We start from the raw sequence: 72089 nt of genomic DNA, 5'->3' as shown, positions 1-72089 counted from the left end.
GCTGACCCTTTGTACAACAGAACAAATCACTGCTGAGCCACCCTCACAACTGTTGCTATGTTTGAGTCCATTATTTCAGCAACTGTATCAATCCATCTCTTGAGGGTCTTTTTCTTTTTTTTGCCTACATTAAGTATGATGTCTTTCTCCAGGGACTGATTCCTCCTTATAACATGTCCGAAGTATGTGAGATGTAATCTTGTCATCTTTGCTTCTAAGGAGCATTCTGGTTGTACTTCTTTCAAGACAGATTTGTTCGTAGCCCATGGTATATTCAATATTCATCACCAACACGACAATTCAAAAGTGTTAATTCTTCTTAGGTTTTCCTTCTTCATTGTCCAGCTTTCCCATGCATATGGGCAACTGCAAACTCCATAGCTTGGGTCAAACTCACCTTGGTCTTCAAGATGCCTGTGTTAGCCATCTAGCGCTGCAATAAGAGAAATATGACAAGTGGATGACTTTAACAAAGAGAAATTTACTTTCTCAGTCTAGCAGGCTGGAAGTCCAAATTCAGAGCATGAGGTCCAGGGGAAAGCTTTCTCTGTCAGTTCTGGAGGAAGGTCCTTTTCCTCAATCTTCCTCTGGTCAAGGAGTTTCTCAGGCATAGGCAAGGGCCCCATGTCCAAAAGACACACTCTGCTCCTGGTGCTGCTTTCTTGGTGGTATGAGGTCCCCCTGTCTCTCTGCTTGCTTTTATCTTTTATATCTCAAGAGATTGCCTCAGGACACAATCTAATCTTGTAGGTTGAATCCTGCCTCACTAACACAACTGATGCCCATCCTCCCTCATTAATATCATAGAGGTAGAATTTACAACATATAGGAAGATCACACGATACTGGGAACCATAACTCAGTCCAACTGATGCACACATTTTGGGGGGGACATAATTTCATCTTTGACAATGACATCTTTGCTTTTCCACACTTCGAAGAGGTCTTTTGCAGCAGATTTGCCTAATACAATGCATCTTTTGATTCCTCGACTTCTGCTTCCATGGGCATTGATTGTGAATCTAGGTGCGATGAAATCCTTGACAACTTCGATCTTTTCTCTGTTTATCATCATGTTGCTTATTGGTCCGGTTGTAAGGATTTTTGTTTTCTGTATGTTGAGGTGTAATCCATATTGAAGGATGTGGTCTTTGATCTTCATCAGTAAGTACTTCAAGCCCTCTTCACTTTCAGCAAGCAAGGTTGTGTCATCTGCATAATGCAGTTTGTTAATGAGTCTTCTTCCAATCCTGATGCCCCATTTCTCTTCTTATAGTCCAGCTTCTTGGGTTACTTGCTCAGCATACAGATTGAATTGGTGTGGTGAAAGAATACAATCCTGGCACACACCTTTCCTGCCTTTAAGTCACACAGTATCCCCTTGTTCAGTAACAATAGTTGTATGCATCTAGTTGTGAAACCGTCAGCACTATCCATTTCATAATGGTTTTCATCACCACAAATAGAAACCACATATTGTTTATTCATTCATTTGTGGATTGACACTTGGGTTGTTTACACATTTTGGCTATTGTGAGAAATACTGCAATCAAAGTTGTAAAGCAACAAGAGTCCCTGCCTATAAGTCTTTTGGATATATATGTGGGAGTAGAATTGGTGGGTCGTATGGTAATTCTAGGTTTAACTTTTTGAAGAAACACTAAAGTGTTTTCCAAAATGCTGCACCATTTTACATTCCCACCAGCAACGAATGAGCATTCCAATTTCTCCACATCTTCATCAGTACTTGTTAATTTCCAAATTTCTGATAATAGCCATCCGGGTGGATGTGAGTGGGTATCTGATTGTGGTTTTGATTTGTATTTCCCTTAGAACTATTGATGTTCAGCATCTTTCTATGTGCTTGCTGGCCATATGTGTATCTTCTTTGGAGAAATATCTATTCAAGTCCTTAGCTCATTTTCAAATTTGGTTGTGTTTTTTCATTGAGTTGTAGGAATTCTTTCAGTATTCTGGACATGATTCTCTTATCAGATACATGGTACCCAAACACTTCCTTCCATTTTGTAGGTTGTCCCTTCCTTTCCTTGATAAGGTGCTTTGAATCACAAAAGCTTTAAATTTATTTTTAATTTTAATAACATTTTTATTAAAATATAATTCATGTACCACAAAGTTCGTCCTTTTAAAATGTACAATTTAGTGATTTTTAGTATGCTCACAAAGTTGTTCATTGATCATCATTATCTAATTCCAAAACATTCTCATCACCCAAAGAAATGAAACTCCATACCCACTGGCAGTCACTGCACATTCCTCTGATCACCCATCACCTGGAAACCACTAATCCTATTTCTCTCTATGGCTTTGACCATTCTGGATATTTCTTATACATGAAATCATAGGATATATGCCTTTTTTTTAGTCTGGTTTCCTTCATTTAGTATAATGTTTTCAAGGTTCATCCATGTTGGAGAATATGTCATAACTCATTCCTTTTTTGGCTGAATAATATTCCATTATATAACTATACCACATTTTGGTTATTAATTTATGGGTTGATAGACATTTCAGTTTTCTCTGTATATTGCTTTTGTGACTAATGCTGCTATAAACATTTGAGTACAAGTTTTTGTGTAGACATAGATGGTCAATTATTTTGAGTATATACCTAGGAGGGGAATTGCTGAGCTATAAAGTAACACTGTATTTAATATTTTGAGGAATTGCCAACTGTTTTACAAAGTGGCTGAATGACTTTACGTTCCCACCCGCAGTGTATGAGGGTTTCAATTTCTCTGTACCTTTCCAACACTTATTATTATCTGTATATATAGCAGGATTCAATGAGCAAAATACTAAATGATGCAGGAAACATCAAAAGAAGATAGAAGGAATACAGAGTCACTGTACCAAGAAAGAATTGGTCAATGTTCAACCATTTCAGGAGGTAGCGTATGATCAAGTACCGATGGTTTGAAGGAAGAGGTCCAAGCTGCTCTGAGAGTATTGGCTGGCAAAAAGCAAGGCTCCAGGAATTGACGGGATACCAACTGAGATGTTTCAACAAACGGATGCAGCACTGAAGTGCTCACTCATCTATGCCCATAAATTTGAAAGGCAGCTATCTGGCCAACCTACTGGAAGAGATCCGTATTTTGTATTGTGCAAATTATCAAACAATATCATTAATATACTCATGTAAAATTTTGCTGAAGATCATTCCAAAGTGGTTGCAGCAGTGCACCAACAGGGAACCACCAGAAATTCAAGCCAGATTCAGAAAAGGGCATTGAACAAGGGATATCATTGCTCATGTCAGACGGATCATGGTTGAAAGCAGAGCATACCAAAAAGATGTTTACTTGTGTTTTCTTGGCTATGCAAAGGCATTCGACTGTGTGGATCGTAATAAATTATGGATAACATTGTGAGAAATGGGAATTCCAGAACACTTAATTGTGCTTATCAGGAACCTGTACTTATATCAATAGGCAGTCTTTTGAACAGAGCAAGGGGACACTGTGTGATTTAAAATCAGAAAAGGTGTGTGTCAGGGTTGTATCTTTCACCATACTTATTCAATCTGTATGCTGAGGAAATAATCCAAGAAGCTAGACTATATGAAGAAGAACATGACATCAGAATTCGAGAAAGACTCAATAACAACCTGTGCTATGCAGATAACACAACCTTCCTTGCTGAACGTGAAGAGGACTTGAAGTACCTACATACTGACAAAGATCAATGACCATAGCCTTCAGTATGAATTACACCTCAACATTAAGAAAATAAAAATCCTCGGAATTGGACCAATAAGCAACATCATGATAAATGGAGAAAAGGTTGAAGTCAAGAATTTCATTGTACTTGGATTTAGATAAACACCCATAGAAGCTGCAGTCAAGAAAACAAAGGACGCATTGCGTTGGTCAAATCTACTGCAAAAGACTTCTTTAAAGTGTTAAAGAGCAAAGACATCACCTTGAAGACTAAGGTACATCTGATCCAAGCCACGGTATTTTCAATCATCACATATGCATTTGAAAGCTGGACTATGAGTAAAGAAGACAGAAGAAGAATTGAAGCCTTTGAATTGTGGTTTTGGTGAGGAATATTGAATATATCGTGGACTGCCAAAAGAAAAAACAAATCTTTCGTGGAAGAAGTACAACCAGGATGCTCCTTAGAAGCAAGGGTGGCTAGTCTCTGTCTTATATACTTTGGCCGTGTTATCAAGAGGGATCAGTCTCTGGAGAAGGAAATAATGCTTGGTAAAGTAGAAGGTCAGTAAAAAGAGAAAGGCCCTCAATGAGATGGACTGACACAGTGGCTGCAAGCATGGGCTCAAGCATAACAAGGATTGAGAGGATGGCACAGGACCAGGCAGTGTTTCATTCTGTTGTACATAGGGTCGCTATGAGTTGGAACTGACTTGATGACACTTAACCACAAAAACAACATTGAATTTGAGAAAAGTTAGTAGCAAAATTCTAAAAACTGAGTAAAATGTCTGTTTCACGCTAAGTCCAAATTAATTGCAGAGAATATATTAGAAACCTGAGTATAATATGCAGAAACAGGATCAACCTTCAGTGAGCCATATGTAGAACTGGCTCTTACAGCTGGAATTTTTTAGAGTTGAAGTTGATAAAGTTGAACTGATAAATACTATCACTTGTCTTTTTAAAAGTTATATATATATATATATATATATATATATATATATACACAACCATATAAATAAACTACATTTTTGAGCCTAAACATGATGTCAGTCTCCCTGATATTTTTGTTGGAAGGAGAATGCCTTTGAATATATCTTAAAAAAAGAAGACTAGAATCTAATTGCATGAGTGTTCTGTGTCCATGTGTACATGGTACTTGCAATGGATGTGAGCAGAAAGACTTCTTTTTCTGAGCCTTGCCCCTTAGGGATTTTCATTGCCCTGAGATTGGAATGACAACAGAAGAGTTTGACTAATAAGGAGCTTTGGGTATTGAAGCCTCAAGGGTCACAGAGACTACAAATAGTCTGTTATGATCACACACTCAACAGCCTTGCTCAGGTCAGTAGGCAGCACAACTAAGAAGAAAAGATCATCATTTGTACACAGAAACCTGGTCTTTCTGTCTTTCTGTGCTCCCTGAGTACAGCACTTCCTTTTTTATAATTCAGTCTCCAAGGGGAACTTAATGCCACCCCTTAGTGCTAGCACCAAAGTAATCAGAAGTTCCCTAGTTTCTGTTTTGCAAATAGGGAGAGATCTTTGTCTAACTGTCCATCTGGGGGCAAATGTGAGGAAAGTACTTGCAGAAGATGAGAAAAGCAGAGTCAGCTTTGAGATTCCTGCCAAATTATTGATCCTTTTGCCATGTTTCCCTGAACCTTTGCACCAATACTTCAATAGCTCTCATTCTGCTAGTATCCTACTCTGACCCTAAAATTCCAGGGGCTTTTCCCATCTAAACACAAACTTACCCTTGCTTGATTTTGATGAATGTTCTAGATTTTTCCAAAATTTCCCTTAATATTGTTTTGAGAAGCAGGGGTGTATGGTGACCTTCTCCTTACATTTTTATACATGATTCTTAATACTACTTTGTAGGGAAGATCATTGGCCTTTACTCTGCTACTTGTTCATAAGAACTCTGTGGGAGGAGGTGGAAAACCAGGCAGAACCCACAGGCTAAATCAGCCATTTACCTCTTTCCATTTATTAATCAATGAAGTATTTTAACAGGCATAAATTTTTTTAAAAGCACAGAAGAACAGGGGAAATACCCATGCATTTATGTTTCCAGAATTAATAAATTTTGATATTTTGCCATAACAACTACCTTCTTAAATTAACCCAATAGTATGCATAAAGGTTATTAATGGATGTTTGCAGCTGTTTCTTCTCATTTTAAGTCATGCCACATCAGCAAATGAAGGTCCTGAAACCTTTACTCCATCCACATCATTAAGGTTGACTCTACTTTGAAGAGGCAGCTCTTCCCCAGTCATCTTTTGAGTGCCTTCCAATCTGGGGGGCTCAACTTTCAGCACTATATCAGACAATGTTCTGCTGCTATTCATAAGGTTTTCACTAGCTAATGTTTTCAGAAGTAGACTGCCAGGTCCTTCTTCCTAGTCTGTCTTAGTCTGGAAGCTGAGCTGAAACCTGTCCTCCATGGGTGACCCTGCTCGTATCTGAATACCGGTGGGATAGCTTCAAGCATCACAGCAACATGCAAGTCCCCACAGTATGACAAACTGGCAGACACAAGCAGGGTCAAACGTTAAAAACAATCTTCACTCCTAACAATGGTTTCAGAGACAGGGTAGGTCCAGGCACAGAACTACGGTGTTGCATTTTCAGTCTTCATGTGTTGATTTCTTTCTAAGGTTGTTGTTCTTATGGTCACCAAAGGTTGCAACAATACATAGGTCAGTTCAGAAACAATAATAGGAACAGAAAAACTGACTGCCTCTATTTGGACTCTTTGTAATAGAAAGATAACCTTCCCAAGAAATCATTTAGAAGACAGCCCATATTATTAGCCTGGTATGGGACATATGCCCCTTCCAAAACTAATTACTAGCAAGAGAAATTTCATTACCATGGGAGGCTTAGGCTAATTCTCTTATTAGGAAAGTCTGATGTGGAGTCAATCACCAAAATGACTACGAGTGTTTGATGTCAGTTTGTATTACTGTGGTGGCTTGCACATTGCTATAATGCTGGAAGCTATGCCACTAGTATTTCAAATATCAGCAGGGTCACCCATTGTAGACAAGTTTCAGTGGAACTTCCAGACTAAGACAAACTAGGAAGAAAGGCCTAGCAATCTACTTCTAGAAATCAGCCAGTGAAAACTCAATGGAGAACAGAATATTGAGCTGAGTCTTTAACTCACTTACTTTGGATGCATCATCAGAAGGGATCAATCACTAGAAAGATATAATGCTTGATAAAGTTAAAGGACAGCAAAGGCCTGGGAAACCTTCAAGGAGATGGATTTACAATGGCCACTACAATGAATTCAAACATACCAAAAATTATGAAGATGGCAAAAGACTGGGAAGGGTTTTATTTGGTTATACATGGCATCCAATTAGTTGGTGCTTTTTTTTTTTTTAACTCAATAGCAAGAAACAGCAACAAATATAACACCTTCTACCTAACGGGTACTCAGTGTACTCAATGAGTGTGAACCAGCACAAATTTATTCCAGGTCTGGCATTCTCATTCTGTTCCTTTCTTTCCTGCTACTTTCACATATTTTAAGCACTTGCTTCAGCACTTAGCTTAGCACAGTGCCTTTAACTGTTAGCCCTATTTGGAAGTGCCTCAGTACGAAAGAGCTTCTGCACCCAAGGTCAAACTGCCTCCCGGGTTGCACCTAATGAATGATCAACACACCTTTTAAAGGCCTGGCCCTCTTCCTCCAACTAGAATAACTCAGAAAGGCCATTTTATGTAAAACGGTACAACCACTTTGGAAATCGATTTGGCGCTTCCTTAAAAAGCTAGAAATAGAACTACCATACAACTCAGCAATCCCACTCCTTGGAATATATCCTAGAGAAATAAGAGCCTTTACACGAACAGATATATGCACACCCATGCTTATTGCAGCACTGTTTACAAGAGCAAAAAGATGGAAGCAACCAAGGTGCCCATCAACAGATGAATGGGTAAATAAATTATGGTATATTCACACAAGGGAATACTATGCATCAATAAAAAACAGTGATGAATCTGTGAAACATTTCATAACATGGAGGAACCTGGAAGGCATTATGCTGAGTGAAATTAGTCAGTTGCAAAAGGACAAATATGGCTGCTCTGACAGGGAACACAACAGAGAACCCCTGAGGGAGCAGGAGAACAGTGGGATGCAGACCCCAAATTCTCATAAAGAGGCCAGACTTAATGGTCTGTCTGAGACTAGAAGATCCCTGGTTGTTATGGGCCCCAGACCTTCTGTTAGCCCAGGACAGGAACCATTCACGAAGCCAACTCTTCAGACATGGATTGGACTGGACAATGGGTTGGAGAGGGATGCTGGTGAGGAGTGAGGTTCTTGGCTCAGGTGGACGCTTGAGACTATGTTGGCATCTCCTGCCTGGAGGGGAGGTGGGAGGGTAGAGGGGCTTAGAAGCTAGAAAAATGGACAAGAAAAGAGAGAGTGGAAGGAGGGAGCAGGCTGTCTCATTGGGGAGAGAGTAATTGGGAGTATGTAGCAAGGTGTATATAAGTTTTTATGTGAGAGACTGACTTGATTTGTAAACTTTCACTTAAAGCACAATAAAAATTATTTAAATAATTAAAAAAAATAAAGGTCATTCTCTCTCCAGAGCTTCCTGCAAGGTCACAGAGGCTGATCTTGAAACTGCATTGCAACTCAACTTCTTCCTCTGCCCAATCCTTCTTCTTTCCCTTCTCTTTCACAGGTGATGATCCAAGGAGTACTCCCTAACAAACCTTTGGCATCCTAATCTCTGCCTCCCAGGAAACTTAACTTGATCCAATAAGAATGGCTGGAGGAGGCAGAGCCAAGATGAAGGAATAGTCAGATGCTTCTGGTAGACCCTCTTACAAAAAACGAAAACAAAAACAAAAAACCAAGTCAACCAATTATATGTGAAAATCTAGGAGCTCTGAACATCAAAGACAAAGTTGAGGGATCAGACTGGGTGGCAGGGCAAGGGAGAGATGGCTGAGAAGCAGAGATGAGTTGCCAGACCTGACCTGGTGGGAACCGGAACCTTGCAGGATGGGTTGGCAGGTACGAATGGTGAGGCAAGCGGTGGCACTCAGGACAAGTTTTCCACATCAGTAGACTCTCCACTGAGTAGTGGAGAGTCTGCTCAAATCTCCAGAACCAGAGACAAACAGCACTCAATTGACAAAAGATAAGTATAAGCATCTAACAAACCACATGGATTGAAAAAAGAAGAAGAAAAAACCTTTTAGGAAATACCTCTCTCCCATTTACCTGCCCACTCCACACTCTGTTGCAGGTTCCTTGTCAGCTTCAGCTATTGCTGCACTCCCTAGGCCTGAAGTTGGACTTGTTTTGCACCCCCAGCCATTCTCCTGGCTTTGGAGAGGGAACAAATTAACAAACAGGAAAAATTAATCTACCAGCTCCCCTAAACTGGGAACTCAGGTCATCCATAGCCCCCTTGCCTAGGCACAGGCTTAAGGGGAATACGGATTTTGAATACCTTTCACCACTGCATAGACCTGTGTGGGCCCATTTCAACAGTGTAGGCCGTCATAAGCATAGTATTACAGTGTATATAACTGAAGCCTATATTCATCTATATCTGCAATTAGGTGGAGTGACAGATTTGTGAAATTTGCTACCACTCACCCTGTTAAGCAGAGTCCTCACCTACCCACAACAGGGGCCTGAGAACTGGTGGCTCCACCCACTCCACTGAGTCACCTGTGACAGGGATCCAAGAATAAGCAGTGACTCCCAGTCCTTACAGCTAACAGCACTGGATGCCCATAGTCCAGATGCAAAACCTACCTATGTACACACTCTAGGGAACACAAACACACCTTCCACCCAGACACTCAGAGGCAGCAATAAGCCTCCTTCCTTGACAAGTGCATGACCTCCTACTGCAGCCATATACCTGTGCTTATGCCAATCACCTCTGCCCATCTAGGGCTGTAGGTGAGACCCTGCACCACTCAGTGACCAATGACCTGCACACCTGAGCTAAATTCACACAAGTAAAGTAAATAGACTCCTAGGCTTCCATACCTAATAACAGCTTTAGCCACCTGGAGACAGGACGTGAGTGCTTCAAAGATGCCAATAATTAAACTAGCTCACATGAGCAGTATATTTGGGCATATCAAAACAAAACAAAAGAAGAAACTAAGACAGTCTAAACAAACATAAAATAAATAAATATAATAACTTATTGATGGCTCAGGGACAACAGTCAATATCAAATGACATAAAGAGGCAAACCATGATGACTTCAGCAAGCCACCAAAACAATGAATCAAGAAATCTTTAGAAGGAAGAGAACTTCTTGGAATTATCAGAGGTAGAATTCAAAAGCCTCATACCCAGAACTCTTCAAGAGATCAGGAAGACCAGGCAAAAGGCAGGAGAAGCCAAGGAACACACAGACAAAGCAATAGAGGAACCTAAGAAGGTTATACAGCAGCCTAATGACAAATTTTACAGGCTGCAAGAATCTATACAGAGACATCAAACAGAAATCCAAATGATTAACGGTAAAATTTCAGAATTAGACAACTTAATAGATAGTCATAGGAGGAGAATTGAGGCAATGGAAGTCAAAATTAGTGATATTGAAGTAAAGCACTTAACACCAACTTATTTGTGCAAAAATCAGGTAAAGAATTTTAGAAAATGAAGAAATGCTGTGAATTAAAGAGGAATAAACTACAAGTGATTGGAGTACAAGAGCAGGGGAAGATAACACAGAACACAGAGAGAATTTTTGAAGATTTATTGGCTGAAAACTCTGATATCCTGAAAGATGAGAAAATATCTATACAAAAAGATCACTGAACCCACGTGAAGTAGATTCCAAAAGAAAAGCATAAAGACATAATATAAACAAACTTGCCAAAACAAAAGGTAAAGAAAAAATTTTAAAAGTGTCTAGGGAAAAGTGAAAAGTAAATGACAAAGGAGAGTCCATAAGAGTACCCTCTGACTTCTCAGCAGAAACTATGCAGGCAAGAAGGCAACTGGATGACATATATAAAGCCTTGAAGGGAAAAAGAAAAAAAAAAAAAATGCCAGCCAAGTATTATGTATCCACCAAAACCATCTCTCAAATATGGTAGTGAAGTTAGGGCATTCCCAGATGAGCAGAAGTTTAGGGAATTTGCAAAAACCAAATGAAGATTACAAGAAACAGTAAAGGGAGCCCTCTGATTAGGAAATCAATAACATCAGATAAGAACTCAAGACTAGAACACAGGACAAAACAGTTAATTATCAATTAAGATACGGTAGTCATAAAAATAAATCCAAGCTAAAACACTAAAAATAGGGAAAGAGAGAAGTCAATACCTAAAAGATGACAATATTAAAACAAAAAAGAGGGACTAAACAATGTAGTCATAGGTCTTTCATATGGAGAAAAAGTCTAGGTGATATAAAGAAATAGAAGATTAATTTAAACTTAGAAAAATAGAGGTAAATATTAAGGTAACCACAAAGGAAACTAACAATCCTACACATCAAAATTAAAAAAGGAAAATATAAAGACCAAGCAAATACAAAATGAACAAAAATGAAAAAGATGGAAAAAAAATGCATACAAAAAAAGAATGAGCACAGAAAATTAAGTGGAACAAATAAACCCACACACACACATAGACACGCACAAAACTTCAAAATGACAGCACTAAAACTCATACCTATCAATAATTATGCTGAATGTAAGTGGACTGAATGCACCAATAAAGAGACAGAGAGTAGCAGAATGGATTTAAAAACACGATCTTTCTATATGCTGCCTACAGAAGACACACCTTAGACTTAAAGATACAAACTAAAACTCAAAGGATGGGGAAAAGAATATATATCAAGCAAACAACAATAAAAAAAGAGTAGGAGTGGCAATATTAATGTCTGACAAAACAGACTTTAAAGCAAGATCCACCACAAAGGTTAAGGAAGGACACTATACAATGATTAAAGGGTCAATATACCAGAAGGACATAACCATAATAAGTATTTATACACCCAATGAAAGGGCTCCAAAATACATAAACTCTAACAGCATTGAAAAGAGAAACAGACAGCTCCACAATAATAGTAGAAGACTTCAAGATTCCACTTCCAGTGAAGAACAGAACATCCAGAAAGAACCTCAGTAAAGAAAAAAGGAAGATCTAAATGCCACAATCAACCAACTGGATCTCATACACTTATACAGGACACTCCACCCAACAGCAGCCAAGTATACTTTCTTTTCAAACACGCATGGAACATTCTCCAGAATAGACTACATATTAGGCCACAAAGCAAGCCTTAACAGAATCCAAAACATCAAAATATTACACAGCATCTTTTCTAGCCATAAAGCCAAAAAAGTGGAAATCAATAAAAGGGAAGAAAAAAAAAAAAAAAACACATGAAAAGGGAACAACGGCTTTCTCAAAAACTACTGGGTTATAGAAGAAATTAAGGTTGGAATAAAAAAAATTCACAGAATCAAATGAGAATGAAAACACATTGTACCAGAATCTTTGGGATACAGCAAAAGCAGTGCTCTGAGGTCAGTTTACAACAATAAAGGCACACATCCAAAAAGAAGAGAGGGCCAAAATCAAAACGGTAACCCAGAATTTGAACAAGTAGAAAGGGAACAGCAAAAGAAGTCCTTGGGCACCAGAAGAAAGCAAATAACAAAAAACTAGAGCAGAATTAAATGAAATAGAGAATAGAAAAACAATTGAAAGATTTAACAAAGCTGATTCTTGGGAAAGATAAAAAAAAAAAAAATTACAATAAACCATTAGCCAAACTGACAAAAGAAAAACAGGAGAGAAAGCAAATAACCCAAATAAGCAATGAGATGGGTAATATCACGACAGACCCAACTGAAAATAAAATAATTATAGCAGAATACTATGAAAAATTATGTTCCAACAAACTCAAAAATCTAGAGGAAATGCACAAATTTCTAGTAACACACTACCTACTCAAACTTACACAAAGTAATGTTGAAAATCTGTACAGAACCATAACAAGAGAAGAGATTGGAAAAGTTATTAAAAAACTCTCAAAAAAAAAAAAAAAAAAAACCTGACCTTGACAACTTCACTGGAGAATTTTACCAAACTTTCAGAGAAGAGTTAACACCACTACTACTAAAGATATTTCAGACAATAGAAAAGGACGGAATACTCTCAAACTCATTCTAAGTAGCTAGCATAACCCTGATACCAAAATCAGGTAAAAAATCACAAAATTACAGACCAATATCCCTCATGAACATAGGACATCACATAGAGGAAATCACCAAGTCAATACCATTTACAATAGCACCCAAAAGTGTAAAATACTTAGGAATAAGTCTAACCAGAGATGTAAAATAACTATGCAAAGAAAACTACAAGACAGTACCACAAGAAACCAAATGAGACTTACATAAGGGAAAAAACGTACACTGCTTATGGATAGGAAGACTCAACACTGAGAAAATGTCAATTCTACCCATTGTGATCTACAGATACAATGTGATCCTAATCCAAATTCCAACATTTTTAAATGAGATGGAGAAACAAATCACCAACTTCGTATGGAAAGGGTAGAGGCCCTAGATAAGTAAAGCATTAGTGAAGAAGAAGAACAAAGTGGGAGGCCTCACACTACCTAATTTTAGAACCTATTATACTGCCACAATAGTCAAAACAGCATGGTACTGGTACAACAACAGATATATAGGTCAATGGAACAGAATTGGGAGTCCAGACGTAAATTCACCCACTTATGAGCAGCTGGTATTTGACAAAGGCCCAAAGTCCATTAAGTGGGAAAAAGAGAGTCTCTTTTTAACAAATGGTGCTGGCATAACTGGATATCCATCTGCAAAAAAAAAAAAAAAAAAAATGAAACAAGACCCATACCTCAAACCAAGCACAAAAACTAATTCAAAGTGGAGCAAAGACCTAAATATAAACTCTAAAATGAAAAGGATCATGGAAAAAAAACAGGGACAATGCTAGGAACCCTAATACATGGCATAGAGAATATAAACATTTCTAACAATGCACAAACACCAGAAGAGAAACTAGTTTGCTGGGAGCTCTTAAAAATCAAACACTTATGCTCATCCAAAAAAGTCACCCAAAGAGTAAAAAGACAACCTATGCACTGGGAAAAGATTTTTGGCAATCCAATCAGAGTCTAGTCTCTAAAATTTACAAGATACTGCAAAACCTCAGCAACAAAAAGACAACCCAATTAAAAAATGGGCAAAGGATATGAACAGCACTTCACCAAGGAAGACATCCAGGTGGCTAACAGGTACAAGAGGAAATGCTCAGGATCATTAGCCATTAGAGAAATGCAAATCAAGACTACAATGATATACCATCTCACTCCAGCAAGGCTAGCATTAATCCAAAAAACACAAAATAATGAATGTTGGAGAGGTCGTGGAGAGACTGGAACACTTATACACTGCTGGTGGGAACGTCAAATGGTACAACTACTTTGGAAATCGTTTTGGCGCTTCCTTAAAAAGCTACGAATAGAAGTACCATACAATCCAGCAATCCCACTCCTTGGAATGTATCCTAGAGAAATAAGAGCCCGCACACAAATGGATATATGGACACCCATGTTCATTGCAGCACTGTTTACAATAGCAAAAAGATGGCAACAACCAAGGTGCCCATCAACAGATGAATGGATAAACAAATTATGCTATATTCACACAAAGGAATAGATAAAGAACAAGGATAAATCTGTGAAACATCTCATAACATGGATGAAGCTGGAAGAATTATGCTAAGTGAAATTAGTCAGTCACAAAAGGACAAATATTATAGGAGACCACTATTATAAGAACTCAAGAAAATGTTTAAACACAGGAGAAAACATTCTTTGATGGTTATGAGGGTGAGAGGGAAGGAGAGGGGTATTCACTAACTAGGTAGTAGACGAGAATTCTTTTTGGTGAAGGGAAGGACGACACACAATACAAGGGAAGTCAGCACAACTGGACTGCATCCAAAGCTAAGAAGTTTCCTGAATACAACCAAACACTTCGAGGGTCAGAGTAGCAGGGTCTGGGGACTATGGTTTCAGGGGACATCTAGGTCAATTGGCATAACAAAGTGTATTAAGAAAATGTTCTTCATCCCACTGCGGCGAGTGGTGTCTAGGGTTTAAATTCTAGCAAGCAGGCATCTAAGATTCATTAATTGGTCTCAAACCACCTGGAGCAAAGGATAATGAAGACCACCAAAGACAACAGGAAAATATGACCCCAAGAGACAGGAAGGGCCACAAAAACCAGAGACTCCATCAGCCTGAGACTGGAAGAACTAGATGGTATCCAGCTACCACCAGGAAGGGCCCTGACAGGGAACACAACAGAGAATCCCTGATGGAGCAGGAGAAAAGTGTGATTGGAGGTCTCAAATTCTAGTATGAAGACCAGAATTAATGGTCTCACTGAGACTGGAGGGACCCCAGAGGACATGGCCCCCAGACTCTTTGTTAGCCCAAAACTAAAACCATTCCTGAAGCCAACTCTTCAGACAAAGATTACACTGGACTATAAGCCATAAAATGATACTGGTGAGTAGTGTGCTTCTTAGCTCAAGTAGACACATGAGACTATGTGGGCAGCTTCTGTCAGGAGGCAAGATGAAAAGGCAGAGGGGGACAGGAGCTGGTTGAATGGGCATGGGAAATACAGGGTGGAGAGGAGGAGTGTGCTGTCACATTATAGGGAGAGAAATTAGGGTCACATAACAATATGTACATTCGTTTTTGTATGAGAAAATGAGTTGAATTGTAAATGTCCTCTTAAAACACAATTAAAAAAAAAGAGAAGTACTATACAATCCAGCAACCCTACTCCTTGGATTATATCGTAGAGAAAGAAGAGCTGTCACATGAATAGATACATGCACACCTATGTTCATTGCAGCACTGTTCACAATAGCAAAAAATTAAAAAAATGTAGGTACCATGAACAGACAAATGGACGAACAAATTATGGTATATTCTCACAATGGAATACTATGCAATGATAAAGAACAATGATGAATCTGCGAGACATCTCATAACATGGATGAATCTGGAAGGCATTATGCTGAGTGAAATTAGTCAGTCGCAAAAGGACAAATATTGTAGGAGACCACTATTATAAGAACTGAAGAAAATGTTTAAACATTAACTAGACAGTAGACAAGAATTATTTTAGGTGAAGGGAAAAACAACATACAATACCAGGGAAAGTCAGCACAACTGGACTAAACCAAAAGGTAAGAAGTTTCCTGAATACAACCAAACACTTCAAAGGACAGAGTAGCAGAGACGGGGGTCTAGGGACCATGGTTTAAGGGGACATCTAGGTCAATTGGCATAACAACATTTATTGAGAAAATGTTCTGCATCCCAATTTGATGAGTCATGTCTAGGGTTTTAAAAGCTAGCAAGCAGCCATCTACAATGCATCAATTGTTCCCAACCCACCTGGAGCAAAGGAGAATGAAGAACACCAAAGACACAAGGGAAATATGAGCCCAAGAGACAGAAAGGGCCACAGAAACCAGAGACTCCATCAGCCTAAGACCAGAAGAACTAGTTAGTGTCCAGCTACCACCAATGACTGCCCTGACCCCTAGGGAACTAAACAGACAGTCCCTGATGAAGCAGGAGAAAAATGGGATGCAGAACTCAAATTCTAGTAAAAAGGCCAGACTTAATGGTCTGATTGAGACTGGAGGGACCCCAGAAGACATGGCCCCCCAACTCTCTGTTAACCAGAACTGAAACCATTCTCGAAACCAACTGTGTAGACAAAGATGAGACTTGACTATAAGACATAAAATAATACTCATGAAGACAGTGCTTCTTAGCTCAAGTAGGTAATAATAACAAGTAGGTACGTGATACTAAATGGGCAGCTCTTGTCCAGAGGAAGAGATGAGAAGGCAAAAAGGGACAAGAGCTGGTTGAATGGACACAGGAAATCCAGGGTGGAAAGGAGGAGTGTGCTGTCACATTACAGGGAGAACAGTAGCATCACATGACAATGTGTATAAATATTTGTATGAGAAACTAACTTGAACTGTAAAATTTCACTTAAAGCAGAAGAAAAAAAAACAGTGGAAAAAAACTATGATGGGCAGATTCTATTTGAATGGAAGAGTTCAGTAGTTTACATTCTTCTTTTTGAAGCCACTATGCCTTCTTATTTTTTATTATGTCATATGTTTGAAGTGAATGAGGTTAAGATGATGAAGAGAGACATAAAGCCATCTTATCTCAAATTGTTTTTCAAATAATATACCAAGAATACTACAGATTAGAAAGCAAAATTCATACAGAAACAGTTAACATGTAGTAAAATAAATTGATAAACACATGAAAATATTGAATTCATTAAAGATGAAGATTTTTAAGTGAATATTCACATGGAACACCATCTTCGTATATTAAATACTTTTTGTCATCAAACTAAATCCACTGAGAGTAAGGATAAACCTCCATACCAGTGCCTAGCCAGTGATATTGTGATTTCTCATAAAAAAAAATAAATAACACCATTAAAAATCAAGAGCCAAAATATCAAACCACATTCCACTAATGTGAAGAAAAATGTGTATCAAAATTATTGGGACACAGCAAAAAAAAGCTGATTATGAAACCCTAAAAAGGGAGTAACAGGTCTACGTGTAGTGATCACAGTCAGAAGTGATCACAGAGAATGGCTTGAAATATGCTCTACGCAAATGTATAAAGATTAAGGATCAGGGATATTCAATGACACTTAGAAAGAAACAATCCTCCATATTTGCATTTTACTACAACTTAGCTATATTTCTAAATATAATATTTGTACCCTCATACATACATTAAACCTCACAGCTAAAATTGCAATCAGGCTTTCTAACATCATTGGTAAGATAGAGATGCTTTCAGTTGTACTCAAAAACGACTGCAATCCAATTAGAGAAGTATGGTATATCCACCCGTACAAGGTATGTGACTTGGAGGTGAGAAAAACAGGTAGAGAGACGTAAATGGCTTGGAGCTGGTCTCCTAGGGGCTGGGAATCAGCCATCCTGAACTCTACCTTCTATTGTTTTGGTCTTTTAAGATTTGCAGTGGGATCAGAATGTCAGTAAAAGTGTTTGGTTAATGAGGAGCTTTGGATATTGAGCCCCCAGAGACACAGAGACTGCAAATAATCTACGTGTAACCACCTCACTCACTCACTTTAACACCCGAAGATGCATGCAGACGGTACCACTTTCGTATTCCTCTCCCATCAAGAAGCAGCACACCTAATACCCCACCCACAGATGACCCTCTTGCCGGGGAGCCTGGTGCCTCAACTTGGTCCCTCTGCCTTTCCTAAGGAAAGCTCTTCCATCTACACCATCCAACATCCAGGGCAGATGCCAAGCGTTATTCCTCACTGATGCCAGTCAGGTAACCTGAATCCCATAGTTAATGTTTGGAAAATGAGGACAGGTGTTTCAATACAGGTTCATCCAGCAGAATGATGCATGTGAAGGTAGTATGAGCATGAAATGATGGGAATCAAGTCACCCCTAACCTCCTGCCTGTCTCCCAACTTCCTGACATGTTTCCTTGAATCTTTGCACTGATGGCAAGGAGTTGTGATTCTGCTAGTGTCCTCCTCTCTCTCCACAACGGCAAGGACCGTTTTCCTCCTGACCAGAAGCCTGCCCCATCTCAAACCGGATGACTGTTTTAAGATTCTGACATTTACTAACACTCTTGTAGTGGTGAAGAGGGTTTATCAACATCACCGTATCTTCCCTTTCCTGGTTTTTAACACACATTTGTATTACAGGTTTCCCTCGCTATCTGAAAGTAGAGTATTCCTATGAATCCTTTCATAAGCCGAAATGGCGTAAAATGAAGAAGCAATTACCATAAATTTATTTGAAAAAAATTTTTGAGTTGCCAGACTCAAAACATAACCCATTATTTCATACCAAATAACATATATAACCTAAAATAATGCTAACATATAGTGTTGATACACACATTTCAAAGCTATGGCAGTTTAATGCTGAGCGTAGTTTTAAGAGAAGGAGCTCTGGGAGAGTCTCTTATCACTAGGAGGGGTTCAATGCCTATTTAAAGGCCCACCGCAAAACACTGAATGCTGGTTTCGAGTTTCTCCTTTTTTTGTAAAAGTGAAAATCCAACTCAAATTTCTTTTAGTTAGCAAAGCAAACAAGCACTGATGTGGGTCTTTTGAAAAAGCAAAGTGGCATAAAGTGAACTTTCAAAAACAGGGGTTACCTGTATTTCTGTTGCCCAATTCTGATTTCTGAGGAAAGCAGTGGAATCTGACACAGACTCATCAGGCTGCCTCCAGAGTGTGTCTAATTTTCTCTGTAAAATTACCGAATATTTTAAATGATAATAGCACAGAGTAATAAAAAAAGACCACCCTCTCACCCTTTCCAAAATAAATAAATGTTCACACTCTGCTATATCAGCTTCTGCATCTTTTTTAAATAACCAAATAATATGCATGCAGATGGTAGCGCTTCTGTATTCACCTCCACTCCTCTTGTTCCCATAAAAAAAAAAAATGACTACCCTTTCACCCCTTTCCAAACTCAATAAATATTGACACTCTGCTATATCAACTTCCGGTCTTTTTTGGTTTTTGTTTTGCCAAATAATGTGCACACTGACAGTATCACCATTGTATTCCTGTATTCCCCTCCATTCCTCCCATTCCCATCCCAAGATGGTGTTTGCTGACATTTGATTGTAAGTCACCTCATCATCTCTATCAGATCCATCAACAATATGGAACCTAGAAACCAAACAGAAGTTTCAGAATTCCTTCTCCTGGCACTGACAGAGGATCCCAAAGTGCAGCCTCTCCTTTTTAGCCTGTTTTTGTCCATGTATCTGGTCACTGTCCTGGGAAACCTGCTCATCATCCTGGCCGTCAGCTCTGACCCCCACCTTCACACCCCCATGTACTTCTTTCTTTCCAATCTCTCATTTACTGACATCTGTTTCAGCACCACGATTCCAAAGATGCTGGTGAACCTCCAAGCACAGAATCAGAGCATCACTTATGCAGGATGCCTCACCCAGACCTGCTTTGTCCTGAGTTTTGGTAGTTTGGAAAGTTTTCTCCTTTCAGTAATGGCCTATGACCACTATGTGGCCATTTGTCACCCACTGAGATACACAGCTATCACAAATCCCCGCCTCTGTGGCCTGCTGATTCTAGTCTCCTTGCTCTTTAGCATTTTGGATGCTCTGCTCCACAGTCTGATGTTGTTGCAACTGTCCTTCTGCACAGACCTGGAAATTCCTTACTTCTTCTGTGAAGTTGTTCAGGTGATCAGAGTTGCCTGTTCTGAAACCCTCATCAATAACATCATCTTATGTTTTACGGCTAGCATACTGGGTGCTCTTCCTTTCTCTGGAATCATTTTCTCTTATACTCAAATTGTCTCTTCCATTTTGAGAATACCTTCAGCAGGTGGAAAGTATAAAGCTTTTTCTGCCTGTGGTTCTCACCTTTCAGTTGTTTCCTTATTCTATGGGACAACTTTAGGTGCGTATATGAGTACAACATTTACACACTCTTCCAGGAAGACTGCAGTAGCTTCAATGCTGTACGCTGTAGTTACTCCCATGATGAATCCCTTCATCTACAGTCTGAGAAACAGGGACATGAAGGGAGCCTTTAGGAGCATTATCAGGTGCACACCTGCTTTTCAGTGATTATATTATCTCCTTTGGGTTTGGATTTCTAGATTGCATCAAAGTGACAGAGTCACAGATGGCTGCAACAGACTCAGCTGTCATAACCAGACATCAAGCTCAGAGACACAAAATAGACTGTCCTTGGACCCATTGTTAATAGAGGACTTAGTATTAATAGACCTTTCCATAGAATCATACAGAGGATATCTCCTCCCATATGATCACTGAGAATAGCATCATATATCCCTTTCTAATCAAAGTTCTGTCTGGGAGAAAATAATTGCTATGAGAGCTTTATACTGACAATGTAGAGTATGTCTTCTCTTGAGAAGTTAATTCGTATAACCACCACAAGCACTTAATACAATGCCTGGCACCTAATACTCAATAAAATTTAACTAGGACCACTGTGTTCTATATGTTGCCATAATATATAAGGCTTATTATTTCTTGTTCTCACATATTTTCCACTTTCCTCAGGATTTTTATTGGTTTACCATTATTGTACATTTTAAGGTCATCTCTACTTTGAGGAGATAGCTCTTCCCCAGTAATCTTTTGAGTGCCTTCCAACCTGGGGGGCTCATCCTCCAGCACTATATCAGACAATGTTCAGCTGCTATTCATAAGGTTTTCACTGGCTAACGATTTTCAGAAGTAGACTGCCGGGTCCCTCTTCCTAGTCTGTCTTAGTCTGGAAGCTCAGCTGAAACCTGTCCTCCATGGGTGACCCTGCTGGTATCTGAATACCAGTGGCATAACTTCCAGCATCACAGCGACACACAAGCCCCCACAGTATGACAAACTGACAGACAGGTGGTACGAGTCAAAATGAGAAGAAACAGCTGCAAATATCCATTAATAATCGGAACCTGGAATGTAAGAAGTATGAATCTAGAAAAATTGGAAATTGTCAAAAGTGAAATGGAACACATAAACATCAATATCCTAGGCATTAGTGAGCTGAAATGGACTGGTATTGGCCATTTTGAATTGGACAATCATATAGTCTACTATGCTGGGAATGACAACTCGAAGAGGAATGGTGTTGCATTCATTATCGAAAAGAACGTTTCAAGATCTATCCTGAAGTATAACGCTGTTCGTGATACGATAATATCCATACACCTACAAGGAAGACCAGTTAATATGACTATTATTCAAATTTACGCACCAACCACTAAGGTCAAAGATGAAGAAATAGAAGATTTTTATCAGCTGCTGCAGTCTGAAATTAATCAAACATGCAATCAAGATGCATTGATAATTACTGGCGATTGGAACACAAAAGCTGGAAACAAAGAAGGACCAGTAGTTTGGAAAATATGCCCTTGGTGATAGAAACAATGCTGTAGATAGAATGATGGAATTTTGCAAGATCAATGACTTCTTCATTGCAAATACCTTCTTTTACCAACATAAACGGCGACTATGCACATGGACCTCACCAGATGGAACACAGAAACCAAATCGACTACATCTGTGGAAAGAGACGATGGAAAAGCTCAATATCATCAGTCAGAACAAGGCCAGGGGCCAACTGTGGAACAGACCGTCAATTACTCATATGCAAGTTCAAGCTGAAGCTGAAGAAAATCAGAGCAAGTCCACAAAAGCCAAAATATGACCTTGAGTATATCCCGCCTGAATTTAGAGACCATCTCAAGAATAAATTTGACATATTGAACACTAGTGACCAAAGACCAGACGAGTTGTGGAATGACATCAAGGACATCATCCATGAAGAAAGCAAGAGGTCACTGAAAAGACAGGAAAGAAAGAAAAGACCAAGGTGGATGTCAGCGGAGACTCTGAAACTTGATCTTGAGTGTCGAGCAGCTAAAGCAAAAGGAAGAATTGATGAAGTAAAAGCACTGAACAGAAGATTTCAAAGGGCCTCTCGAGAAGACAAAGTAAAGTATTGTAATGACATGTGCAAAGAGCTGGAGATGGAAAACCAAAAGGGAAGAACACGCTCGGCATTTCTCAAGCTGAAAGAACTGAAGAAAAAATTCAAGTCTCGATTTGCAATAGTGAAGGATTCCATGGGAAAAATATTACATGATGCAGGAAGCATCAAAAGAATATGGAAAGAATACACAGAGTCATTATACCAAAAAGAATTAGTCGATATTTAGGCATTTCAAGAGGCAGCATATGATCAGGAACCGAAGGTACTGAAGGAAGAAGTCCAAGCTGCTCTGAAGGCATTGACGAAAAACAAGGCTCCAGGAATTGATGGAATATCAGTTGAGATGTTTCAACAAACAGATGCAGGTCTGGAGATGCTCATTTGTCTATGCCAAGAAATATGGAAGACAGCTTCCTGGCCAACTGACTGGAAGAGATCCGTATTTATGCCTATTCCCAAGAAAGGTGATCCAACCGATTGTGGAAACTACAAAAGAATATCATTAATATCACAAGTAAGCTTAAGATCCTTCAAAAATGGCTGGAGCAGCATATTGACAGGGAACTGCCAGAAATTCAGACCAATTTCAGAACAGGACATGGAACCAGGGATATCACTGCTGATGTCAGATAGATCCTGGCTGAAAGCAGAGAATACCAGAAAGATGTTTACCTGTGTTTTATTGACTATGCAAAGGCATTCTACTGTGTGGATCATAACAAACTATGGGAAACACTGTGAAGAATGGGAATTCGAGAACACTGAATTGTGCTCATGAGGAACCTTTACATAGATCAAGAGGCAGTTGTTCGGACAGAACAAGCGGATACTGATTGGTTTAAAGTCAGGAAAGGTGTGTGTCAGGATTGTATTCTTTCACCATATCTATTTAATCTGTATGCTGAACAAATAATCGGAGAAGCTGGACTATATGAAGAAGAACGGGGCATCAGGATTGGAGGAAGACTCATTAACAACCTGTGTTATGCAGATGACACAACCTTGCTTGCTGAAAGTGAAGAGAACTTGAAGCACTTACTGATGAAGATGAAAGACCACAGCCTTCAGTATGGATTGCACCTCAACATAAAGAAAACAAAAATCCTCACAACTGGACCAATGAGCAACATCATGATAAACGGAGAAAAGATTGAAGTTGTCAAGGATTTCATTTTACTTGGATCCACAATCAACAGCCATGGAAGCAGCAGTCAAGAAATCAAAAGACGCATTGCACTGGGCAAATCTGCTGCAAAGGACCTCTTCAAAGTGTTGAAGAGCAAAGATGTCACCCTGAAGACTAAGGTGTGCCTGACCCAAGCCATGGTATTTTCAGTCACATCATATGCATGTGAAAGCTGGACAATGAATAAGGGAGACCAAAGAGGAGTTGACGCCTTTGAATTACGGTGTTGGTGAAAAATATCGGCTATACCATGGACCGCCAGAAGAACGAACAAATCTGTGTTGGAAGAAGTGCGGCCAGAACACTCCTTAGAGGCAAGGATGGCGAGACTGCATCTCATACACTTTGGACATGTTGTCAGGAGGGCTCGGTCCCTGGAGAAGGACACCATGCTTGGCAGAGTACAGGGTCGGTGGAAAAGACGAAGACCCTCAATGAGGTGGGCTGACACAGCGGCTGCAACAATGAATCCAAGCAACGCAACAATTGTAAGGATGGCTCAGGACCGGGCGGTGTTCCGTTCTGTTGTTCCCAGGGTCGCTGTGAGTCAGAACTGACCCGACGGCACCGAACAACAACGACATTAGCACATTTTACTCATCTTAGTAATTAGATCAGATGAGTAATTGTTGAGCAGGCAGGGAAGGGTTGGGAGTCTGTTTTGGAACCACATTTGCTTGGATCTTTATTAAAAAAACAAAAATATTCATCAGAATGTATATGAGATGTCACTTTTCTCTTTAGTCACTTATTTTGCTGTTTTTCTTTCTCATCTCTGGTGAGTCCACACAGAGGCTGAGTAAAATTAACTGAATCATTGAAGTTTTAGGGGATTGGTTGTACTCTTAGGGATCTCATACAAAAGTTTGTAATGTATTTTTATGAGGAAAATAATTTTTCTGTGGACATGAACTTTATTTTGAGGAAGATGTATACAGTGTAAAATAGAATGGGACAAAGGGGAAGTTGGCAGACTTAGGGAGATCATTTTTCCGCAAGCACAAAGAAGCAGAGCCATCAGTCAGAACCGTCTCTGGGTGCTGGGGTGACAACAAAACAGATCTCATAGGAGAATTAATGACGTGGCTGGAGAGACTTCTGATCACCATTGATAGTGGTAGTGGGATTGTGTTCAGCACTAAATCAGGAGGTCAGCTCCTCCCCAGACACACAGGTGTGCTGTAGTACAAAGTTGTCTCCCTTTGCGTTCATAAAACACTTGCAGAGATAAGTCACCTGAGGCCTTGTTCATACTGCTGTTTTCCATACCTCACCCAAGACCTACTGACTTTGATATCTGGAGAGTCATCTGAAGGATGAACATTCTAAATAATTACTCCTTTGAGATTTTGATGCATGCCGAAGTTTCAGAAGTACGGCTTTAATATTAGACGATAAGAGAATGGATTTAGAATCTAGAATATGAAAGAATCTGGAAAGTGGAATCTTCTCAATTTTACTTATTAAAATATCATGTGCAAAGTACCATATGAAATGTATCAATAGTTCTTAAAGAATAGTAATATAATGAAAACTCACATACCCATGACCTGGGTTACAAAATAATGACATCACCATATAATTCAATGAATACTCTCTCAGTCTTTTGCTCTGCACCCTCCCGTTGGCAAACACTACCTTGAAATCTATATTTATCATTTTTTCTGAAGTTCTTCTGTTTTGTTGAATCTTATTGTTATGGATTTAATTATGCCTCCTAAAAAGGTAGGTTGAAGTCTTAACTCCTATAAATGTGACTTTGGAAATAAAATATTTGAAGATGTTACCTGTTAACATAACGTCATGCTGAATTAGGGAGTGTCCTAAACCAATGTGAGTGGTGTCATTATAAAAGAGAAGATATTGAGACAGACAGTCAAAGAAGGAGGATGCCATGGGGAGACAAAGGAAGAGATGGATTTACGCTGCAGCTACAAGCTAAAGAATTAAAAAAAAAAAAAAGGGATACCAGAAATTGAGAGAGACAAGAAAGGATCTTCCCTCAGAGGTTCAGAAAGTACATAGTCCTGTTGACAACCTGAATTTGGATTTTAACCTCCAGAATTTTGACAGAATTTTTTTTCTCATTTTAAGGCACTCACTTTGTGGTGGTTTGATATTGCAGCCCTGTATAATTAATATTGTTGTTCTGAGTGATTCCAAATCGTAGTGACCCTATGTGACAGAGTACAGCTGCCCCATAGGGTTTTATAAGCTGTAATCTTTATGGAAGCAAATCACCAGGTCTTTCTCTCACGGGGCTTTTGGGCAGTTTCGAACCATCACCCTTTTGGCTAGCAGCCAAGGGTTTAATCATTGAGCCACCAGGGCTCCTTTGCTACACCTGTGAAATTGCCAGCATTTGATTGTACTTGCTCTACAAAACTGGTAATATGATTCAAGATAGTCCTTTTATCACTCCTGGGTGTATTCCTACACAATTTATAAATTTGACTATTTTTAAACTTATTAATAGTGAAATTTTCATGAATGAATTCTGCGTGCTGATTCCGCTTTTGAAATTCAATCATGTTACTTTGTGTAATCATAATTCATTTATTCTCAATGCTGTATATTTTTACGTTATGTGTGGTGACATTACAAAATATGTATCCCTGCTGATGTTGATGGAAATTTTGGTAGCTAATTTTCTATTATGAATAAATCTGTTTAAATATACCCATGTATGTTTCTTGGTGGAAATGAGAATGAATTTCATACTGGGGTGGAATTTGGGGGTGTAGGGAAGCCCCTACTCTGCTTTGAGAACTTCCAAAGGGTTTTCTTCAGTGGATGAACCAATTTAAACATCCGTAAGAAGTTCCTGATGATCCATGTCATTGCTGATACATTTTCACTTATTCTATTTCGTGGGTGTGGAAATTATTTCATCTAGATTATTTCATGACATTTCTTTTATTATTGATGAAGCCAAGCACCTTCTCACATATTTATGAGCCATTTATTTTTCCTCTTGTGGGAATTTCCTCTCTTGTGTTTCTATTGAGCTGTTTATCCTTTTCTTACTAATTCATACCAATTCTTTATACAACCAGGATGTAATCCTTTGTCAGTTATATGCACAGCTATTTCTTCTTTAGATGCATGACTCTTTTTTGCATATATTTTATAGTGTTCTCAGATGAACACAGGTGCTTAGTTTTAATACAATTTTATTTCTCACAACTTTCCGTAATGGATTGTGCTCAACAGATCTTGTTTTTGAAACCACTAATTACCTCAAACTAAAGAATTTATAGTTTTTCTTTTACATTTGAAGTCTGGACCCACCTGTAATTTATTTTTGCCTTTGATATGATGCAGGAATTCAAGTTCATTTTTATGTTGCTGAATCCTTTATTAAATAATCCATCCATTCACTGTAATGGCACTGCTGCAATAAATAAAGTGTCCCTTTATATCCTGATCTTTGTATGGACTGTCTCTTGATCAATAAGTCCTTTTATCTATTCATGTACTCCAATTGCGGGTCTTAGTTATTTTAACATAACATTCAGCTAAGAATACATTTGTCGTTATAACAATTTCCAACATCATCCAGTTAGATGGTGTCAGTTTTCTTGATATTGTTATTAGGTTAGGGATGCCTTCAAATGAACCTAAAGAAAGAAGACTAGAATTCATTTACAGAAGGGAGGGTTGTCCATGTGTGCAAAGGCCCGAAAAGGGTGTGAGCAGGAAGAATTGGGGGGAGAGGATGGCATATTCCTGGTGTGGGTATGGGAATTATCCAATGTAAAATGCTTCCTTCTTTGAGCCTTGTTCCTCAAGGATATGCAATGCTCTAAGATCAGAATGGAGCCCTGGTTGCACAGTGGGTAAGAGCTATGTCTGCTAACCAAAAGGTCCGCAGTTTGAATCCACCAGTCACTCCTTGGGAACCCTATAGGGCCATTCTACTTTGTCCTATAGAGTTGCTATGAGTCGGAATGGACTAGGTGGCAATGGGTTTGCTTTGGTTTTGGAAGATCAGAATGATAGCAAAAAACATTTACCAATGAGGACCCATGGCTTTGGAATGCTCAAGGGCCATAAAGACTGCAAAGAGTACACCTTTGACAACACATTCAACAGCCCTTTCTAGGTCCATGGACTGTACACCTGAGCCCAGGGACCATTCCTTCTGCACATATCTCATCCTTGTAAAACCCCATAATGAAGTTTTTTTTTTTTTTAATTTTACCACGGTAAAATATATATAATAAAACATTTGCCATTTAAACCATTTTTAAGGATGTCGTTGTTGTTGTTAGGTGCTGTCACATTTGTTCCAACTCATACTGACACTTTCCACAACAGAATGAAACACTGCCCAGTGCTGAGCCATCCTCACAATTGTTGCTATGTTTGAGCCCATTATTTCAGCAACTCTGTCAATCCATCTGGTTGAGGGTCTTCCTCTTTTTTGGTGACCCTCTACTTTACCAAGCATGATGTCCTTCTCCAGGTACTGATCCCTCCTTATAACATGTCCAAAGTATGTGAGACGTAATCTCGCCATATCTACTTCTAAGGAGCATTCTGGTTGTGCTTCTTCCAAGACAGATTTGTTCCCAGTCCATGGTATATTCAGTATTCATCACCAACACCACAATTCAAAGGTGTCTATTTTTCTTTGGCTTTCCTTATTCATTGTCCAGCTTTCCCATGCATATGAGGCAACTGAAAACACCATACCTTGGGTCAGGCTTACCGTGGTCTTCAAGATGACATCTTTGCTTTTTGACACTTCCAAGAGGTCTTTTGCAGCAGATTTGCCTAATGTTATGCACCTTTGATTTCTTGACTGCTGTTTCCACGGGCGTTGATTGTGAATCTAAGTAAAATGAAATCCTTGACAACTTCAATCTTTTCTCTGTTTATCACGATGTTGCTTATCAGTCCAGTTGTGAGGACTTTTGTTTTCTGTATGTTGAGATGTGATCCACACTGAAGGCTGTGGTCTTTGATCTTCATCAGTAAGTGCTTCAAGTCCTCTTCACTTTCAGCAACCAAGGTTGTGCCATCTTCATAATGCACTTTGTTAATGGGTCTTCCTCCAATTCTGATGCCCCATTTTCTTCTTATAGTCCAGCTTCTTGGGTTATTTGCTCAGCATACAGATTGAATAAGTATGGTGAAAGGATACAATCCTGGCACACACCTCTCCTGACTTTAAATCACACAGTATCCCCTTGTTCAGTTACAATAAGTGCATGTGTCTAGTTGTACAACTATCACCAGTATCCATTTCTTAGTGGTTTTCATCACCACAAATAGAAACCACTTATTGTTTACGCATTCGTTTGTTGATTGGCGCTTGGGTTGTTTACACATTTTGGCTGTTGTGAAAAATACTGCAATCAATGCTGTTGTAAAGCAACATGAGTCTCTGCCTGCAGGACTTTTGGATATATATGTGGGAGTAGAATTGGTAATTCTAGGTTTAACTTTTTGAAGAAACACTAAAGTGTTTTCCAAAATGCTGCACCATTTTACATTGCCACCAGCAATTAATGAGCATTCCAATTTCTCCACATTCTCATCAATACTTGTTAATTTCCAAATTTCTGATGATACCCATCCTGGTAGATGTGAAGGGGTATCTGATTGTAGTTTTGATTTATATCTCCCTTCAGACTCTTGATGTTCAGCATCTTTCTATGTGCTTGCTGGCCATTTGTATATCTTCTTTGGAGAAATGTCTATTCAAGTTTTAGCTCATTTTCAAATTTGGTTTTTTGTCTTTTTCTCATTGAGTTGTAGGAATTTTTTCAGTTTTCTGGACATGAATCCCTTATCAGATACATGATTCCCAAATATTTTCTCCTGTTTTGTACGTTGTCCCTTCCTTTCCTTGATAAGGTGCTTTGAATTACAAAAGCTTTAAATTTATTTTTACTTTTAATACCACTTTTATTAAAACACAAAGCCCACCCTTTTCAAATGTACAATTCAGTGATTTTTACAGTGATTCACAAAGTTTTTCATCGGTCATCATTATGTAATTCCAGACATTCTCATCACCCCCAAAAATGAAACCCCATACCCGTTAGCAGTACCTGCACATTGGTCTGGTCACTCATCCCCTAGAAACCACTAATCCTATTTCTCTCTATGGCTTTCACAATTCTGGGTATTCCATATAAATGAAATCATAAAATATATGGCTTTATTTGGCCTGGTTTCTTTCATTTAGTGTAACGTTTTCAAGGTTCATCCACGTTGGAGAAAGTATCATAACTTCATTCCTTTTTTGGCTGAATAATATTCCATTTTAAAGCTATACCACATTTTGGTTATTAATTCATGGGCCGATAGACATTTGAGTCTTTTTTTTATATATATTCCTACGGTGACTAATGCTGATATAAACATTTGAGTACAAGTTCTTGTGTAGGCATAGATTTTCAATTACATTGAGTAGGTACCTGGGTGGGGGAATTCCTGAGCTATAAAGTAACACTGTATTTTATACTTTGAGGAATTGCCAAACTGTTTTACAAAGTGGCTGAATGACTTTACACTCCCACCATCTGTCTATGACGGTTCCAATTTCTCTGTATCTTTCCAACACTTGTTATTTATCTGTATATACAGAGAAGGATTCTATAGTAAATGATGCAGGAAGCATCAAAAGAAGATGGAAGGTATACACAGAGTCACTGTACCAAAAAAAGAATTGGTCTATGTTCAACCATTTTAAGAGGTAGCATATGATTGAGAACCAATGGTCTGAAGGAAGAGGTCCAAGCTGTACCAAGAGTACTGGCAAAAAGCCAGGCTCCAAGAATTGACAGAATACAAACTGAGATGTGTCAACAAATGGATGCAGCACTGGAAGTGCTCACTCATCTATGCAGATAAATTTGAAAGACAGCTATCTGGCCAACCTACTGGAAGAGATTCATATTTTGGATTGTGCAAATTATCAAACAATATCATTAATATACTCAAGTAAAATTTTGCTGAAGATGACTCAAAAGTGTTTGCAGCAGTACATCAACAGGGAACTGCCAGAAATTCAAACCAGATTCAGAAGAGGACGTTGAACAAGGAATATCATTGCTGAGGTCAGATGGATCATGGTTGAAAGCAGAGTCTACTGGAAAGATGTTTACCTGTGTTTTATTGACTATGCAAAAGCATTCTGCTGTGTGGATCAGAACAAATTATGGATAACCTTGTGAAAAATGGAATTCCAGAATACTTCATTAAGCTTATCAGGAACTTGTACTGATATCAAGAGCCAGTCTTTCAAACAGAACAAGGGGATACTGTGTGACTTAAAGTCAGGAAAGGTGTGTGTTAGGGTGGTATCTTTCACCGTACTTATTCAATCTGTATGCTGAGGAAATAATCCAAGAAGCTGGACTATATAAAGAAGATGACATCAGAATTGGAGAAAGACTCATTAACAGCCTGTGCTATGCAGATAACACAACCTTCCTTGCTGAAAGTGAAGAGGACTTGAAGTACATACTGATGAAGATCAATGACTACAGCCTTCACTATGAACTACACCTCAACATAACGAAAATAAAAATCCTCACAAATGGACCAATAAGGAACATCATGAGAAATGGAGAAAAGATTGAAGTTGTCAAGGATTTCATTTTACTTGGATTTAGATAAACACCCACAGAAGCAGCACTCAAGATATCAAACGATGCATTGCATTGATCAAATCTGCTGCAAAAGGCTTTTTTTAATTTTATTTTGCTTTAAGTGAAAGTTTACAAATCAGTCAGTCTCTCATACAAAAATATATACACATCTTGCTATATACTCCTAATTGTTCTCTCCCTAATAAGACAGCACACTCCTTCCCTCCACTCTCTCTTTTTTGTCCATTAGGACACCTTCTGACTTCTGCTCTCTCATCTCCCCTCCAGACAGGAGATGCCAACATAGTCTCATGTGTCAACCTGATCCGAGAAGTTCATTCTTCACCAGAATCATTTTCTATCCCGTAGTCCAGTCCAACCTTGTCTGAAGACTTGGCTTTGGTAATGAATCCTGTCTTGGGTTAACAGAAGGTATCAAGACCATGACCTCCGGAGTCATTCTAGTCTCAGTCAGACCATTAAGTCCAGTCTTTTTATGAGAATTTGGGGTCTGCATCCCACTGCTCTCCTGCTCCCTCAGGGGTTCTCTGTTGTATTTGCTGTCAGGGCAATCATCGGTTGTAGCTGGGCACCATCTAGTTCTCCTGGTCTCAGGCTGATGTAGTCTCTGGTTTATGTGGTCCTTTCTGTCCCTTGGGCTCATAATTATCTTACTGCTTAGTGTTCTTCACTCTCCTTTGCTCCAGGTGGGCTGAGGCCCATTGATGCATCTTAGATGGCCACTTGCTAGCATTTAAGACCCCAGAATCCACTCTACAAAGTGGAATGCAGAATGTTTCCTTAATAGATGTTATTATGCTGATTGACTTAGATGTCCCCTGAAACCATGGCCCCCAAACCCCGCCCCGACTATACTCGGCTTTGAGGCACTGAGTTTATTCAGGAAACTTCTTTGCATTTGGTTTAGCCCAGGTGTGCTGACCTCAACTGTATTGTACGTTGTCTTTCCCTTCACCTAAAATAATTAGTGGAAACCCCTCTCCCTCCTTCCCTCCCTCCACCCTCTCATAACCATCAAAGAATATTTTCTTCTCTGTTTAAACTATTTCTCAAGATATTATAATGGTGGTCTTATACAAATTTGTCCTTTTGCAACTGACTAATTTCACTCAGCATAAGGCGTTCCAGATTCCTCCATGTTATGAAATGTTTGACGGATTTATCATTGTTCTTTATTGATGCATAGTACTCCATTGTGTGAATATACCATAATTTATTTATCCACTCATCAGTTCATGGGCACACTGGTTGTTTCCATCTTTCTACTATTGCAAACAGTGCTGCAATGAACATGGGTATGCATATATCTGTTCCTGTAAAGGCTCTTTTTTCTCTAGAATATATTCCAAGGAGTGGGATTGCTGGATCCTATGGTACTTCTATTTATACTTTTTTAAGAAAGTGCCAAATTAATTTCCAAAGTGGCTGTATCATTTTACATTCCCACCAGCAGTGTATAAGTGTTCCGATCTCTCCACAGCCTCTCCAACATTTATTATTTTGTGTTTTTTGGATTAATGCCAGCCTTGTTGGAGTGAGATGGAATCTCATTGTAGTTTTGATTGGCATTTCTCTAATGGCTAAGGATCGTGAGCATTTCCTCATGTATCTGTTAGCCATTGAATGTCTTCTTTAGTGAAGTGTCTGTTCATATCTTTTGCCCATATTTTAATTGGGTTATTTGTCTTTTTGTAGGTGAGTTTTTCCAGTATCATGTAGATTTGAAAGATCACTTGCTGATCAGAAATGTCATAGCTAAAAACTTTTTCCCAATCTGTGGGTAATCTTTTTACTCATTTGGTGAAGTCTTTGGATGAGCATAGGTGTTTGATTTTTAGGAGCTTCCAGTTATCTAGTTTCTCTTCTGCGTTGTTAGTAATGTTTTGTATACTATTTGTGCCATGTATTACAGCTCCTAACATTGTCCCTATTTTTTCTGCCATGGTCTTTATCATTTTAGATTTTACATTTAAGTCTTTGATGCATTTTGAGCTCATTTTTGTGTATGGTATGAGGTATGGGTCTTGTGTCATTTTTTTGCAGATGGATATCCAGTTACACCAGCACCATTTCTTAAAGAGACTGTCTTTTCCCCGATTTAACTGACTCTTTGTCAAATATGAGCTGCTCATGTGTGGACGGATTTAAGCCTAGATTCTCAGTTCTGTTCCATTGGTCTATGTATCTGTTTTTATACTAGTACCAAGCTGTTTTCACTATTGTGGCAGTATAATAGGTTCTAAAAACAGACAGAGTGAGGTCTCCTCCATTCTTCTTCTTTTTCACCAATGCTTTATTTCTCCGGGGCCTCTTTCCCTTCCATATGAAGTTGGTGATTTGTTTCTCCACCTCATTAAAAAATGTCGTTGGTATTTGGGTTGGAATTGCATTGTACGTACAGTTTGCATTTGTAGACTAGATATTTTTACAATGTTAAATGTTCTTATCCATATGCATGTGAAAGCTGGACAATGAATAAGGAAGACCGAGGAACTGAGGCCTTTGAATTGTGGTGTTGGCAAGGAATACTGAATATACCATGGACTGCCAAAAGAACAAACAAATCTGTCTTGGAAGAAGTACAGCCAGAATGCTTGTTAGAAGCAAGGATGGTGGGACCGCGTCTTACATACTTTGGACATGTTGTCAGGAGGAATTAGTTTCTGGAGAATGATATCATGCTTGGCAGAGTACAGGGTCAGTGGAAAAGAGGAAGACCCTCAACGAGGTGGATTCACACAGTGGCTGCAACACTGAGCTCAAGCATAACAATGATTGTAAGGATGGCTCAGGACCGGGCAGTGTTTTGTTCTGTTGTGCATTGGGTCGCTATGAGTCGGAACCAACTCGATGGCACCTAACAACAACAACATATCAGGAGAAATAAACTACAAGTGATTGGAGTAGCAGAACAGAGGAAGATAACACAGAATACAGACAGAATTGTTGAAGGTTTGTTGGCAGAGAGCTTCTCTGATATCATGAAAGATGAGACAATACCTATACAAAAACCTCACTGAACCCCACAATAGGTAGATTCTAAAAGAAAGTCATAAACACATATTATAATCAAATTTGCCAAAACCAAAGATAAAGAGAAAATTTTAAAAGTGGCTAGGAAAAAGCAAAAAGTAACCTACAAAGGAAATTCCATAAGACTAGACTCTGACTACGTGGCAGAAACCATGCAGGCAAGAAGGCAATGAGATGACATAGATAAAGCCTTGAAGGAAAAAAAAAATTGCTACCAAAGACTTACATACCCAGCAAAACTGTGTCTCAAATATGATGGTGAAATTAGGGCATTTCCAGATAAAGAAAAGTTTAGGAAATTTGCAAAAGCCAAACCAAATTACAAGAAATACTGAAGGGAGTCCTCCAATTAGAAAATCAATAACATCAGATAACAACTCAGTATTAGAACATAGGAAACAACAACCAGTTATCAACTCAGACAGGGAAGTCATAAAAATAAATCAAAGCAAAACACTAAAAATAGGGAAACAGAGATGTCAGTATGTAAAAGATGACAACATTCAAACAAAAAAGAGGGACTAAACAATGTAGTCATAGATCTTTCATACAGAGAGAAAGTCAAGGTGACATAAAGAAATAAAAGATTGGTTTAAACTTAGAAAAATAGGGGTAAACATTAAGGTAAACACCAAGAAGACTAACAATCCTACACATCAAAATAAAAGAAATGAAAAAGAACAAGAAAAACATAAAGACTCAGCAAATATAAAATGAACAAAAATGAAAATGAAAAGAAAATACATAAAGAAAAATGACTGAACACAGAAAATTAAGTGGAACAAATAAACTGTCAGCAACACCACCCAAACACACACACACACACACACACACAAATCATCAAAATGACAGCACGGAACTCATACCTATCAAAGCTTACGCTGACTATAAATGGACTAAATACACCAATAAAGAGACAGAGAGTGGCAGAATGGATAAAAAAACACAACCCATCTATATGCTGCCTACAAGACACACCTTAGACTTAAAGACACAAACAACCTAAAACTCAAAGGATGGGAAAAAATATAACAAGCAAACAACAATAAAAAAAAGAGGAGGAGTGGCAATATTAATCTCTGACAAAGTACACTTTAAGGCAAAATCCACCACAAAGGATAAGGAAGAACACTGTATAGTAATTAAAGGGTCAGTATACCAGGAGGACATAACCATAATAAATATGTATGCACCCAATGAAAGGGCTCCAAAATACATAAACTCTAACAGCATTGAAAATAGAAATAGACAGCTCCACAGTAATAGTGGGAGACTTCAACATACCTTTTTCAGTAAAGGACAGAACATCCAGAAAGACCCTCAAAAAAGACACAGAACATCCAAATACCACAATCAACCAACTTGATCCCATGGACATATACAGAACACTCCATCCAACAGCAGCCAAGTATACTTTCTTTTCAAACACACATGGAACATTCTCCAGAACAGACTACATATTTGGACACAAAGCAAGCCTTAAGAGAATTCAAAACATTGAAATAATACAAAGCATCTTTTCTGACCATAAAGTCAAAAATGTGGAAATCAATAAAAGGAAAAAAAAAATCAAACATATTAAAACTGAACAACACCTTGCTCAGAAACTACTGGGTTATAGAAGAAATTAAGGATGAAATAAAGAAATTCACAGAATTAAATGAGAATGAAAACACATCGTACCCGAACTTTGGGACACAGCAAAAGGAATGTTCAGAGGTCAATTTATAACAGTAAATGCACATCCACAAAGAAGAAAGGGCCAAAATCAAAACGTTAACCCTTTAACAAGTAGAAAGGGAGCAGCAAAAGAAGCCCCAGGGTACCAGAAGAATGCAAATAATAAAAATTAGAGCAGAATTAAATGAAATAGAGAATAGAAAAACAATTGAAAGAGTTAACATGACAAAAGTTAGTTCGTTGAAAAGATTAAAAAAATTGATAAACCATTAGCCAAAGTGAAAAGAGAAAAACAGGAAAGGAAGGAAATAACCCGAATAAGAACATAAAAAATGCAACATAGCCAACTGAAATTAAAAGAATTAGAATACTATGAAAAATTGTACTCCAATAAATACAAAAACCTACAGGAAATGGACAAATTTCTAGAAACATACTACCTACCTGAATTAACACAAAATAATGTGAAAATCTGAACATACTCATAACAAAAGAAGAGATTGAAATGGTTATTGAAAAAACCTCCCAACCAAAAAAAGCCCTGGCCCTGATTGTTTCACTGGAGAATTCTATTGAACTTTCAAAGAAGAGTTAGCACCATTCCTATTAAAGACATTTTGGAGCATAGAAAAGGATGGAATACTCCCAAACTCATTCTATGTAGCCAGCATATCCCTGATACCAAAACCAGGTAAAGACGCCACAAAGAAAATTACAGATCAATATCCCTCATTTACATAGATGTAAAAATCCTCAACAAAATTCTAGCCAATAGAATTCAACAACATATCAAAAAACTAATTCACCATGACCAAGTAGGATTCATACCATGTATGTAGGGTTGTTTCAACATTGGAAAAACAATCAGGTAATCCATCACATAAATAAGACAAAAGACAAGAACCATACGATCTTATTATTTGATGCAGAAAAGGCATTTGAAAAACCCAACATCAATTCATGATAAAAACTCTCAACAAAATAGGAATAGAAGCAAAATTCCTCATAATAAAGGGCATTTATACAAAGCCAACGGCCAACATCATCCTAAGTGGAGAGAGTCTGAAAGCTCTTTCCTCTTGAGAATGGGAATCAGACAAGGATGCTCTTTATCACCACATTTATTCAACGTTATGTTGGAAGTCCTAGCCAGAGCAATAAGGCAAGGAAAAGAAATAAAGGCATCCAAAATGGTAAGGAAGAAGTAAAAGTATCTTTATTTGTGGATGATGTGCTCTTATATACAGAAAACCCAAAGAATCCACAAGAAAACTACTAGAACTAATAGATTTCAGTAAAGTATCAGGACAAAAGACAAACATAGAAAAATCAGTTGGATTCCTCTACACCAGTAAAGACAACTTCAAAGAAGAAATCAACAAATCAATACCGTATACAATAGCCCACAAGTACATAAAATATTTAGGAATAAATCTAACCAGAGGCATCAAATGCCAGCACAACAAAAACTACAAGACACTACTGCAAGAAACCAAACGAGACTTATATCAGTGAAAAAATATACCTTGCTTGTGGATAGGAAGGCTTAACATTGTGAAAATGTCAATTTTACCCAAAGTGATCTACAGATACCATGCAATCTCAATTCAAATTCCAAAAACATTTTTTAATGCAATGGAGAAACAAATCACCAACTTCATATGGAAGGGAAAGAGGCCCTGGAGAAGTAAGGCATTGCTGAAAAAGAAGAACAAAGTGGAATGCCTCACTCTATCTGATTTTAGGACCTAACATACTGACACAATAGTGAAAACAGCCTGGTACTGGTATAACAACACATGCATAGACCAATGGAACAGAATTGAGAATCCATACTTAAATCCATCCGCACATGAGCAGCTGGTATCTGACAAAGGCCCAGAGTAAGTTAAATGGGGAAAAGACAGTCTCTTTAACAAATGGTGTTGGCGTAACTTCATATCCATCTGCAAAAAAAAATGAAACAAGACCCATACCTCACACGATGCACCAACCTAAGTCAAAATGGATCAAAGACCTAAATATAAAGTTTAAAACGATAAAAATCATGGAAGAAAAGATAGGGTCAACACTAAAAGCCCTAATACATGGCCTAAACAGTATACAAAACATTACTAACAATGTACAGACTAGATAACTGGGAGCTCCTAAAAATCAAATACTTCTGCTCATCCAAAGACTTCACCAAAAGAGTAAAAAGACAACCCACACACTGGCAATCTGATCAGCATCTAATCTCTAAAATTTACAAGATACTGCAAAACCTCAGCAACAAAAAGACAAATAACCCAATTAAAAAATGGGCAAAGGATTGATAAAGAAAAATGTTGAATCCATGAAACATTTCATAACATGGAGGAATCTGGAAGGCATTATGCTGAGTGAAATCAGTCAATTGCGAAAGGACAAATATTATATAAGACCACTATTATAAGAAATGGAGAAAGAGTTTAAGCAAAGAAAAAAATACCCTTTGATGTTTACGAGAGGGGGGAGGGTGGGAAGGAGAGAGAGGGGCATTCACTAATTAGATAGTAGGTAAGTTTCATTTTAGGTGAAGGGAAAGATGATACACAATAAAGGAGAGGTCAACACAAATGGACTAAACCAAAAACAAAGAAGTTTCCTTAAAAAACTGAACACTTCAATGGCCAGCATAGCAGGGGAGGGAGTTTGAGGACCAGGGTTTCAGGGGACATCTAAGTCAATTGACATAATAAAATCTATTAAGAAAACATTCTGCATCCCACTTTGGAGAGTGGTGTCTGCAGTCCTAAACACTAACAAGCGGTCATCTAAGATGCATGAATGGGTCTCAACCCACCTGGAACACGGAAGAATGAAAAACACCAAAGGCACAAAATAATTATGAGCCTAAGAGACAAAAAGGACCACATAAACCAAAGACTACATCAGCCCGACACCTGAACAGCTAGATGTTACCTAGCCACAACCAATGACTGCCCTAACAGGGAACTCAACAGAGGAATCCTGAGGAAGCAGGAGAGCAGTGGGATGCAGACCCCAAATTTTTGTAAAAAGACCAGACTTAATGGTCAGACTGGGACTGGTGGAACTCCGGAGGCTAGGGACCCCAGGTCTTCTGTTACCCCAGGGCAGGAACCATTCCCAAAGCCAACTCTTCAGACAGGGATTGGACTGGAATAGGGGATAGAAAATGAGAATGGTGAAGAACAAGCTTCTTGGATCAAGTAGACACATGAGACTATGTTGGCATCTCCTGTCTGGAGGGGAGATGAGAGGGCAGAGGTGGCCAGAAGTTACCTGACTGTTCACGAGGAGAGAGAGGGGAGGGAAGCACTGTGCTATCTCATCAGAGGGAGAGCAATTAGGAGTGTATAGCAAGGTGTAGGAAACCCTGGTACCATAGTGGTTAAGAGCTACAGCTGCTAACCAAAAGATTGGCAGTTCAAATCCACCAGGGGCTCCTTGGAAACCTTATGGGGCAGTTCTACTCTGTCCTATGGGGTTGCTATGAGTCAGAATCGACTCAATGGCAACGGGTTTGGTTTTTGGTTTTAGCAAGGTGTGTGTAAATTTTTGTATGAGAGACTGACCTGATTTGTAAACTTTCACTTAAAGCACAATAAAAATTAATTAAAAAAAAAAATGGGCAAAGGATATGAACAGGCACTTCACCAAGGAAGACATTCAAGTGGCTAACAGATACATGAAGAAATGCTCACGATCATTAGCCATTAGAGAAATACAAATGAAAACTGCAATGAGAAACCATCTCACTCTAGCGAGGCTAGCATTAGTCCAAAAAACACAACATAATGAATATTGGAGAGGTTATAGAGAGATTGGAACACTTATGCACTGCTGGTGGGAATGTAAAATGGTACAACTACTTTGGAAATCAATTTGGTACTTCCTTAAAAAGATACAAATAGAAGTACCGTACGATCCAGCAATCCCATTCCTTGGAATGTATTCTGGAGAAATAAAAGTCCTCACACAAATAGATATATGCACACCCATGTTCATTGCAGCACTGTTCACAATATCAAAAAGATGAAAACAACTAAGGTGCCCAAAAACAGATGAATGGATAAACAAATTATGGTATATTCATACAATGGGATACTATGCAAAGATAAAGAACAATAATAAATCTGTGAAATATCTCATGGATGAATCTGGAAGGCATTATGCTGAGTGAAGTTAGTCAGTCACATAAAGACAAATATTGCAGAAGACCACTATTATAAGAACTCGAATAAAGGTTTAAACACAAAAGAAAACATTCTTTGATGGTTATGAGGGTGGGGAGGGAGGGAGAGGGATATTCACAAACTAGATCAAAAAAAAAAAAAAACTAGATAGTGCACAAGAATTATTTTCAGTGAAGGGAAGGACAATACACAATACAGGGGAAGTCAGCACAACTGGACTAAACCCAAAGCTGAGAAGTTTTTTGAATACAGCCAAACACTTTGAAGGACAGAATAATAGGGACAGGGGTCTGGGGACCATGGTTTCAGGGGACATCTAGGTCAATTGGCATAACAAAGTGTACTAAGAAAACATTCTGCATACTACTTTGGTGAGTGGCCTCTGGGGTTTTAAAAGCTAGTGGGCAGCCATCTAAAATGCATCAATTGTTCCCAGCCTACCTGGAGCAAAGGAGAATGAAGAACATCAAAGACACAGAGAAATATGAGCCCAAGAGACAGAAAGGGCCACATAAACCAGAAACTCCATCAGCCTGAGACCAGAAGAACTAGATGGTGCCTGGCTACCTCCAATGACTGGTCTGACAAGGAACACAACAGAGAGTCCCTGAAGGAGCAGGAGAAAAATGGAATGCAGAGCTAAAATTCTAGTAAACAAACAAACAAACAAAACCAGACTTAATAGTCTGATTGAGACTGGAGAGACCCCAGAAGACATGGCCCCCAACTCTCTGTTAACCCAGAACTGAAACGATTCCAAAGCCAACTCTGCAGATAAAGATTAGATTTGACTATAAGACATAAAATAGTACTCGTGAAGAGAGTGCTTCTTAGCTCAAGTAGATATATGATACTAAATGGGCAGCTCCTGTCGAGAGAAGGAGATGACAAGACAAAAAGGGACAAGAGCTGGTTGAATGGATACGGGAAATCCAGGGTGGAAAGGAGGAGTGTGCTGTCACATTACAGGGAGAGCAGCTAGCGTCACATGACAATGTGTGTACAAATATTTGTATGAGAAACTAACTTGAACTGTAAACTTTTACTTGAAGCACAATAAAAAAAAGGGAGGGGGACTATGACTGGCAGATTCTATTTGAATGGAAGCTTTCAGTAGAAGTTTACATTCTTCTTTTTGAAGCCACTATGACTTCTTATTTTTTTTTATTATGTCATATGTTTGAAGTAAATGAGTTTAAGATGGCGAAGAGTGACATAACACCATCTTATCTCAAATTGTTTTTCATATAATATATTGAGAACACAGTAGATTAGCAACCAGAATTCATATGGAAACAACATGTGGTAACATAAATTGACAAACACATGAAAATATTGAATTCCTTAAAGCCTTTTAAGTGAATATTCACATGGAACACCATCTTCGTCTATTAAATAATGGTTGTCATCTAGCTAAATCTACTGGGAGTATAGATAAACCTGCATACTATTGCCTAGCCAGTGATATTGTGATATCTCACAACTCCATTAAAAATCAAGAGCCAAAATATCAACCCACATTCCACAAATGTGAAGAAAAATGTGTATCAAAATTATAGGGACACAACAAGAAAAAAGCCGATTATGAAACCCTAAAAAGGGAGTAACTACTCTGTCTACAGTGATCACGGTCAGAAGTTATCACAGAGAATAGCTAAAAATATGCTCCATGAAAATATATAGAATAAAGATTAAGGATCAGGGGATATTCAATGCCAGTTAGGAAGTAACAAGGCTACATTTTTGCATTTTACTATAATGCAAATTGAATCAGACTTTCTAACATCATTGGTAAGATAGAGATGCTTTCGGGTGTACTCAAAAAAGACTGCAATGCAATTAGAGAAGTATGGTATATCCATGTCTGCAAGGTATGTGACTTGGAGGTGAGAGAAACAGAGAAAAAGAGAGGTAAATGGCTTGCAGCTGGTCTCCTAGGGGCTGGGAATCAGCTGTCCTGAATTCTACCTTCTATTTTTTGGTCTTTAAAGATTTGCAATGTCCTGGGATCAGAATGACAATAGAAGTATTTGGTTAATGAGGAACTTTGGATATTGAGCCCCCAGGGACACAGAGGTTACAAATAGTCTACCTGTAACCACCTCACTCACTTCGATAGCCAAATAATATGCATGCAGACATTACCACTTTTGTATTCCTCTCCCATCAAGAAGCAGTACTCCACCAACAGATGATCCTCTTGCCGGGGAGCCTGGTGCCTCACTTGGTCCCTCTGCCTTTCCTAAGGAAAGCTCTTCCATCTACATCATCCAACATCCAGGACAGATGTCAAGCATCATTCCTTAGTGATGCCAGCCAGGTAACCTAAATCCCTTAGTTAATGCTTGGAAATGAGGACAGGTGTTTTAATACAGGTTCATCCAGGGGAATGATGCATGTGAAGATAGTATGAGCATGAAATGATTGGAATCAAGTCACCCTTGAACTTCTGCCTGTCTCCCATTTCCCTGACATGTTTCCTTTTATCTTTGAACCGATAGTAAGGAGTTGTCATTCTGCTAGTGTCCTCTCTCTCCACAATGGCAAGGATCGTTTTCTTCCTGAATAGAAGCCTGCCCCTTCTCAAGCAGGATGACTGTTTTAAAATTCTGACATTTATAACATTCTTGTGGTGGTGAAGAGGGTTTATCAACATCACCTTATCTTCCCATTCCTGCTTTTTAACACACATTTGTATTACAGGTTTTCCCTGCTATCCGAAAGTAAAGTATTCCTATGAATCCTTTCATAAGCCGAAATGGCGCAAAGTGAAGAAGCAATTACCATTAATTTATACGGAAAAAATTTTGGAAGGTTCCAAGACTCAAAACATAACCCACTAAGTCATACCAAATAACACGTATAACCTGAAATAATGCTAACATATAGTGTTGATATGCACAGTTCAAAGCTATTGCAGTTTAATGCCAAGTGTACTTTTCAAAGAAGGAGCTTTGGGACAGACTCTCGTCACTAGGAGCTGTGCAATGCCTCCTTAAAGGCTCACTGCAAAACACTGAACGCTAGTTTCGATTTTCACGTTTTTCTGCAAAAGTGAAATCCAACTTAAATGTCTTTCGGCTAGTGAAGAAAACCATTACTGATGTATTTTGTAAAAGCAAAGTGCAAAAAAGTGAACTTTTCAAAAGCAGGGGATGCCTGCATTTCTGTTGCCCCGTTCTAATTTCTGAGGAAAGCACTGGAATCCGAGACAGTCTCACCAGGCGGCCTCCAGAGTCTATTTTTCTCAACAAAATTACCAAGTATGTAAAATGACAAAAAGAGCACAAGGAATGTAATTAAAAAAAAAAAAAAGACCACCCTCTTACCCTTTCCAAAATAAATAAATGTTGATGCTCTGCTCTATTAGCTTCTGCATTTTTAAAAAATAACCAAATAAAATGCATGCAGACAGTACCACCTTTGTGTTATCCCCTCCCATTCCGCTCATTCTCATCCCAAGATGCTGCTTCCTGACCTTTGAATGCAATTACCTCATCTTTTCCTTCAGATTCATCAGCAATATGGGACCTAGAAACCAAACAGGTGTTTCAGAGTTTGTTCTCCTGGCACTGACAGAGGATCCGGAACTGCGGTCCCTCCTCTTTATCCTGTTTCTGTCCATATATCTGCTCACAGTCCTGGGAAACCTGCTCATCATCCTGGCTGTCAGCTCTGACTCTCACCTCCACACCCCCATGTACTTTTTTCTTTCCAATCTCTCCTTTGCTGACATCTGTTTCAGCACCACCACGATCCCAAAGATGCTGGTGAACCTCCAAGGACAGAATCAGAGCATCACTTACCCAGGATGCCTCACCCAGGTCTGCTTTGTGCTGGTTTTTGCTAGTTTGGAAAGTTTTCTCCTTTCAGAAATGGCCTATGACCGCTATGTGGCCATTTGTCACCCACTGAGATACACAGCTATCATAAATCCCCGCCTCTGTGGCCTGCTGAGTCTAGTCTCCTTGCTCATTAGCATTTCGGATGCCCTGTTCCTCAGTCTGATGTTGTTGCGACTGTCCTTCTGCACAGATCTGGAAATTCCTTACTTCTTCTGTGAATTTGTTCAGGTCATCAAAGTTGCCTGTTTTGAAGCCCTCATCAATAACATCATCTTATATTTTGCAGCTAGCATACTGGGTGTTCTTCCTTTCTCTGGAATCATTTTCTCTTATACTCAAATTGTCTCCTCCATTTTGAGAATACCTTCAGCAGGTGGAAAGTATAAAGCTTTTTCTACCTGTGGGTCTCACCTTTCAGTTGTTTCCTTATTCTACGTGTCAGCTTTTGGTGCAACATTTACACACTCTTCTAGAAAGACTGCAGTAGCTTCAATGCTGTACACTGTAGTTACTCCCATGATGAACCCCTTCATCTACAGCCTGAGAAACAGGGACATAAAGGGAGCCTTGGGGAACATTATGAGGTGCACACCTGCTTTTCAGTGATTGTATTGTCTGCTTTGGGTTGGATTTCTAGATTGACTCAAAGTGATAGAGTTACAGATGGCTACAACACACTCAGCTATCATATCTGGACATCGTGCTTGGAGACACAAAACTGACTGTCCGAGGACATGTTGTTAATAGATCTCTCCATAGAATCATACAGAAGACATCTCCTCCCATTTTATCACTGAGAATAACATCACATATCCCTTTCTAATGAAAGTTTTGTTTGGGGAAAAGAATTGCTATGAGAGCTTTAGACTGACAATGTAAAGAATATTTTCTGTTGGGAAGTTAATTCCTATAACCACTAAAAGCACTTAATCCAATGCCTGGCACAGGATACTCAATCAAATTTAGGTAGGATCATTGTGTTCCGTATGTTGCTGTAATTTATACGGCGTATTTTTCCTTGTTCTCATGTATTTTACACTTTCTTCAGCAGTTTTATTGGTTTACCATTATTCTAATATCTATTTCCACGTTTTATTCATCTTAGTAATTACATCAAATGAATGAATAATTGTTGAGTAGGCAGGGTAGAGTTTGGCAGTCTTTTTTGGAACCACATTTGGTTTGATCCTTAAAAAACCAAAAACAAAAAATACTGATGAGAGTGTACATGAGATTTTTCTTTTCTCATTAGTCACCTTATGTTGCAGTTTTTCTTTCTCAACTCTGGTGAGTCCACACAGAGGCTGGTTAAAATTAACTTAATCATTAAAGTCTTAGTGGGTTGTCTGCACTCTTAGGGATCTCATGCAAAACTTTGTAATGTTTTCTTATGAAGAAAACAATTTTTCTACAGACATGGACTTTATTTCAAGGAAGAAATGTAGAGTGTAAAATGAAATGGGACCAAAGGCTAGTTGGCAAACTTAAGAAGATTAGTTTCCGCACAATCACAAAGAAGCAGGGCCATCAGTCAGAATCATCTCTGTGGTGTCAGGGTGACAACAGGACAGATCTTGTAGAAGAATTAATGCAGTGTCTGGAGATCCTTCAGTTCTGGTCATCATTAATGGTGGCTGTGGGATTGTGTTCAGCACTAAACCAGGAGGTCAGCTCCTCACCAGGCGTATTGTAGTGCAAAGCTGTCTACATGTACGTTCCTAAAGCACGTGCAGAGATGAGTCACCTGAGACCTTGTTTGTAGTGCTGTTTTCCATACCTCACCCAAGACCTACTGACTTTGATATCTGGGGAGACATCTGAAGGATGAACATTCTAAATAATTACTTCTTTGAGATTTTGATGCATGCTGAAGTTTGAGAAGAATGACTTTAATATTAGAAGATGAAAGAATGGATTTAGAATCTAGAATATGAAAGAATCTGGAAAGTGAAATCTTTTCAATTTTACTTATTAAAATATCACGTGCAAAGTACTGTATGAAATGTGTCAGTCGTTCTTAAAGAATAGTAATACAATGAGAACTCATATACCTATGTCCCAGGTTATAAATAAAGTAATGGCATCACCATATAATCCAATGAATACTCTCCCTGTACCCTTCCAGTGGCAAAAACTATCCTGAATTCTATATTTATCTTTTTCTCTTAAGTTCTGTTTTGTTGAATCTTATTGTTATGGATTTAATTAAAAAAAAAAGCCTCCTAAAAAGATAGGTTGAAGTCCTAACTCCTTTAAGTGTGACTTCATTTGGAAATAATACCTTTGAAGATGTTATTTGTTAAGATTAGGTCACACTGGAGTATGTTTGAACAGAACAAGGGGATACTGAGTGATATAAAGTCAGGAAAGTTGTGTGTCAGGGTTGTATCTTTCACCATACTTATTCAATCTGTATGCTGAGCAAATAATCCAAGAAGCTGGACTATAGGAAGAAAAAGATGACCTCAGCACTGGAGGAAGACTCATTAACAGCCTGTGCTATGCAGATGACACAACCTTGCTTGCTGAAACTGAAGAGGACCTGAAGTTTTTATATGCATACATATATATGTACATACATACATGTATGTATGTACATATGTATGTATGTATTGTGTACTATCCTAGTGGGAATGAAGTGGTATCTGTTTGTTGTTTTTAATTTTTTTTTATTGTGGTAAAATATATATAACAGAAGTATGCCATTTAATCTTAAGTTGTAAAATTCATGACATTAATTACATGCATTATATTGTGCTAACATCATTAATCATTTCCAAAAGATTTGCATTACCCAAAAGAGAAACTCAGTACACCTTCAGCAATAACTCTCAGCTCCATTTTCTCCCATCTACTGGTAACCACTAATAGACTTTGCTTCCTAGGCATTTGTATGACTAGGTGTTTTACATAAGTGGGATATAAGGAGCCCTAGTAGATCATAAGAAACCCTGGTGGCTTAGTGATTAAGAGCTACAGCTGCTAAGGAATAGTTCAGCAGTTTGAATCCCACCAGGTGATCCTTGAAACTCTATGGGGTGGTTATACTCTGCCCTATAGGAAGGATCACTATGAGTTGGAATTCACTTGACCGTAAGGGGTTTGATTTTCTTTTTGTGGTGGATCATAAAATATTTATCCCTTTGTGCCTGACTTATTTCATTCAGCATAAAAATTTCAAGCTTCATCTATGTTTCAGTATGTATCAAGACTTCATTTCTCTTTATGACTACATAATATTCCATTGTAGGAATATACAAAATTTTGTTTATCCATTCTTCTGTTGACTATGCAAAGGCATTTGACTGAGTAGATCATAACAAATTATGGAGAACATTGGGAAGACTGAGAATTTTGGACCACTTAATTATGCTCATGAGAAACCTGTACTTAGATCAAGAGGCAATCATTCGAACAGAACAAGGGGATGCTTTGTGCTTTATAGACAAGAAAGGTGAGCATCAGGGTTGCATCCTTTCACCGTACCTATTCAATCTGTATGCCGAGCAAATAATCCTAGAAGCTGGACTGTATGAAGAAGAACTGGGCATCAGGATTGGTGGAAGACTCACAAACAACCTGGTACTTTTGTGAGAAGAGGGATGTCTTTGAATATACAATTAAATTACATAAGTGTTCTGTGTCCACGTGTGCATGGTACTTACAATGGATGTGAGCAGAAAGACTTGGAGGAAAGTGGATGACATATCCTTGGGGTAGGAATCAGCCAGTGCTAAACTCTTTGAGCCTTGCTTCTTAACAATTTTCTCTGCCCTGAGATCAGAATGACAACAAAAGAGTTTGACTAATAAGGAGCTTTGGATATCGAAACCTCAAGGGCCATGGAGACTACAAATAGTCTGTCTACAACCACACACTCAACAGCCTTGCCCAGGTCAGTAAGCAGCACAACTCCCTGAGTACAGCACTTTCATTTTTATAATTCAGTGTCCAAGAACTGAATGTCACTTCTTAGTGATAGCACCTAGGTAATTTGAAGTTCCCCAAATTATGTTTTGCAAATAGGGAGAGATCTTTTTCTAACAGTCCATCTAGGGGCAGCTGTGAAGTAGGTACTTGCAGAAGGTGAGCAGAATGGAGTCATGTGTGAGATTCCTGCCTAATTGTCGATCCTTTTGACATATTTCCTTGTACCTTTACACCAATACTTGAACAACTGTCATTCTGCTAATATCCTACTCTGACTCTAAAATTCCAGGGACTTTTCCCATCTCAAGACAAACTTGTCCTTGCTCAATTTTGACAAATGTTCTAGATTTTTCCAAAAAAAATTTAATATTGTTTTGAGAGAGGAGGGGTGTATGGTGATCTGTTCTTACATTTCTATATATGATTCTTAATACTGCTTTGCAGGGAAGATCATTGGTCTTCATTCTGTTATCTGTTTATAAGAATTCTGAGGGAGGAGGTGGAAAATTAGACAGAACCCACAGGCTAAATCAGCCATTTACCTGTTTCCTTTCATTGATCAATGAAGTATTCTAACAGGCACAACAGCACAGAAGAACAGGAGAAATACCCATGTATTTATGTTTCCAGAATTAATAAATTGTGATATTTTGCCATAACAACTATCTTCTTAAAATAACACAATAATATGCATAAAGATGACATACTCTTTTTATTCCTGTCCATTTCCTTCCTTTGTTTCTCAGAGGCAACTATAGTCTTGAATTTGGTAAGCCTCTAGGCATTAGGGTATTCAATCACTAAAATTTGAAGAAGGAGGTAGTGGAGGAGAGAGGAGGACTGAGAGAAAAAGAGTGAAAGAGGAAGGAAAAAAGGAAGAGGAGGAAAAAGGAAATAGAGTGAGCATAGAGAAGGATTTGTAATATCTATTTTGTTTCACATTATAGATGTGAGGCTTCCTCTAAAATGACGGATCCTTGTATATCTATTATGTGTCTCATCACATCTATTTTTTCCATCAGACTCATCAACAACATGGAATCAGAAAACAAAACATGTGAAAAATAAGCAGGATTCCTCCCTCTCATACTCTCAGAGAATCCAGCACCGTAGCCCCTCCTCTTTAGGCTGTTCCCATCCATGTACCTAGTCAATGATCTCAGGAACCTGATCTTCATCCTGGGCTTCAAGTTGAATCCTACCTCTGCTCTGTAGTAGCTGTCTGACCTTTGACAATTTGCTTCAAGCTCAGTTTCAACATCTATAAAGTTGGCATAAGTATATTAGTTCATGTGTTGGGTAACGTTGGAGATGCCTCAACTTTATAAATGATACAAACAGGGTCAAATATTAAAAACAATTATCACTCCTAACAAAGGTTTCAGAGATAGGGAAGTCCAGGTACGCAGCTATAATGTTGCATTTTCACTCTTCATATGTTGGTTCCTCCCTAAGGTTGTTTTCCTTATGGTCACCAAAGGCTGCAGCAGTACAAAGATCATTTCAGAAACAACAATAGGAACAGAAACCTGACTGCCTCTATTTGGTCTCTTTGTGATGGAGAGATAGTCTTCCCAAGGAATCGTTTAGAAGACGGCGCATATTATCAGCCTGGTATGGTACATATGCCCTGCCCAAATCTAATTACTTTTAAGAGAAATTTCATTACCTTGAGAGGCTTAGACTAATTCTTTTATTAGGAAAGTCTGATGTGGAGTCAAGCACCATAGTGACTACAAATGCATACTTTAATGTCAATTCGTATTACTGTGGTGGCTTGTATGTTGTTGTAATGCTGGAAGCTATACCACCAGTATTTCAAACATCAGCAGGGTCACCTATTGTGGACAGGTTTCAGTAGAACTTCCAGACTAAGGCAGACTGGGAAGAAAGGCCTAGCAAGCTACTTCTAAAAATCAGCCGATGAAAACATGATGGAGAACAGAATATGGTTCTGGACCTTCAAATCACTTACTTTGAATGCATCATCAGAAGGGACCAATCATTAGAAAGACGTCATGTTTTATAAAGCTGAGGAACAGCAAAGGCCAGGGAAACCTTCAAGGAGATGGATTGACAACAGCCACTACAATGAACACAAACATACCAAAAATTGTGAAGGTGGCACAAGATCAAGGAGGATTTCATTTGGTTATACATGGTGTCCAATTAGTTGGTACTGACTCAGTAGCAACTAACCGCAACAAATACAATGCCTGCCACCTAAGAAGTATTCAATGTGCTCAATGAATGTGAGCCAACACAATTTTATTTCAGGTCTGGCTTTCTCATTCTGCTCCTTTCTTTTCTTTCCTGCTACTTTCACATATTAGAAGCACTTGCCTCAGCACTTAGCCTAGCAGAGCACCTTTAACTGTTAACCCCATTTGTAAGTGCCTCAGAAGAAGAGCACTTCTGTACCCAATGCCAAGCCTCCTCCTAGGTTGCAACCAATGACTCATCAACACACCTTTTAAAGGCCTGACCCTCTTCCTCCAACTAGGATAACTCAAAAGGGCCATTTCAGTTCCAGAGCTCCCTGCAGGGTCAGCAGAGGCTAATCTTCAGACTGCATCCCAACTCAATTTCTTCCTCTGCCCAATCCTTCTCCCTTCCTTTCTCTTTCACACATGCTGATCCAAGGAGTACTCCCTAAGAAATCTTTGGCATCCTAATCTTCTTCCCAGGAAACCTAACCTGATACACTAAGAAAAGCATGACTGGAGGAGGTGAAGCCAAGATGATGGAGTAGTCAGATGCTTCGTGTGGTCCCTCTTCAACAAATCACACACACACATACACAAAGTAAACTGAATATATATGAAAATCTAAGAGTCCTGAACATCAAAGACAAAGTTGAGAAACTGGAATGAGCAGGAGGGGGACAGACAGTTCAGAAGTAGCTATGAGTTGCCAGACCTGACCTGGCTGGAAATGGCACCCTGCAGGTTGGGTCAACAGGCGCAAGTGGAGAGGCAAGCAGTGACACTTGGGACGTGTTTTCCACATCAGAAGAGAGTGCTCAAACCTCCAGAATCAGCAAGAAAATGTGATCAGTTGGCAAAAGATAAGTACAAGGGTCTAACCTACTGGACGATTTAAAAAAAACCTTTTTGGGAAGTACCTCTTTCCCATTTATCTGCCACTTCTCCACTCTGCTGTGGATCCCCAGCCAGCTTCAGCTATTGCTGCACTCCTTGGGCCAGAAGCAGGACTCGTTACTCACCCCAGCCATTCTCCTGGCTTTGGAGAGGGAACAAACTAACAAACAGGAAAAATTAATCTACCAGCTCCCCTAAGCTGGGAACTTGGGGCAGACACAGCCCCTTACCTAGGCACAGGCATAAGGGGTCCAAAGACTTTGAATGCCTTTCACCACTGCATAGAGCTGTGTGGGCCCATTTCAACAGCATAGGCCCTCATAAGCACAGTATAACAGGGTATATTCCTGAAGTCTACTTTCATCTGTATCTGCCATAAGGGGGAGTGCTAGGTTCCTGACATTTGACACCACCCTGCCCTTTAAGCACAGTCCTCACCTCCCCACATCAGAGGCCTGAGTACTGGTGGCCCCACCCACTCCACTGAACCACTCATGACAGGGATGCAAGAATAAGTGGTGACTCCTAGCTCTTACAGCCAGTAGTCTTGAGTGTCCATAGTCTGGCTGCAAAACCCACCTACCTACATACTCTAGGGAACAGGAACACACCTTCCACGCAGACAATCGGGGCAGCAATCAGCCCCCTGCCTTGATGAGCATATGACCCTTTATTACAGCCAGATACCTGTGCCTGATCCAATCTCTCCTGCCCGTCTAGGACTGTAGGTGAGAATCTGCACTACACACTTGATGACCAACGACAAGAAACCTAGCTGAATCCACACAAGAAAAGTAAATGGACTCCTGGGCTTACATATCCAGTAATAGCACCAGCCACCTGGAGACAGGATATGAGAGTTTCAAGGGTGCCAATAATCAAACTAGCTCACACGAACAGCCTATGTGGGTATATGAAAACAAAACAAGAAGCTAGGATGCAGTAAACAAACATAAAAGAAATAAATATAGTAACTTATTGATGGCTCAGAGATAACAGTCAATATAAAAATCACATAAAGAGGCAGACCACGATGACTTCAGCAAGCCACCAAAACAAGGAATCAAGAAACCTTCCAGACAAAAAAAATTTCTTGGAATTACCAGAGGTAGAATTCAAAAGACTAATATGCTGAAATCTTCAAGAGATCAGGAAGGAGATCAAGCAAAATGCAGAACAAGCCAAGAAACACAGAGACAAAGCCATAGAGGAACTTAAGAAGCTTATACAAGAGCATAATGACAAATATAACAGGCTGCAAGAATCCATAGAGAGACGTCAAACAGAAATCCAAAAGATTAACAATAAAATTTCAGAATTAGACAACTCAATAGAAAGCCATAGGAGCAGAATTGAGGCAATGGAAGTCAGAATTAGCGAGACTGAAGACAAAGCACTTGACACCAACTTATTTGAGGAAAAATCTGATTAAAGAATTTTTTTTTTTAATGAAGATACCCTAAGGATTATGTGAGACTCTATCAAGAGGAAAACCTACGAGTGGTTGGAGTACCAGAACAGGGATGAATAACAAAGAATACAGAGAGAATTTTTGAAGATTTGTTGGTAGAAAACTTCACTGAAATCATGAAAGATTAGAAGATATCTATCCAAGGAGCTCACCAAACCCCATAAAAGATAGATTCTAAAAGAAACTCACCAAACCAAAAAAAGTCACCAAGACATATTATAATCAAACTTGCCAAAACCAAAGATAAAGAGAGAATTTTAAAAGTGGCTAAAGATAAACAAGAAGTTACACAGAAGAATCCATAAGACTAAGCTCAGACTACTCAGCAGAAACCATGCAGGCAAGAAGGCAACGGAATGATACATACAAAGCCTTGAAGGAAAAAAAAAATTGCCAGCCAAGATTAATATATCCAGCAAAACTGTCTCTCAAATATGACGGCAAAATTAGGACATTCTCAGATAAATAGAAGTTTAGGGAATTTGCAAAAACCAAACCAAAATTACAAGAAATACTAAAGGGAGTCCTCCAATTAGAAAATCAATAATATCAGATAACAACTCAAGACTAGAACACAGGACGGAGCAACCGGATATCAACCCAGATACGGAAGTCACAAAATAAATCAAAGCTAAAACACAGAAAATAGGGAAACAGAGGCGTCAATATGTAAAAGACAACAACACTAAAACAGAAACGAGGGACTTAAAAATGTGGTCATTGATCTTTCATTTGAAGAGGAAGGGAAGGCAATATAAAGAAATCAAAGATTGGTTTAAACTTAGAAAAATAGGGGTAAATATTAAGGTAACCACAAAAGAAACTAACGATCCTATTAAAAAACGAGAAAAACATAGACTCAGCAAATAAAAAATCAACAACAATGAAAAAGGTGAAAGGAAAATGCATAAAAACAACTCAGCACAGAAAATTAAGTGAAACAAAGAAACTACCAACAAACAACGCACCAAAAAAGACATCAAATGACAGCACTAAACTCACACCTGTCAATACTTACTCTGGATGTAAATGGACTAAATGCACCAATGAAGAGACAGAGTGGCAGAATGGATAAAAAACACGATCCATCTATATGCTGCCTACAAGAGACACACCTTAAAGACACAAACAAACTAAAACTGAAAAGATGGAAAAAAATCTATCAAACAAACATCACAGAAGGAACAGGAGGTGGTTGAATGGACACGGGAACTCCAGGGTGGAAAGGAGGAGTGTGCTTTCACATTATAGGGAGAGAACTAGGGTCACATAACAATGTGCGTGTAGATATTTGTATGAGAAACTAACTTAAACTGTAAACTTTAACTTAAAGCACAATAAAAAAAAATATGACTGGCCAATTCTATTTGAATAGAAGGTTTCAGTAGAAGTTTACATTCTTCTTTTTGAACCCACTGTGCCTTCTTATTTTTAATTATGTCATAAGTTTGAAGTGAATGAGGTTAGGATGGTGAAGAATGACATTATAATGCCATCTTGTCTCCAATTGGTTTTCATAAAACATATATTGAGAATACTGTAGATTAGCAAATAAAATTCATATGGAAACTACATGTAGTAAAATCAATGGATAAACATATGAAAACATTGTACTCATTAAAGATGAAGGTTTTTAAGTGAATATTCACATGGGACACCATCTTCATCTATTAAATAATTTTTGTCATCTAACTAAATCTACTGAGTATGGATAAACCTACATACTAATGCCTAGCCAGTGACCTTGTGATTTCTCACAGCTCCATTAAAAATCAAAAGCCAAAATATCAACCCATATTCAACTGTGAAGAGAAATGTGTATCAAAATTACTGGGACACAACAAAAAAAAGCTGAATATGAAACCGTAAAAAGGGAGTAACAGGTCTATCTATAGTGATCACAGCCAGAATTGCTCACAGAGAATAGCTTAAAATATGCTCTGTATAAATATACAGAATGAAGAGTGAGAATCAGGGGATATTCAAATGACTCTTAGAAAGTAACAATGCTACAGATTTACATTTTACCATAGCTTAGCTATATTTCTCAAAATATTATTTCTACCATCATATATAAGTTATATTTTCACACCTAAAATTGGAATCAGACTTTTTAATACCTTTGGTGAGATGGATATGCTTTTGGTTGTACTTAAAAAGGCAGCAATGCAATTAGAGAAGGATGGTGTACCCACGTGTGCAAGGTATGTGACGTGAAGGTAAGAGAAACAGGTAGAGGGAAGTAAATGGCATACAGCTGGTCCCCCAGGGGCTGGGAATCAGCTTTCCTGAATTCTACCTTCTATTGTCCTGGCCCTTAAAGATATTCACTGTCCTGTCATCAGAATGACAAGAAAAGTGTTTGGTTAATGAGAAGCTTTGGATATTGAGCCCCCAGGGACCTAGAGTACAAATAGTCTACCTGTGACCACCTCACTCAATATTCCTCCCCAGCCAGGAAACAGCACACCTGGGAATCCTCCCACAGATGAGCCTCTTGCTCGGGGGCCTGATGCCTCACTTGGTCCTTCTGCATTTCCTGAGCAAAGCTCTCCCATCTGCATCATCCAACATCCAGGGCAGATGTCAAGCATCATTCCTCACTGATGCCAGCCAGGTAACCTAAATCCCTTAGTTAAAGTTTGGAAATGGAGACAGGTGTTTTAATAGTTTCATCCAAGGGAATGACGCATGTGAAAATAGTATGTGCATGAAATGACTGGAATCAAGTCACCCCTGAACTCCTGCCTAACTATCTCCCATCTTTCCGACATGTTTCCTTCTATCTTTGCACTGATGTCAAGGAGCTGTCATTCTACTAGTGTCCTCCTCCCTCTCCACAATGGCAAGGACCATTTTCCTCCTGAACAGCCCCTTCTCTAGCATGATGACTGCTTTCAAATTCTCTGTAATTTCAACATTCTTGTGCTGATGAAACAGGGCTCATTAATATCACCTTATCTTCCCATTCCTGGCTTTCAACATACATTTACATTACAAGTTTCTCCCACTACTCGAAAGTAGAGCATTCCTATGAAACATTTCATAAGCCGAAATGGTGTAAAGCGAAGAAAATTATCATTAATTTATACGGGAAAATTTTGTGAGCATTCCCAGACCCAAAAAATAACTCACCAAATCATACTAAGTAACATCTATAAACCTAAAATGACACTAATGTACAGCGTTAACAGACAGTTCAAAACTATGTCATTTTATGTTGAGATGCTGAGTGTAGGTCCCAGGGAAGGGACTTGTCCAAAAGACTCTGGCTTCTCAGGGTGTTAGCTGCTTCTTAGATGGCTTTCTGTAGAACGAACACTAAACGCTAGTTGCCCTCTTCCCCTTTTTTTATAAACGTGAAAAGTCTCTTCGGATACCTTTTAGTTAATGGAGAAAACAAGTACTAATGTGGATCTTTCATAAAAGTGAAGTGGGATAAAGTGAACTTTCGAAAAGCTGGGGATACATTTGTTTCTGTTGCCCAGTTCTGACCTCTTGGAAAAGAGGTCGTGTCCAAGACAGACTCATCACCTGCCTCCCAGTCTGTTTTTTCCAAATTACCAAATATTTAAAATGAACAAAAATAGTGTAATAAAAAAAGACCACCCCTTCATCCTTTTCCAAAATAAATAAATATTGACACTCTGCTATATCAGCTTCTTTTTTTTTTTTAAACTAAATAACATGCACACATATGGCTCTACCTTTGTATTCCCCTCCATTCTTCTCATTCTCATCCCAAGATGGTGTTTGCTGACATTTGATTGTAAGTCACCTCATCTTTTCCATTAGATTCATCGACAATATGGAACCTAGAAACCAAACAGGTGTTTCAGAATTCCTTCTCCTGGCACTGACAGAGGATCCCAAAGTGCAGCCTTTCCTCTTCAGCCTGTTCCTGTCCATATATCTGGTCACTGTCCTGGGAAACCTACTCATCATCCTGGCTGTCAGCTCGGACCCCCACCTCCACATCCCCATGTACTTCTTTCTTTCCAATCTCTCCTTTACTGACATCTGTCTCAGCACCACCACGATCCCAAAGATGCTGGTGAACCTTCAAGCACAGAGTCAGAGCATCACTTATGCAGGATGCCTCATCCAGGTCTGCTTTGTCCTGATTTTTGCTAGTTTGGAAAGTTTTCTCCTTTCAGTAATGGCTTATGACTGCTATGTGGCCATTTGTCACCCACTGAGATACATGGTCATCATGAACACCCGCTTCTGTGGCCTGCTGATTCTAGTCTCCTTGCTCGTTAGCATTGTGGATGCCCTGCTCCACAGTCTGATGTTGTTGAGACTGTCCTTCTGCACAGACCTGGAAACGCTTTACGTATTTTGTGAAGTTTTTCAGGTCATCAAAGTTGCCCGTTCTGAAATCCTCATCAATAACATCATCTTATATTTTGCAGCTAGCATACTGGGTGTTGTTCCCTTCTCTGGAATCATTTTCTCATACACTCAAATTGTCTCCTCCATTTTGAGAATGCCATCAGCAGGTGGAAAGTATAAAGCTTTTCCTACCTGTGGGTCTCACCTCTCAGTTGTTTCCTTATTCTACGGGACAGCTTTTGGTGCATGTATAAGTACGACATTCACACACTCTTCTTGGAAGACTGCAGTAGCTTCAGTGATATATACCATGGTAACTCCCATGATGAATCCCTTCATCTACAGCCTGAGAAACAGGGACATGAAAGGAGCCACGAGGAACCTTATCAGGTCCACAATTGCTTTTCAGTGATTATATTATCTGCTTTGGTTTTGGATTTCTAGATTGCGTCAAAGTGACAAAGTACCCTTGAGCCAGAATGCCTGACTTTTCCATTACCATATTCTTCTAAAATGAAGAGATAACATAATGGCTAAGTGTAATTAAACTTGGGGCTGAAATCTGACTTCACTCTTTGTGTAGCTCTGTGCTGTTTGACAAATTATTTCAACTCTCTAAAATCAATTTCCTTAGTCAGGTTCCACAGAAGCAGAGCCTGAGGTAGGTTTTGTTATAGTGATTTTGGGGAAACATTCTCAGAAGAACGAATGAGAAAGTGGATCGGGCTGGTGAAGGATGTAAGCAAGCCATAACTTCAGCTTTATCCATTGATAGATTCATGTGAATGGCACCCCGGGGTTAGTCTCACTGAGTGACAAGGCATCTGACCTTTCATGCCCCAATTTAGAAATTATTACGACTGTCACTGGTAAGCTGCATGTGCCCCTGGTGTCATCAACATTCACCACATTCAACTTGATCCTGTATAAAATTGGCTGATTAGATTATTGCTGTGGCTTCAGGTGACTGTGAGATAATTGAAACTTATCACCGAGGAAGGCTTTGGTTTTATGAAGAAAACAACAACCCTAACTGTAAATACTCAAACAATAAAGAGAGTTATCTTTCATTACAAGGACATCAGGGATTGGAAATGCATAGAAACAGGACAGTAGGACTTGATTCATTTCCCCACGAGGTGCCTTCATCCTAGGAATGGTCACCCTCACGGTCACAGATGGCTGCGACAGAGTCACGTGTCATAGCCAGACATCATGCTGAGATACAAAGCTGACTCTTCATGGACCTATTGTGAATAAAGAACCTATTGTTAATACACCTTTCCATAGAATCATACAAAAGACATCTCCTCCCATCTGATTGCTGAGAATAGCATCATATATCCCTTTCTAATCAAACTTCCGTTTGCTGTTGTTGTTGTTCTTAGGTGCCGTTCCGTCGGTTCTGACCCATAGCTATCCTACACACTACAGAATGAAACACTGCCTGGTCTTGAGCCATCCTTACAATCTTTGTAACGCTTAAGCTCATTGTTGCAGCCATTGGGTCAATCCACCTCATTGAAGGTCTTCCTCTTTTCTGCTGACCCTGTATTTTGCCAAGTATGACATCCGTCTCCAGGGACTGATCCCTCCTGACAACATTTCCGAAGTATTTAAGATGCAGTCTCACTACCCTTGCATCTAAGGAGCATCCTGGCTCTAATTCTTCCAAGACAGATTTCTTCATTCTTTTGGCGGTCCATGATATATTCAATATTCTTCACCAACGCCATAATTCAAAGGTGTAAATTCTTCTTTGGTCTTCCTTATTCATTGTCCAGCTTTCACATGCATATGATTCAATTGAAAATACCACGGCTTGGGTCAGGCACTCCTTAGTCTTCAAGGTGATATCTTTACTTTTCAACATTTTGAAAAGGCCCTTTGCAGCAGATTTGCCCAATGCAATGTGTCTTTTGATTTCTTGGCTGCTGCTTCCATGGCTGTTGATTGTGGATCCAAGTAAAATGAAATCCTTGACAACTTCAATCTTTTCTCTGTTTATCATAATGTTGCTCGCTGGTCCAGGTGTGAGGATTTTTGTTTTCTTTACGTTTAGGTGGAATCCATACTGAAGGCTGTGGTCTTTGATCTTCATTAGTAAGTGCTTCAAGTCCTTTTCACTTTCAGCAAGGAAGGTTGTGTCATCTGCATAATGCAGGTTGTTAATGAGTCTTCCTCCAATCCTGATGCCCTGTTCTTCTTCATATAGTCCAGCTTCTCGGATTATTTGCTCAGCATACAGATTGAATAGGTATGGTGAAGGAATAGAAGCCTGACTCACAAATTTCTTGACTTTAAACAAATCAATACCCCTTGTTCTGTCCAAACAACTGCCTCTTGATCTATGTAAAAGTCCCTCATGAGCACAATTAAGTCTTCTGGAATTCCCATTCTTCGTGATGTTATGCATAATTTGTTATGATCCACACAGTCCAATGTCTTCGCATAGTCAATAAAACACAGGTAAACATCCTTCTGGTATTCTCTGATTTCAGCCAGATCCATCTGACATCAGCAATGACATCCCTGTTTCCACGTCCTCTTCTGAAACTGGCCTGAATTTCTGGCAGTTCCTTGTCGATATACTGCTGCAGCTATTTTTGAATGATCTTCAGCAAAATTTTGCTTGCATGTGATATTAATGATATGGCTCTATAATTTCCACATTCAGTTGGATCACCTTTATAGGCATAAATATGGATCTCTTCCAGTCAGTTGGCCGGGAAGCTGTCTTCCATATTTCTTGGCATAGATAAGTGAGCACCTCCAGTGCTGCATCTGTTTGTTGAAACAAATCAATTGATATTCCATCAATTCCTGGAGCCTTGTTTTTCACCAATGCCTTCAAAGCAGCTTGGACTTCTTCTTTCAGTACCATCGGTTCCTGATCATATGCTACCTCTTGAAATGGTTGCAAGTTGACTTATTCTTTTTGGTATAATGACTCTGTGTATTCTTTCCATCTTCTTTTGATGCTTCCCCTGTCATTTAATATTTTCCGCATAGAATCCTTCACTATTGCAACACAGGCTTGAATTTTTTTCTTCAGTTCTTTCAGCTTGAGAAATGCCGAGGATGTTCTTCCCGTTTGGTTTTCTATCTCCAACTCTTTGCACACATCATTATAATACTTTGTCTTCTCGAGCTGCCCTTTGAAATCTTCTGTTCAGTTCTTTTACTTCATCACTTCTTCCTTTTGCTTTAGCTGCTCGACGTTCATGAGCAAGTTTCAGAGCCTCCTCTGACATCCATCTTGGTCTTTTCTTTCTTTCCTGTCTTTTCAATGACCTCTAACTTTCTTCATGTATGATGTCCTTGATGTCATGCTACAACTCATCTGGTCTCCGGTTACTAGTGTTCAACGTGTCAAGTCTATTCTTGAGGTGTTCTCTAAATTCAGGTGGGATATGCTGAAGATCTGTCAGTTTGTCACACTGTAGGGCCTTGCATGCTGCTGTGATGCTGGAAGCTACGCCGCTAGTATTCAGGTTCCAGCAGAATCACCCATAGAAGACAGGTTTGAGCTGAGCTTCCAGACTAAGACAGACTAGGAAGAAGGGTCCAGCAGTCTACTTCTGAAAAGAATTAGCCAGTGAAAACCTTAAGAATAGCAGCGGAACATTGTCTGATATATTGCTGGAAGATGAGCCCCCCAGGCTGAAAACACTCAAAGGGAGACTAGGGAAGAGCTGCCTCCTGAAAGTAGAGTCGACCTTAATGATGTGGATGGAGTTAAGTTTTCGGGACCTTCATTTGCTGATGTGGCACAACTCAAAACGAGAAGAAACAGCTGCAAACACCCATTAAAAATTGGGGCCTGGAATGTATGAAGTATGAATGTAGGAAAATTTGAAATCTTCAAAAATGAAATGGAATGCATAAACATTGATATCCTAGGCGTTAGTGAGCTGAAATGGACTGGTATCGGCCGTTTTGAATTGGACAATCATATAGTCCACTATGCTGGGAATGACAACTTGAAGAGGGATGGTGTTGCATTCATCATGAAAAAGAAAATTACAAGATCTACCCTGAAGTACAACGCTGTCAGTGTTAGGAAAATATCCATGCACCTACAAGGAAGACCAGTTAATGTGACTATTATTCAAATCTACAGTCCAACCACTAAGGCCAAACAGGAAGAAATTGAAGATTTTTGTCAGCTGCTGCAGTCTGAAATTGATCAAACATGCAATCAGGATGATAATTACTGGTGATTGGAACACGAAAGTTGAAAACAAAGAAAAAGGATTGGTAGCTGGAAAATATGGACTTGCTGATAGAAAAATGCCAGAGATCGAAGGATAGAATTTTACGAGACCAATGACTTCTGCATTGCAAATACCTTCTTTCACCAATATAAATGGCTACTATACACATGGACCTCGCCAGATGGAACACACAGGAATCAAATTGACTACATCTGTGGAAAGAGACAATGGAAAAACTCAATATCATCGGTCAAAACAAAGCCAGGGGGCCGACTGTGGAACAGACTGTCAATTGCTCATATGTAAGTTCAAGCTGAAACTGAAGAAAATCAGAGCAAGTCTACAAGAGCCAAAATATAACCTTGAGTATATCCCACCTGATTTTAGACACCATCTCAAGAATAGATTTGACGTGTTGAACACTAGTGATATTAAAGTTCTGTTTGGGGGAAAATAATTGCTCTGAGAGCCTTAGACTGACCATGTAGAGTGTATTTTCTGTTGGGAAGTTAATTCCTATACCTACTACAAGCACTTAATACAATGCCTGGCACATAATACTCAAAAAAAAATTAACTGGGACCATTGTCTTCTATATGTTGCCACAATTAATAAAAAATAAAAAACCAAACCAGTTGCTACAGAGCCAATTCTGACTCATAGTGACCCTACAGAACAGAGTAGAATTGCCCCAAAGGGTTTCCAAGGAGCAGCTGGTGGATATGAACTGTCGGCCTTTTGGTTCGTAGCCAAGATCTTAACAACTGTGCCACCAAGACTTCAAATTTACAAGGCTTATATATTCCTTGCTCTCACATATTTTCACTACTTTCTTCAGCAGTTTTATTAGTTTACCAGTATTATAATATCTATTAATAGGTTTGAAAATCAAAGGAATAATTACCGAGTAGGCAGGGTAGAGCTGGCAATCTTTTTTGGAGCCATATTTGCTTTGATCCTTATTCATTGATTTTTTTTCTTTTTTTTTTTTTTAATTTTTATTGTGCTTTAAGTGAAAGTTTACAAATCAAGTCAGTCTCACACAAAAACTTGTATACGCCTTGCTACATACTCCCAATTGCTCTCCTGCAAATGAGACAGTCTGCTCCCTCCCTCCACTCTCTTTTTTCGTGTCCATTTTCCCAACTTCTAACTCCTTCTACCCCCTCATCTCCCCTCCAGGCAGGAGATGCCAACGTAGTGTCCACCTGATCCAAGAAGCTCACTCCTCACTAGCATCCCTCTCCTACACATTGTCCAGTCTAATCTCTGTCTGAAGAGTTGGCTTTGGGAATGGTTCCTGTCCTGAGCCAAAAGAAGGTCTGGGGTCCATGACCACCGGGGTCCTTCTAGTCTCAGTCAGACCATTAAGTCTGGTCTTATGAGAATTTGAGATCTGCATTCCACTGCTCTCCTGCTCCATCAGGGGTTCTCTGTTGAGTTCCCTGTCAGGGCAGTCATTGGTTGTAGCTGGGCACCATCTAGTTCTTCTGGTCTCAGGGAAAGATTTTGATTCTTTAGTTTGGGGAGTTGTAGAAGCAGTCATGGTCTGCTTCTTCATGTGGTTTGATATCAACTGCTGTCTCCAAGCCATCACTAAGATATTGTAGTGATTTATTCTATATTTGCTCACTGAGTCTTATCTTGTTTTGTTTTCTTTCAATATACGTAGATGGGCTACTAGATTGTGCTGTCTTGAGTGTTGTAGCCCTTGAATCACTTATGTCCTATTACCAGCTGGTTTGGGTTGTTACCAGATATATAAGCCTGAGTCCATTCACTATTCTTGAGTAGAATCTGATTTTGGGTCATCAAGTGTGTGGTGCAGACTGTCACCTATCCACCTAGAGGAGTAGTGGTGATAGTTGTGTGCACCAGATTCTAGTAGCAGCTGAGGTTCACACTCCAGGGGGGGTCAGGATGCTGACACGCTTCCCCCAAGTGTCAGTGAGGTAGGTGTGTCTCTATTCCTAAAGCACTTTGGTGGGTGGGCTCTGCAGCTGTACCTTAGGGCCCCAATGCAAGTACCTCTAGAGATTGGTAGGTGTCACCCTCCTTAGACCCCTAAGGCAGGAGGTTAGGTGTCAGGGGGGAGCTTCAGCCCTCAGTTCCCTGTTGTGGGTCAGTGAGGGCTCTGTTGAATACGCAGATATCAGACCTGGGAAACTTGTCTTTCCAGTAATCCGCTAAAACAATTACAGTCAGATCCCTATCAGAATTGCTTTTGCATTATATTACCCACCTTGTTCCCTGTAGGGATGAAAGCCCAAGACTGTGGATCTCATCTGCTTGGCTGGAGCTATTTATGTATTTTTAGTCCAATTTTGGGAAGTCAGGGAAGGATTTTTGGTCCCTGGGTTTTTTGTAGTTGCTTCTCTCAGGCCAGGAGAATGGGTTAGGAAAAGACCAAAAAAAAAAAAAAAAAAAACTGCAGAGCACTTCACTCTCTGGCTCAGGAAATTCCAATGTTAATGAAGCTCCTGGGAAGGGGAGGGGAGGGATCAGACAAATAGGAGAGAGTAGCACCCCAGAATATAGACAAAGTTTCTTATCTTGTTTGGTGATGACTCTTTTATCTGAGATTCCTGAAGGATGTGTAGCCTGTATGCGTTGGCTGGGTCGAGATTGCCTGTGAGGGCCAGGCCCACGTCCTGTGCTTGTGCTGTCTCAGAAGCCATGGTCAGTTCCTCTGCTCCCAGTCCAAAGCCCAGCACCAAGGTTCCCCGGCTGGGACGCCTCACTCCAGGTTCCAAAACCAGTTGCTGCCTCCCGGTGACTTCTCCTCCTGTCAGCCGCGTCGCTGTGCTGCCTGCGTGCACTGGCTGGGCTTCCCCAGAGGTCAATTCTGGGGGCTAGGCCTGCGTCCGATGTTTGTGCCGTCTCAGGATGCTGTGCTCAGCTTCCCTGTGTCCAGTCCAAAGCATGGCGCCAAGGTTTTCTGAGTGGGACGCTGGCTCCAGGCTCCGAAAGCAGTCGTTGCTTCTCCGTGGTTGTTCATTCTCAGTCTCTGTCACTCAGGTCAACTCTTTAGATCTGTGTTTGATGGTCAGGGTTCGTAGATTGTCGTATGTGACCGATTCACTTGTTTTTCCGAGTCTTTGCTGCAAGAGGGATCCAAGGTAGCTTCTACCCAGTCAGCCATCTTGGCCCCGCCTCGATAATTGAATCTTATTAGAAGGCTTTGCTTCTAATAAGAAAATATAAATCTTGACTCTAAGATACATAAACAATAGAGTTAACTTTCATTACAAGAACTTCAGAGATAGAGAATGCAAAAAAAAAAAGAATTTTTTTATTCTTCCATAAGGTGACTTCAACAATGTACCTTCATCCTAGGAATGGTTACCTCGTGGCCAGGAATGGCTGCCACAGACTTAGGCATCATATCCAGTTATAATGATCAATCACACAAGGTCACTATTTCTTCCTGAACCTGTTGTTAATTGTCATTTTTAGGTGCTTTCGAGTAGGTTCTAACTCAAACCAATCCTATATACAACAGAATGAAACACTGTCCAGTCTTGCACCTTTCTCACAATCTTTGCTATTGTTCAGCCATCTTTAAACCTACTGTGTCAATCCAACTTATTGAGGGTCTTCCTCTCTTTTACTCACTGCCTACTTGACCAAGCATGATGTCCTTCTCCAGTGACTGGTTACTCCTGATAACATGTCCAAAGTACGTCAGACAAAGTCTCTCCATACTTCCTTATAGGGAGCATTCTGAGTGTGCTTCTTCCAACACAGATTTGTTTGTTCTCCTGGCAGTCCATGGTATATCCACTATTCTTCCCCAGCACTATAAATCAAAGGCATCAACTCTTCCTTGGTCTTCCTTATTCATTTTCCAGCTTTTGCATGCATATGAGGAGATTGAAAATGCCGTGGCTTAGGTCTGGTGCACCTAAACCCACAAAGTGACATCCTTGGTTTTTTAACACTTTAAAGAGGTCTTTTGCAGGAGATTTCCTGATCGCTGCTTCCATAGGCATTGATTGTGGATCCAACTAAAATGAAATCCTCGGCAAATTCCATCCTTCCTCTGTTTATCATGATGTTTCTTATTGGTCCAGTTGTGAGGAGTTTTTCTTTATGTTGACATGCAATCCATACTGAAGGCTGTGGTCTTTGATCTTCATCAGTAAGTGCTTCAAGTTCTTTTTGCTTTCAGCAAGCAAGGTTGTATCATCTATATGCTACAGGTTGCTCATGAGTTTTCCTCCACTCCTGATGTCACATTCTTCTTGATATAGTCCAGCTTCTTGGATTATTTGCTCAGCATACAGATTGAATAAGTATGGTGAAAGAGTACAGCCTTGATCCACATCTTTCCTGACTTTCAGCCAAACAACATGCCATTGTTCTGTTTGAATGACTGCCTTTTGGTTTATGTACAGATTCTGTCCACATGAGCACCATTAAGTGTTCTGGAAATCCCATTCTTCTCAATGTTATCCATAATTTGTTATGATCCACACAATTGAATTCCTTTGCATAGTCAATAAAACAAAGGTAAACATCTTCCTGGCATTCTATACTTTCAGCCAAGATCCATCTGACATCAGCAACAAGATCCCTTGTTGCATGACCTCTTCTGAATGGGGCTTGAATTACTGAGAGTTCCCTGTGGAGGTACTACTGCAACTGCTTTTGAATTATCTTCAGCAAAATTTTACTAGGGGGTGATATTAATGATATTGTTTGGTAATTTCCACATTCTGTTGGATCATCTTTCTTTGGAATGGGCACAAATATGGAGCTCTTCCAGTCAGTTGGTCAGGTAGCTGTCTTCCAAATTTCTTGGCATAGACAAGTGAACACCTTCACCACTGCGTCCCTTTGTTGAAACATCTCAACTGGTATTCTGTCAACTCCTGGAGCCTTGTTTGTCTCCAATGCCTTCGGTGTACCTTGGACTTTTCCCTTCAAGGCCAATTGTTCTTTAGGATATGGTACCTCCTGAAATGTATGAATGTCAAGCAATTCTTTTTGGTACACTGACTGCGTGTATCCTTTCTATCTTCTTTTAATGCTTCCTGGGACCTTCAATATTTTGACTATAGAATCCTTAAAATTGCATTTTTTCTTCAGTTTTTTCAGCCTGAGATATGCTGAGAAATTGTTTTTGGTTTTCTAACTCCACATCTTTACACATTTCATTATAGTAGTTTGCTTTATCTTCTCAACCCCCCCACCTTTGAAATCTTCTGTTCAGCTCTTTTACTTCATCATTTCTTCCATTTCGTTTAGCTGCTCTAACTTCAGAAACAAGTTTCAGAGTCTCTTCTGACATCCATTTTGGTCTTTTCTTTTTTTTCTTGTCTTTTTAATGTCCTTTTGTTTTCTTCATGTGTGATATCCTTGACGACATTCCACAATTTGCCTGGTCTTTGGTCATAAGTGTTCAATGTGTCAAATCTATTCTTGAGATGGTTTCTAAATTCAGGTGGGATATACTGAAGACTGTTTTTTGCCTCTCATGGACTTGCTCTAATTTTCTACACCTTCAACTTGATCTTGTTATGAACAACTGATGGTCTATTCCACAGTCATCCCCTGGCCTTGTTCTGACTGATGATGTTGAGCTTTTCCATCTTCTCTTTCCACAGATGTAGTCGATTTGATTCCTGTGTATTTCATCTGGTGACGTCCACGTGTATGGTAGCCATTTATGTTGTTGAAAAAAGGCATTTGCAGTGAATAAGTCATTGGTCTTGCAAAATTCTATCATATGATCTCTGGCATTGTTTCTATCACCAAGCCATATTTTCCAACTACCAATCTTTCCTCTTTGTTTCCAACTTTTGCATTCCACTCACCACTAATGATCAATGCATCTTTATTGCATGTTTGATCAATTTTAGATGCAGAAGTTGGTAAAGATCTTCAATTTCTTCATCTTTGGGATTAATGGTTGGTGTGTAAACATGAATAAGAGTTGTATTAACTGATCTTCCTTGTACATTTATGGATATTATCCTGTCACTGACAGCATCGTACTTCAGAATAGTTCTTGAAATTTTTCTTTTTTCTGAAGAATGTGACACTATTCTTTGTCATTTTCTCATTCCCAGTATGGTGTATCATATGAAAGTCCTATTCAAAATGGCCAATATCAGTCCATTTTAGCTCACTAATACCTAGTGAGCTAGTGACCACAGCTTTCAGTATGGATTACACCTCAATATAAAGAAAACAAAAATCCTCACTACTGGATCAATAAGGAACATTATGATAAAGGGAGAAAAGATTGAAGTTGTCAAGGATTTCATTTTACTTGGATCCAAAGTCAACACCCATGGAAGCAGCAGTCCAGAAATCAAAAGATGCATCGCATTAGGCAAATTGGCTGCTAAATACCTCTTTGAAGTATTGAAAAGCAAAGATGTCACCTTGAAGACTAAGGAGTACCTGACCCAAGCCATGGTATTTTCATTCACCTCATATTCGTTTGAAAGCTGGACAATGAATGAAGGAGACAAGAACTGATGACATTGAACTATGGTGTTGGTGAAGAATATTGAATATACAATGGACTGCCAAAAGAACAAACAAGTCTGTTTTGGAAGAAGTACAGCCAGAATGCCCCTTAGAAGCAGGGATGCAAAGACAAAGTCTCACATACTTTGGATGTGTTATCAGGAGTGATCAATCCGTGGATAAGTACATCATGCTTGGTGAAGTATAGGGTCAGCAACCTGATGGATTGACACAGTGGCTAAGCAATGGGCTCCAGCATAACAATGATTGTGGGGATGGTGCAGGACCAGTCAGTGTTTCTTACTGTTGTACATGGGGTTACTATGAGCCAGAACCAACTCGAGGGCACCTAATAACAACAATAATACCTAGGATATAGATCTTTATGCATTTCTTTTTTGATGACTTCCCATTTTCCTATGTTCATACATCACGTATTCCAAGTTCTGATTATTAATGGATGTTTGCAGATGTTTCTTTTCATTTTGCATTGTGCCACATGAGCAAATGAAGGTCCTGAAAATTTGAGTCCATTAAGATTGACTCTAATTTGAGGAAGCAACTCTTCCCTAGTCATATTTCAAGTGTCTCCGAACCTGAGGGGTTCAGCTTCCGGCACTATATCAGACAATGTTCCATTGCTATTCATAAGGTTTTCACTTGCCAATTTTTTCAGAAGTAGATAACCAGGTCCTTTTTCCTAGTCTGTTTTTGACTGGAAGCTTCCCTAAACTTGTTCACCATGAGTGACCCCACTGCTATTTGAAATAGGAATGGCATAGCTTCCAGCATCAAAGGAACACAGAAACCAACCACAGTATGACAAACTGACAGATGAGTGGTGTCTTTTGCTAATAGAGGGTCACTATTTTTTTTATGAGTCAGAATTGATTTGATGGCAACAGAATTTTTTAATTAATATATTCTTTCTATGGAGTCATACCAAAAATACTCATCCCATTCCATCACAAATAATAGGTTCATATATTCCTTCCTAGTGAAATTTCTGGTATTGTGAAAAATAATTACTATGAGAGCCTTAGACTGACTACTTAGAGTATATTTTCTGTGGAGAAGTCAATCCTGCTAACCACTACAACTGCTGAATACAATGTTTGGTGCGTAATATACAATAAAATTTAACTAGGGTCATTGTGTTCTATATCTTGTCATCATTTGTAAAACTTGTAATTCTTTGCTTTCCTGTATTTCTACCACTTGTTTCAGCAGTTTTATTGGTTTACATTTGTCATAATATGTATCACCAGCTTTTACTAGTCTTAGTGAAATAATCAATAGGCAAGGCTGGTAATCTTTCAGTCACCTTATTTGTCTGATTCCTTTTCACTGATTTACTGATAAGAAGGTGTCTGTCTGGACACAATAGAACTTCCCAGATAGAATGGGAGAAAAATATAGAACAAAACTCAAATTTGTCCAAAAAAGATCAGACTTACTGGACTGATAGAGACTGGAGGAACCCTTGTGATAATTGCCCTAAGTCATCCTTTTAATCTGCAACTGAAGTCACTCCCAGAGGTCACCTTGAAGTCAAACAATAGATTGGCCTATAAAATGAACAATAACATTCATGAGGAAAGTGCTTCTTGGAACAATCAAGTATAAGAGGCCAAATGGGCAACATTTGCCCAAAAGCAAAGATAAAAAGGCAAGGAGGGGCAGGGAAACTGGAGCAATGGAAACGGGAAAGCATGGTAGAAATAAGAGGAATGCTGTCACACTGTGGGGTTAGCAACCAGGGTCACAGAACAATTTGTGTGTAAATTGTTGGAAGGAAAACTATTTGCTGTGTACACTAAATTGATCGGGAAAAAAAAAAAAGTTTGTCTTAGTTATCTAGTGCTGCTATAACAGAAATACCACAAGTGGATGGTTTTCACAAACAAATTATTTTCTCAAAATTTAGGAGGCTAGAAGTCTGAATTCAGGTGCTGGCTGTAAGGGAAAGCTTTCTCTCTGTCAGCTCTGTATCAACATCCTTGTCTTTTCCACTTGTTTCCTGGTTCCTTAGAGATCTCCATGTGGATTGGCATCAATCTTTCCCAATCTCTGCTCTACTTACTTGTTTAATCTCCTTCATATTTCAAGAGATTGACTCAAAATATTCCCTACGCTAATCCTGCCTCATTAGCATAACAAAGGCAATCCATTCCCAAAAGGGACTATAACCACAATCATAACCCAATGCCTTTGAGTCAATTCTGACTAATAGAGATGCCATAGGACAGGGTAGAACTGCTCCATAGGGTTTCCGAAGAACAGCTGGTGGATATGAAATGCTGATCCTTCGGTTAGCAGCAGAGCTCCTAACCACTGTGCCACCAGGGCTCCGACCACAGGCATGGAGGTTAGGATTTTCAAGACATATTTGTGGGGGACATGATTCAATTCATAACAGAGGGTATATGGGTTTTTTGTTTGTTTGTTTACTTTTCCCCTTATTCAATTTATCTTACATTTTTTTCTTTGTAATTTCTGGTCGTATTCACACAGAGAAATACAATTAAGTAAAGTGAATTGAGTCAGTGAGGTTTTAAGGGGAAGGTTGCACTGTAACAATTCGCATATATAATTTTTAATGTGATCCATTAGGGTAAAAATTTATCTGTGGAAATGGACTTTATTTTGAGGAAGATGTGTTCAGTATAAAACACGATGGGAGAAAAGCAAAGTTGGCAGGACTAGGGAGGTCATCTTTCCACAAGTAAAAACAAAAGCAGGACATGCAGTCAAAATCATCTCGGTGGTGTGGGGGTGACAACCGTGTAGGTCTTATAGGACCATCAGTAGAGTTTCTGGAAAGCCTTCTGTCCTGGTCATCACCGATTGTGTTCAACATCACACTGGGAAGGTGGCCTCTAACATAGCACACCAGCTGTCTTCTCGTGCAGAACAGCCTCCATTTATGTCCCCAGAGCACCTGTAAAGATAAGTCACCTAAGGCCTTTATTCATACTGGTGGTTTGTTTCCAAAACTCACCTCAGAACTAGTGACTTCGATCTCTGGGGAGATATCCAAAAGATAACAACAACAACAACAACAAAAACCCAAAGCCATTGTCATTGAGTCGATTCTGACTCATAGGGACCCTACAGGATGGGGTAGAACTGCCCCATAGAGTTTTCCAGGACTGCCTGGTGGGTTCAAACTGCTGACCTTTTGGTTAGCAGCCATAGCACTTAACCACTACTCCACCAGGGTTTCCTCAAAAGAAATGCATTCTAAAAAATACTTTGTGAGGTTTTGAGGCATGGTGAAGTCTGAGAAGCCTGACTTTAATTTTTCTTTTTTTGTTTCTTCCTTAAATGAAGGCTAACAGAACAAACTAGCTTCTCATTAGTTAGTACACTTATTGTTTTTGATGTTGGTTAACAAAACCATGACAAGTCAACATTCTCTTTTCTTGACCTTGGGTTCCGTATTACCAGCTGTCCTGTCCCCTCCTGCCTTCTAGTCCTTACCCCTGGGCTGCTGTGCCCCTTCAGTCTCATTTTGTTTTATGGGCCTGTCTAATCTTTGGATGAAGGGTGAACTTCAGGAGTGACTTCATAACTAAGCTAAAAGGGTGTCCCGAGGCCATACTCTCGAGGTTTCTCCAGTCTCTGTCAGGCCAGTAAGCTTGGTCTTTTGTGTGTGTGTGTGTGAGTTGAAATTTTGCTCTACATTTTTCTCTAGCTCTGTCCAGGACCCTCTATTGTGATTCCTGTCAGAGCAGTCAGTGGTGGTAGCCAGGCATCACCTAGTTGTACTGGATTCAGTCTGGTGAAAGCTGTGGTAGTTGTGATCCATCAGTCTTTTGGACTAATCTTTCCCTCGTTTCTTTAGTTTTCTTCATTCTCCCTTTTTCCCATTGGGGTGAGACCAGTGGAGTATCTTAGATGGCAGCTCACAGGCTTCTAAGATTCCAGACACTACTCACTAAAGTAGAATGTAGAACATTGTCTTTATAAACTGTTATGTCAATTGAGCTAGACGTTTCCTGAAACCATGGTCCCCACAGCCCTCAGCTCAGCAATTTGGTCCCTCAGGGAGTTTGGATGTGTCTCTGAAGCTTGTTTCCATGACCTTGCCTTGTACAAGCTGTGCTGGCTACCCCAGTATTGTGTACTGTCTTACCCTTCACCAAAGTTATCACTTATCTATTGTCCATTTAGTGTTTTTCCATCCCCACCCATCCTTTCCCTCATAATTATCAAAGATTGTCTTTGTGTGTGTGTGTACACCTTTTCATGAATTTTTATAGTAGTGGCTTCACACAAATATTTGACCATTTGTGATTGACTTATTTTACTCGGCATGATGCCTTCCAGATTCATCCATGTTGTGAGATGATTTGCAGATTCATCATTGTTCTTTATCATTGCATATTATATAACATAGTTTGTTTATCCATTCATCTCTTGATGGGCATTGAGGTTGTTTCCATCTTTTTGCTATTGTGAACAGTGTTGCAATGAACATGGCTATTCATATGTCTATTTGTGTGACTACTCCTATTTCGCTAGCATATATTCCTAGGAATAGCATTGCTGGATCATATGGTATTTTTATTTCTAGGTTTCTAAGGAAGTGCCATATCCTTTACCAAAATGGTTGTACAATTTTGCATTTCCACCAGCAGTGC

At 39.2% G+C, this 72089-nt stretch overlaps 3 protein-coding genes across 3 annotated transcripts; all 3 read left to right on the top strand.

Annotated features, from left to right (window-relative positions):
- Nucleotides 1-19703: 19703 nt before the first annotated feature.
- Nucleotides 19704-20444, top strand: LOC126071007 (olfactory receptor 7G3-like; the record flags this gene model as incomplete). The annotated part of the gene is made up of 1 exon (XM_049875318.1): nucleotides 19704-20444. A coding segment is annotated over one exon (741 nt), but the record flags the coding sequence as incomplete, so codon positions are not given.
- Nucleotides 20445-43828: 23384 nt separating this feature from the next.
- On the top strand, nucleotides 43829-44515 carry LOC126071006 (olfactory receptor 7G3-like). Its single transcript, XM_049875317.1, has one exon. It carries the CDS (start codon nucleotides 43829-43831, stop codon nucleotides 44513-44515), a length of 687 nt encoding a protein of 228 aa, XP_049731274.1.
- Nucleotides 44516-56219: 11704 nt separating this feature from the next.
- On the top strand, nucleotides 56220-57158 carry LOC126071005 (olfactory receptor 7G2-like). Its single transcript, XM_049875316.1, has one exon. The coding sequence runs from the start codon at nucleotides 56220-56222 to the stop codon at nucleotides 57156-57158; it is 939 nt and encodes a 312-aa protein (XP_049731273.1).
- The last annotated feature ends 14931 nt before the right edge of the window (nucleotides 57159-72089 follow it).

Source organism: Elephas maximus, chromosome 3 (assembly GCF_024166365.1).
Source record: "Elephas maximus indicus isolate mEleMax1 chromosome 3, mEleMax1 primary haplotype, whole genome shotgun sequence".
NCBI lineage: Eukaryota > Metazoa > Chordata > Mammalia > Proboscidea > Elephantidae > Elephas > Elephas maximus.
This window is presented reverse-complemented; position numbering and strand designations above follow the sequence as displayed.

Excerpts from the sequence above, each read along its gene's own strand:
- LOC126071006 (XM_049875317.1), top strand. The coding sequence starts at position 43,829 with ATGCTGGTGAACCTCCAAGGACAGAATCAGAGCATCACTTACCCAGGA.
- LOC126071005 (XM_049875316.1), top strand. The coding sequence starts at position 56,220 with ATGGAACCTAGAAACCAAACAGGTGTTTCAGAATTCCTTCTCCTGGCA.